Source organism: Calonectris borealis, chromosome 17 (genome assembly GCF_964195595.1).
Source record: "Calonectris borealis chromosome 17, bCalBor7.hap1.2, whole genome shotgun sequence".
In the NCBI taxonomy this organism is placed as follows: domain Eukaryota; kingdom Metazoa; phylum Chordata; class Aves; order Procellariiformes; family Procellariidae; genus Calonectris; species Calonectris borealis.
The window spans coordinates 6,372,383-6,441,923 of record NC_134328.1 but is presented as its reverse complement, the minus strand read 5'-3'; the positions used below and the strand labels follow the sequence as shown (position 1 = coordinate 6,441,923).

Genomic DNA, 69,541 nt, shown 5'->3' with positions numbered 1-69,541 from the left:
GAAGACCCTGAGAAACCTGTATTTCTCGGGAATCTCCAGGTTCCCGGGGCGCAGCTACAAGTCACACCCCAGCCCAGCCCCGAAAGCGGTGCCTGGTCCAGGTGGTGCAGCCCCAGCGTGCAAAACCATCCAACATGTCTCAGGAAAACAGGGTGGGCTTCTGGAAAATGGCGTTGGTGGAAGTCCCCAGAAGCACTGTGACCTCCAACCAGCGAGGTTGCCCAGGGCACATCAGGAAGCATCTCCCGAGTGGCCCATTGCTTCTGCTGGGCATCAGCTGGGAGATGCAGGAACAGGACCAGGAGGTGTCAGGACCAGTCCGGACCTGGTCATGGGCTCGTTAGGATTTCATTCCCAAACGAGTTTCTGAATGTGTTCCCATTTCCATCACCCATGCAGGCTCCTCCGGCGGGTAGGCTGTCCGGGAGCAGCTCAGCCTGGCGAAGACCGGGCTCTGCCTGCTCACCACAGCCCGTGCTCTCATCAGGTAAAATATCCAACAAGAAAGAAAAATGAGTTTCTGGATTAGATTCTGGCACGAATAAACACTCATGCTAGAATTTGCCAGTCTTTCAGGAACTGCAAGTATTTTCCCAGTGTCAAATGTTCATGAAGATAATATATAAATAATGACCTCAATTATGTCAGATATTACAATGAGCAGAGCTCTGGGCTTTGGTTCATAACAGTATCTGCAAATCAGTGTCTTAACTTTTTGCTCTTCTTGGTAAATTCCGCATGCTCCAGCGCTTTGAGGCCAAATGCCTGTGTTTCTGGACAGGGCTGTGGCACCTCATCGGCACCTTCCTTGCAATGGGACCAAGCGGTATGTCCCCATGACATGGCAGAGGGGTGCTGGGTGGTTTCGGGAGAGGTGTGGGGGGTGTGACCTCCTGGGGGGCATCTGGCCACATACCATGGGTCAGGCAGCCCTGCCCGAGGCACCTCCTGCAGCTCTCCGAGATGGAAAGCCCAGGCTGATCTGCAGCCTGGGAGCTGCAGCAGAGGATGCAGGAATATCCAAGAGGGAGCGGGTGCTAGGGGGTCCTGCTGCGGTCAGTCCAGGAGCATTTCCCTGTGGGGCCGAGCAGAGCAGGAGGAACGTGGCAGCCAGCGATTGCGCTTTCGGAGAGAGCAATGCCGTCCGTGGGGCTGGGGGACGTGGGGGCTCCTCCTGCCCCCCCACGCCTCTGTGCCTCTTGGGGGCCTGAGACAGAAGGGTGGAAGGTACCGGGGGAGCTGGGGACACTCCCGGGTGTGACGAGCAATTAATGATCCCTGATTCCCCTTGGAGCACGTCTGGGGGTCAGCCTCTGCCCCGACCCCTTTGCCCACGGGAGCACCTGGTTCTTGCAGAAATAGCTCTTCTTCCCTCGCCCCGGTCCCAGGAGCTGCTCCCCAGAGACGTGGGTGACCGGCGAGGAACCGCCTGCCAGAAGCACAGAAAAGCACCAGATTCAGCAACTTTGCTACTTCTCCAGCTACAGAAATGACATCCACAGGCCGTGGGCGAGGAAAGCACCGGTGGGAAATAGCAAGGCAAATGCAAACTGAAGCTAATCTGAGCCTCTGTTTTTTTTCTCCAGATTGCTCTATTTATTCACAGTCTTTCTTTGATAAAATTGGTAGAAAATCAGAGGCAACATGCACTGCCTTCCAAATGCAAAGGGAGGGATAGAAAGAGAGCCAGAGAGAGAAGGCAGCTCCAGCAAAGAGCGCGATGCAGAGGGGCCATCTAAGAGGCATGAACAGAGTAACTGCACTCAGTTCGAGAGCCTGTCTCTCAGCAGCCTCCATTTGCTGCTCCTTCCGTGCAGGACTTTCCCATTAATGTCCGGTGTGTGAATCTGCACCCTAAAAAAAAGAAAGAGGTGGGAAATAAAGACTTTTTGTTTTCAAGGCTTGGAGCAGCTGGACAATATCTCCCAAGATGATGGCTGCAAAGATGAAACCAAAAGCAGGCACCAGCACCACGGCAGCCTGGAGCAGTGTTCTGGAGCCGGTGTTCTTGTCTCGTCTCTCACCGTCCCTTCTTCCTCTTGCCCTCAGCTTGTCAGAAGCTGGCTGTGTGTTGCCCAGTTGGGATGCTTACAGGGTTCAGGGGGGAACTTAATCGCAGGTGGGAAATGAGGATGATAATAGGACTGTTTTGATTTTAGCCAGAGACTGCAGTGTGGGAGAGAGTCTCCAAAAGAAAGAAAGGAAAAAAAAAAGCATTCTTACATATTTCCAGCAGTTTTTATTGTAGGTGGAACTGGTAACCCCACCTGTAATGAGAGTAGTCTGCTATTTCCAGATACAAGGCTCTGATTTCATTTGCTTTTAGCTTTGTCAAACTCTAACCACTTGGCCTGAACTTCTCTAGGCTGGCTCCACATTAGCCAAAATAGCACCACCGTTTGCAAGGACAGGGTTAAGGAAAAAGGAAAGCATTTTCTGCACGAGAGCTCTAGCAGCCTTCTGCTCTGGCGGGGAGATGCGCTTCGCCCAAAGATGCATCTGCTGGCGATGAGATGAAAAGCTACCCAGGTTATAACCTCTGGAAAACTGAAGTCTGGCTGGTACATATGGCAGAAAAAAGAAGACGAGGGTTTAAATCCATGTCTTTTCTAGCCCGATGTGAAAGGAAATGGTGCAGCCTTGCTCTGAGGTGCTGAAGGTGTTAACGCTGAGCCCCAGCCCCGGTACAGAAAGCAGAGCTTCCACTGCGATGGAGCAACACAACTGCTAAAATCCACACAGAAATTTACCCTTCCAGTCCAAATAGGGGATCTGCTTTCTTTCTCCTCGCTCTCCCCCTTTGGGGAATCACATGCCAGGAACGAGCCCAGCCGACATCACGGGGAGCAGCCGGGACCCAGCGCCGCGTACCCGGGCTGTCCCGAGGGCAGCAGTGTCCTCTCCTGCCAAAAGCTTTTAAGAAAGTGTTTGCAATAATCAGTCACTCTGCTCTTTTATCACTTGCCAGCAGAGCTTTTATCACGTGGCCTCGTGTGGATTTGTCTTTCAGACATGTCCAGGTATCCTTTAAAACCCTGCTCCCGTGCCTGGCTGCCTCGCCGTCGGTGCGGGGCCGGGGGAGATGTAAGGACCCGGCCCCGGTCCAGGGCTCCCCACTCGGCTGCTCTCTGTGCTGGGGGAAGGAGGAGGTTTTTCTTGATGTGCTTGGGGCTGGCATGGAAACCCCAAAGCTTTTCTTCCAGTGGGTGAGGACCTGCCAGGCAGCAGATGTGGCTGGGGCCAGATGCTAGCCAGGGAGCTGTGGCCACGCTGGAGATGGAGGTTGTCTCAGCGCCGAAAGGCAGCAGCAGGCACGGAGGGATGAGGGTGGCTGAGCAGGGAATGAAGGCCAAGGATCACCCACCAGCCAAGAGTGGCTGGGGCCGGGCTGGCCTGGCTCTGCCTCCTGCCCGCCCAGCAAGCCCCAGCACAGCTGCTGGTGGGACCAGTGAATGGCCTCGCTGCTGTGAGGAGCTGGACCTTGATGTGATGGGGTCTCAGGCTGCAGCAGCGGTTTTCCCACGGTGCTGCTCTCTCTCCTGATGTCTCGGAATGTGGAAAGCAGCTGATGGTCTCTGCTCTGGTGTGCACCCTTGTGCGCACCCCATCCCTCTGTGGGTGCCCCCAAGGAGGATGGGGCAGGGGCTGCATGTGCAAGAAATGCAACCTCGCCAGGTCCCAGGGAGGGGGCTCAGGAGGGTGCGGAGCATTCGGCTGGTGGGTCAGAGGTCTCATTTCTCCTTGTGCCAGGGCTTGGCCAGCCGTGCTCTGAAGAGAGGAGCACATAGCATCCCCCCGCACGTTCGCTGGGGGTCCTCAGGACAGGCATCTCGATGCAGCAACGAAATACCCTGTCTTACATGGGTGTCCCGACTCCAGCAGCTGGGATCTGTCCTGATCCAGCTCCACCCATCGTTTAAAAAGCTCGCTCACTTTCTTACAGATAGATCAACAGCAAGGAAGGGAGTTTCCATTAATCGTGTGCCGGTCCAACTCTGACCTGCGGAGGAGACTGATTATTTGTGTCTGGGTAGCCAAACCCCTCCTTGCTGCTGCTGCTGCTGCCTGGAGTCTGCTAGCATCAGGCAAAACCTCCTCGGCTGTAGGGCCAGCTCTGGGCTGGGATCTGCAGGTGGTCAGCATATGGCCTGGACTGGCTGAGGAGCTGCGGGGGAACCAGGATCGCAGCCGTGATGCTAGAGAAAATTGCACCGTTAAAAACCTACGGCAGGAACAACTGGTAGATGCTCAGACCAGATCTTGGCTGCGGCACCAGAGTTAGCCCCTCGCCCTGGCCAGGAGCACCGAGGTCTCCTTAGCAACCAGACTTCAATATTTAGCACCAAATGCGTGTGCCCAAATGACCTTCCAGGTGCTTTCCAGAGCATTGCTGCTGAGCCGGCTCCAGAAACACGGTAGCTACCAACTGAGTCACCACCAGCTCAAGGTTTCCTCTGCTTCTCCCAGATGAGCACTTACGGGGCTTGCCACGACCTGGTCTGCCTAGCACTGGTGAGCTCACTGCCAGGGTGGAGCCTTCAGGAGAAACAAGGGGAGATGGCCCACTGGGGAAGTTAGAGAAAGCCAAAGTCCAGAGGGTCCATGGAGAGAGACCGTCCTGTTGTAGCCACCAGATGGAGAGGAAGGAGATGTGTTTGGAGATGCAATCTGCAATGGGGTGGAAAGCTGGCAGGAAACCCTCAATCCCATCATTGTCGTGACTTGGGGAAGGACAGGGGAGTTGGTAGCTGATGAGCACCAGGAGCAGAGATGAGACCTGGGGAAGGTCTATGGACAGGTTGCACCATGCCCACGAGGGCAGTGAGTCTGAACTGCAAAAAAGAGCTAATGGAAGGTGAGGGAGACAAAGACACGACCTGGAGACTGACTGCTCGGCCAGGACGATGGGCAGTAGCGCCTGTGCTTGTAAGGGCTGGCACAGCAGAGACTCAAGAGAAAGTCAGCAAAACCGAGAGGTGGAGGCTGCAGGAGCTCAGCACTTAGACTACTAAGGGGTAGAGCGAGTGGTGTAAGAAGGGGACTTCTAGGGACTTCTAGGGATGATGCAAAAATTACAAGGGACGACGAAAACCAGTTGAGGCTCTCAGTCAAGACTAGGCAGAGAAGAGACGGGGTGATGTGCTGGGGAAATGTGTGGCCATGAAGTACTTCTAGTCTAAGGACTTAGCTATGAGAGGATGTTTTTTTTTTTATTGGTGAGTGAAATACAATTCAGTGAAAACGAGAGCACCAGCATCCCTCTGGGCCCATTGCAGAGCAGGTTAACAAAGTTCGGGGCACAGAGATGGATCTTGCTGAAGCATTTCCAAAATTACCTGGACAAGAAGTTTTGGGTTAACGAAAATCTGAGGAAATTGAAACATAGGTTCATTTATTCTGGTCACCAAAGCTGGCAGGGGAAAGGACCTGAGAGCTCTCACCTGAGGCTTTGGGAGCCCAGCACCAACTCAAGCCAATGTTTGCTGCTAACTTCCCAAGCTCCCAGACCCACAGAGATTACAGTCATTGCTATCCCTCCTTCACCCATTTTAGCTATTGCTGTTTTGACTTCTGGTCACCCCAAATTCTCACTCCCGTAAGTGGCTGCTTATTCCAGTTGTCCTGAAAAGCAGGTCTGACACTACTGTTAGAAAACCGTGGCTTTCCTTCCCTCCCTCCACCCACCCACCCACCCATCCCTGTAGTACCTAAGCCCTTCCAAAGCAAATTGTTTTTACTTTCTATAGACTCATCCAGGAAGCCCTCTCCTCCAAGCTCCAGGGGGCTGAGGGGAAGGCACTGAGGCACGTAGCCCCTGACCCCCAGTTTGGAGAAGTTAGCAAAATTCACAGCTTGCTTCATCATGTTACACCTTGATGACAAGAGCAACCATGGTTTCAGCTAGCCCCAGCCCTCTGTGGTCTCCAGCTTTTGGTCAGCTCCTCCCCATTAACAGAGACACTGTATAGACATGCTGCTCTCCACTCCCATGAGCTAATAGTCCCCCGCACTAACAAAATGAAATTTTGGGTGCAGGCTGCCCAATTCTCTTGATCTCAGGGGCAGTGTGAAGCCTATGCAGACCTCAGAGCTTGGGACCTGGTGAATCCTCCAGCTTTGCCCCTAGCACTGCACCTGCCTTCAGCCTGAAACCTTCCCCTCTGTGCCTCCGAGCATCAGCGTGGAGGAACGGTGTGTGCACCGAGAGGAAACAACCCTGCCCCGAGCAGGAGGTGGGGGATGTTTTATGAGAAGCAGTTACAGCCATTCTTGGAGGACTTTGGCTCCGAGCCCCTGTGCCACATTCTTAGGAGAGATCATATCAAAAAACTATTTTTACTAAAAATGTAGTGGTAACAGGCTCCAGATGTCTGTTGTTATGTAATAGGGTTTGTTTTAATGGATCCGACTTCCAGATGTGCAGCTTGGATTCAGGGCGTCTGCTCGGTCCTTTGCGGAGCAGGAGGGAGCAGCCAGCTCTCCGTGCCGTGCAAGAGGGGGCAACTGCCTCCATCACGGGTGGGAACTTTCCTGGCTCGTGTGTGTTTCCCGAGCATTGCTTTTCCTTGTTCTTTCCGGTACAGCGTTAGTCACCCTGGGCAGCCGTCTCAGGTCCCGCATCTCATTTTGGGAGGAGGTCAGCGAGAAGGGTCGCTGAGCACTGGTTTGCTCAGCTCTGCATGAGAAAGAAAGGGGCAAGGCTGGGGTAAGGAACAATTTCTGGCAGCACCGTGGTCTCCCGTGGGACTCACTGGGACTGTCTGTAGGCATCACATCACCATCACATAGATGAAAAGTATTACTTGTTTGGGGATTCACAGTAACCAGGGATTGAAGACTGGAAGCTAAAGGGAATTAAGGGCCTGACCGTGTCTTGACTTCCCAGGGCCCATTTTGTGCTTTCCCAGCTGTGAGAAAAACTTGAGCAGGATGGCTGCTAGGAGGAAGGAACCAGACAAGGGTTTCCTCGGGCAGAAACATTTTGGACCTGGAAGTGGAGAGGCAAAATGGGGGCATCTGAGGAAAGAGACTGCCACCTTCCCATTGAGCCTGTGGGAACAGCTCGGTAAACACTGATGGGACCAGCCCACACACCTTTCTAGACCAGTTTCTATGCTGCCATTGATGTTTACCAGCTGAGCTGTTGCCTTGGTTCATCTTGCCTGGTAGAGGTCTACTTCCCCGCTGGAGGCTGGAGTGAAGGTTTTTGAAGGCATTTTGGGGCATGGTGGTTTCTCCTCAGTGCAGGTCAGGGTGGCACAGGTTCAGTGTCCCCCTTCTCCAGTACTGCAATTAGCTGGAAACATTGGCTGCCTACCCCTTTGGTAGGAAGAGCTCCAAGCAGGGATGCAGGAGACGTCTGGATCCTAGCTGCTAGGTGGACAGGGGGATGAGTGGTGCATGCTAAGCCGAGGAGGATTTGAATTCAAAGTATGTGGCTCTGTGCCATTGCTATTAGCATCTGCTAATAAAATGCTAAGACTTATTAAGTGCCCAGATCCAGGAGGGAGATTTAAGGGGGATGCACTTGGACTGAAAGCAAGAGGCTTAGGTGCTTTCCAGAGAGCACAGAAATGTGAGCGGCCAGGGGCCGGCTCTCTCGAGGAGCAAACGTAACCAGTACCTGATGAGAGAAGGAAAGAGCTGGAGGGGCAATACTGACGCGGTAACACCCACGGGACGTGAACTGAGCCGAAGCTCCACGGAGGAGGAAAGGTTAGGGGGGCAGTGACGGATCCGCACCCTGCTGAGGGGGATCCTGCAAGATCAGTTCCTGCACCAACATCACTGACCTCCCGGGCAGAGACTTCTGAAGCAGCTCAGGCAAAAGTGCAGCGAGAGAAGTTTCCTTTGGGTTTGCTGTGTCTCAGTTTGAACCTCCCTAGTGTCAAAAAATAAACAAAGACTAGTGGGACAAAATCACTGCCCAGCTGGAGCCTGGGAAGTCAAGGGGGAAAAGAGCTGCTCTGGGTTCTCAGGTTCACATCCCGTCTTGTGCTTGATTTTATCTGCAATGAGACTTTAGTGGAGCTGGGTTTGCTTTGCATTGCAGCCACGTGCTTGTCTCAGCATTTTGATTTTTTTTCGCCTCCTTGCAGAGCAGCGCAAGGCGGGTTCCGGGGCTCTGCTGTGCACATGCAGGCTGCCTCGGCCACGGAGTCGATTGGAAAGCCATCTGCTCGCACACGAATGAGGAGGTTTCCATGGTTTTGTGAAAGAAAGGGACTCTTCTTCTCTTTTTTTTCCTTGTTTTTTTTCTTTCTTTCTATGATGAAGCCATACGTGCGCACAGATAACAGTGCCAGAAATGTGGTGTTTATCAAAGGTGTATTCCCCACACTGCCACGGGACAGAGCCCGGGTGGGGGGGTGAGAGGGGAGGGAAGGGGGGAGCGGATGCAAAGGCGTACCCAGCCCAGGAGACAGCCGGTGGAAGGTGTGGAAATGAAGCTGGGCTGGGGAAACGAATGAACGCTTCAGCCTGGGCCCTCCCCCCCCAGCACGTCCATGTAAAATGTGGAGATTAGGTGGAAAATCCATATAGAGGGGAAATGTATGCCTTTAGCAGAGCGGGGCTCCAGACAGCCCAGCTAGCTGTTTTGAATGGATGTCCTGGCACGCAGAAAGTCCTCTCTTAGTTTCTTTTCCTGTTTCTGCTGTTAACCCTTCCTCCGTGGAAGGACAGCAGGCGGGAGAGAGGGGACCGTCCCTACCCCCATATGGGTCCTGCCAGACTCGTCAGGAAGGGGGAGCAGCAGGAGAGCCCCCCAGGGCCATCACACCAGCCTGCCCACGGTGTGGGTACAGCACAGCCCTCAGATCCACCCACCCTGGGCCAGCTGCCCACGGGAGGTCTGACACCCCCCAGCCCACCCCCTTTGCCCGACACCCCTCTCCAAAGAGGGTCTCAGCAGAGAGCTGGGGCAGCTCCGCGGCTGCTTAACCAGGGCAGCAATGCCCCATCCCTCCAAAAGCTTCCGAAAATCGCAAGGGGGGAAAACATTTCAAGATGAGATGTGAGGGGTAAACACACAGGGCTGACAACAAACAGCCAAGGGGAGGAGGAAAGCGCTCTCGCTTGTTTTCTGGCTAGCTCCTGGACTGGCAGGGACGAGACACGGAGGAGACTGAATGAACTTCCAGGCTTAACCATTAGTCATTTTTACAGTGCAAATGGATTTCTCCAAATACCTTTAAATGTCAACACCCTCAGGGGAAAAAAGCCCCATGTAGCATTCAGAGGGGGTGAGCAAATGTGGAAAGATGAGCATGAAAGAGATATCCAGGCAAATAGGAGATCACCTGTGCCAGCTGCCTGTGCTGGGCACACTGGTGCGTGGCAGGGAGCAGACGTTAACCCCAAGGCTTTGCCTTGAACCACTCCAACCCCAGGTTTGGTCTTCACACATGGTCCCTTGCATGGTAAGAGGGAGGTGCACAAAGGGAAGAGAAGGGTGTGTTGTCAAACACGGGCTTAGACCAAGGCAGGGAAAGCTGGTGTCCTGGAGGATGTTCTCCTGGGTCACGGCAAGCACCCAGCTCATCCGAGAGCCAACTCACCCAGGGTCGCCAGTACCTAGGGCCCGAGTTGCTCAAAGCAGCTTGGGAAGGGAGAAGGAAACATCTGCGTGATGGGAGAGCAGAGAGCCAAAACAAGGGGCACTCGGTGCCCTGCTGAGGGCTCAGCATCGCATCTTGCAGGCAGAGCGTGGCGGGTGGGAGAGCCCAGCTCTTGACCAGATCTGAATGGATCCATCAGATTTCCCACCAGGGACTGCGGACAGTCCTTCCAGCTGGCCTTGGTGAGGACTGGGGAGCCGGGTATGGGCAGGCAGGAGGGCACGGGGTAGGACCCGCAGTCCTGCTATGGCTCAGCTTCACAACCTCCCTGCAGCCTTTAGGGCAGGATTTCTTGCTGCGGTGCCAAGCTCCCAGCGAGAGTATCCCATGGCTGGGGAGATATTGATTGCTGTAGCTGACAGCTGCAGGCAGGCAGCGATGGTTGTGAGCTGGATCCTCCAACACAGGACCTCATCCTGTCCCCAGGTCTTCTCCTGGCCACCAGACAGGTTAGAGCCAGGCACATCCCCACTCTGGTCGCCTCCAAATGGGGGGCTAGAGGGATGAAGAAGCAAGCAAGCCCTTATCTCCTGCTTTGCCATAACTATGCTCAGCACTTCTGTGACAGACATGTTTTATAACCCCCCCACCTGCTCACATCCACGAATTGGGGGTCCCAGGAGGTGCAGTAGCATGGGAGAGGAGGGCAGAGCACCGCAAAGGCTGCGCACCGCAGCGTGTTGAAAATACTACCGCTAATTACACAATGGGTTCCTTATGTTCCCTGGAAATGCAATATGCGGGAGGACTCCCAGCCAATTAATGTTTTAGGACAAATCAAGGCGATATATTACTCGACTCAGCTCCTAAATTTGGTCATACTTCAGCTGGTGTTTTCAGACATTTTTGAGTTAGGTTGGCCAATGCCACAGAGAAAAGTGATGGGGCAATTATCCTAATTAGGAACAAATGCATTACTTCTGCAAGTTATTTGGTGCTTGGAACAAGCCCTCCCCATTGCATGACTACTTTGCGCCGAGTTAACCCCTGCTGAGACCTCCGGGAGGTCATTTTTCTGGAAGATGACAAGGAAATTCAGTGCCCATCAGATTGCTGGTGTTAAAAGCCGTGCAACGCACGAAGCTTTCACAGCATCCGGCAGCAGCCTCAGCGGCTTCACTGGCACTAGGCAGCTTTTCCCCTTCACAGGGGTTGAGAACAGGCTGTATGTCCTGCAAAGGGGTGAGGGACCAGCCCAGGGAAACCCAGCAGCCCTCGAGCCCGGGAAGCACGGCAGCGATCAGCCTGGGCAGCGTGTGTTGGGTAAGGCAGCATCTTCACCACGCGGATGAGCAAGGCTCCTCTGGCCTCATCCCTAAATCACAGCCTGCAGGTGCTGGTGAAGCCATGTGCATGTGGGCCTGTTTTTGGGACCCTGGAGAAGAGCAGGATGAGCTCAGCGGAAGACCTGACCCTTCCCAGCCAGCCACTGGCTTTGTAGATTAGTCCCTGCCTTGCAGCCCCCGGTACCCCAGCACCCAGGGGGCTTCCTGCAAGAGCAGGGGGCAGAAACTCCCGGCCCTCTTCACCCTCACATTTTGCCTTGTTTTCCCCCTTTTTAGCAGCATCCCCAGGTGATGCCCCAGGTACAGTAGGGACCGTCCTGCAGCCAGCTCTGCTTGCACAGACTCTGTGGGATTTACACCCGCGCCCGCCGCAGCAGCTCTTCCCCCAGCCCCGTTGCAGCGGTTTAACGAGACGTTAAATGGGCTACCAGCCCCGACATCCCAGCACCGTTTTGGGGCTCCAGCATCTCGGCTGGGGCTGGCCGGGGCTGGCTGCTGTCCCCACGGCCAGGCATCGTGCGGCGAGGCAGGCTCCAGCAGCTTGCTGCACCTTTCCAGCAGGCAGTCCTGTCCAAAGCCAGACCCCCAATTTCTGCATATCTACCCTCCCTCCGTATGAGTCTGCGGCTCACACTGAGCCCCCATCACTTGCCCGAGCCCCACGGGGAAAGCCAGGGAGGTGACAAGGGACACGGGGGGACTTGCTGGGAGAGGTACAGCCTGGCAACCCCCTGCCTCCGCAGGACTCCCTGCACCGGGGCACAGGCTGGAGGAGCTGCTTGTCTCCAAATCCTTTTTGCTTTTGTATTTTGTCTTTCCTTCTTCTTTTCCTGCTTTCTCCAGAAGGGCCCAGATGCCTTTACTTTGGCTGGGCTCCCTTGGCCAGCAGCCCGTGGAGGCACCAGAAACGCCGTGTGTGAGTGCGTGAGCCTGTGTGTGCAATATTAATACACAGAAATGGAAGGCGACCAGCATATAAACATTCTTTACTGTTTGGGTCACAGCCCGGGGAGCTGTAAGAGCTTTTGTGCTGAGTTTTGAACACACAGACTAAATAGAGAGGGAGCGAGAAGGGCAGAGAGGATGAGAGGTTGGGAGAGACAGGGTGGGAGGATGAGAGGGAAGGAGGAGCGGGGAGGACCCTCTCCAGATCATGGGATCCGACAGGAGCACGCGGGGAAGGTGTTGGTGCAAGGCTGGGAGCTCCCGAGGACACCCACATCTGCCCCCCGCAGAGGGCTGGGCTGGAGGTGGGGGAGAGACCAGCTTGGGGCTGGTCATCACACATGTATTTTTTTGCGTTAAAGCAAAAGGTAAATAATAATAATGATAAAAGGCAACAGCGGCTGAAGGCTGAAATAACCAGGATTCCTGTGCAAATCTCGTTAGAGTGGCTTAAGTGTCTGTTTGGGAATAAGGAGGAGGGGGCTATGCTGGAAGTATTTCTGCAGCAGCCAACGGGAAGGACGGTCTCTCTGGAGCTAACGAGACCCAGCTGGGTCCCAACTGCAGCCGAGAGTGTTAAATCAGAAACTATTCTGTCAACAGCCAGTTTGGCCAAATATGAAACATTTCCAGGGAATCAATGGCCGGTGCTGGTGACGCAGAAGCCAATAGTCTTGACTTCTTTTCCAGAGCCTCCAGAAATACACTCGTCATTTTGGACTTAAAGGGACAGACCGCGCTTTTTGCACTCATCTCGGCGGCGTTCGGCTGAGAAATCCACATCCCAGCAGCGAGAGCGATGGCTGGGCTGGTTTAATCCACTGGTTAATGCTTGCAAAGGGCCCCAGGGGCTTTTGGACCTGCCAAGCTGCTCCACATGACGAATCCGAACTGGACGCGTCCTCCCCAAATGTTTTCCATGGAGATGAGCTCAGATGGAGGACTCGAGCTTTGTGCAGCTGAGCTCAGACCACCGTTGCTCTCATCCTCCGCCGGCATCTGAGCTTTTGACCCTCACCTGCACAGGGCACGATGGAAACCAAATGTTCAGGCTTTGCACATGGGGGTCCAGGAGAGCAGGGGTTACCAAACCCCCTGGCACAGGCAGGGCTGACTGGTGTCCACCTTTGCGCTTGATAACACGTTTAATCTCTTGGTCTGCAAGGGGGAAAGCTCGGCGCCAGTGCTGGAGCCAGCCAGCACATCTCTGGCATATTTAGCTCTTTTAGGAATAAAACAGGGGAAATGGTGTAACTTTCTCTAGGTCCCCAGCCCCTCAGGTCTGCTCCCACTTTCCAAGGCATCCGGGCATCCCAAAGGCTTATCCCAGCCCTCCTGCCAGCCTGGGTCATGCTCGTCCCATCCCAGCGGAGAAACAGCATTGGTGACGTATGCCAAGTCACAGCTAAGCAAGAAAGATAAATCATTACAGTATGCAATAAGGATCCTTGGCGATAACACAGAAGGGGAAAAATTGGCAAAAAAAGAGTATTAAATAAATGCAAACTGCTCGGACAATGGAACAGTAAGGTCCGTAGAGCTGTATTTGCTACAAATCAGCCTGTATTGCTATTTGGAGCAACACAAACTCCCCTCCTGCCCATCTCTGAGCTTTACACCGCACAATACATCCGTGTCCTTAGGCATCCTCCCCATCTTGGAAGGATTCTTCCCCATTCCAATCTCCGATGGGTCGTGTCCTCCATCAGAGGAGATCCCTGAAATGGCTGCATTTTAGTTGAGGGCATGCCCACATCTGCAGCTTTACACTGTAAAAAAACCCAATCCCCCATCATGGCTAACCACGATTTTCCTCCACGTAGCCCAAAGCTGCTGACCGGGGCACACCGGAGCAAAGCTGCCTGGCTGCAGGGACAACGGTGACATGGTCTCGCATTGCCCAGGGCGTGCTCAGACATACATGGGTCGTCTTGCTCTGCGTGGCTCATGGCTCCCAGCCCAGCAGGGGAAGGGCACTCTGCATCCACAGCTTCATTAGCTGAACGTGAATTCCCAGTTGTGCCTGGACTTTAAAGACCTGGTTGGTGGTCTCCTCTGGTGAACATGGTTTTTATTGGGGGCCAGGGAGCTGGAAAAAGGAGCCAAGCATCTTGTTTCTTTTTCCCTGCTGTAGGCAGCCCGCGTTCCCACCAGCTGCTCCGGCCACAAAAATAAGCCTGGGAGTTCTCCTGTTAAGCAAGTTTGGGGAAAAAGGCAAAGTAGATGGAGAGGTTAACCTGGGGTGGGGAGGGGTGCACCCAGAAGCTGGGCAAAATTAGAAGCAGGAGAGGAAACATCTGCAGCTCCCCTGTCCCATCATTTTGGGGGTGACAATGGAGCAACCTGCATCCGGATGGTACCGGCGTGACACATGCCCTCGAGATGGCGAGGAATCAGCACCGCTCCCAGTCTCCCTGGGGTAGCTCCAAGCAGGGCAAGAGCTCAGGATTCGGTCTCGCCCGGCGAGGACAGAGCATCAGCAGGGCGAGTCAAGCCAACGGCTGGAGAAGGAGCTTGTGGCCATGCCGGGAGGCAAACGAAGGAGCCTTTCTATGGGCCATGTCCTGGTCCATCCCCTGTCCCCCAGACCCTGCTGTGCCTGCACCTATCCCTCATGCTGCCAGCTCCCCCTCCACTGTGTTTCCAGAGGTACTTCCAGCATGGAAAGTTCTATTTAAAGGGCATTTTTCCTCTCTCTTTTTTTTTCCTTTTGGATGAGAAGCCAAGGGGCTGTAAAATGCAGAGTTTCCCACCTAGCTGAACCAGAGGAAATGATGCTGACAAAAAGTTTAATTTACCCCGTTGCAGCAGTAACAGGCATCAGTTTTTGGAGACGGACAGAAAAGCTGGAGTGGACAAGGTGGACCTTGGCTTGGGAGAAGAGCAGCTTGGCTCCCCCATCCCTTTCCTAAAGCTGCATGCAAGGCAGAGCTGGGAAGATCCAGGGGTACCAGAGCAAAACTGCCTCCGCAGCTCTTCTCCTTCTGGCAGCTCCCAGGGCCAAGAGGGCTGTGAAACACCTCGTGTCTCCGGGCACTGAGCAGGAGACCTTCCCCGTTCAAGCTGAGCATGTCTTGAGCTGAGCAGAGTGTGCTGAAGCTGTTGCATCTCCCATGGCTTTGGGCCACCTCTCCCCCACCAGTTTCTCCTCCCGGGGATGTGGTTGTGGAAGGGTTGCCCACGCAGGGCACTGCAGCCCGCGGTGCCGGTGTGGGCAGATGAGGGCTCCTCCGTCCCGGTGGGCTCGCAGCGGGCCAGCTAACGAAGCAGCCCCTGTGCACGCCCAATCAAACCCGGTTTGAGTCGGCCCTGCGTTCGGCGGGGAGGTTAATCAGCTCCTGGGAAACCTCTGGAAAAGCAGGCAGGGGGGAGGTCTGTCACAGGCGCTGAGGGGGAGGGAAAAAGCATCATTATTTTTTTGCTTTTCCTTCTCTCCCTGCTGGCTGGGAGCGAAGAGCTCACGTCAGAGGTCACCACTCTCAGGGGCAACACCGGGAAGTCACCGGGGTCCCTTGGCCAGGGGCTGCCCAGGACCCGCCAGCCTGTCTGGGATACAGCATGCCCGTGTGCCACACATCGGGGCGATTCCCTCGGGGGATTAGGCTTGATTAATGCTAATTCCTCTGCTCTGCGGCATTTTTCCAGCCTTGTTGGCATGCTTGGTTTTAACACACGCCATGGGACCCTGCTGTAATGAGTGGGCAGTTTTCTTGGTGGGCTGATGAATCTCCCCCGCTGTCCCTTGCCGTCGGGACAGCCGTTTCGAGGAGTGCTCGGGTCCCGAAGTCACCCAGCCACCAGTGGGACATGAGTAGGGACCAGAAAGGGACAGCGAGAGCCCTGTGTCCATCTGCTGCTCCTCTGAGCAGGCAGGAATCTGAGCACCAGGAGGGCAAGAAACATCCTCATGTCCCTGCAGGCACCGAGAAAGTGATGTGCATGGATGCAAAAGACATTAGAGACAAACGCCTGATCCCAAGGGAAGGAAAGCTGAGTGACTGAGAGATTTCAGAGATTTTGGCTCTCCTGAAAGCATGATGGCTGAAGGCAATGCCAGGTCTTGGACAAGGGGCCTGGGAGAGCCTTCCCGCAGGGCACCCGTGATGCCCAGCACCCTGTGCTGCTCCTGACCCTAAGCACAGGCTGCTGGACGGGGCTGCCCAAACCCGAGGGGATGTTCCCGAGCGTGAAGAGCCCTGCTGACACGTGCTGAGCTGGGGAGTTAGCCAGCCCCCATGGGGATCTTGAATTTCTCTCTCCCCTCCAAGCAGAGCAGCATTAGTGAGAAAGCAATACCCCTGAGCAGTGGGTTGAGATCTTCCCTAGCCCAGCCTTGCTGTGTGGTTTCTGGAGCCTTTTCCAGACTCAAGACCACTGCCAACATCAGGGTTGCAGTGAAAATGAGCCCTGAGCCCATCCCGTGTAGCAGAAGGGGCAAGCTGAGAAGTGCCAACACAAACACCCCGGGGCAAGAGGCCAAATCCAGCTCCAGCTGGAGGTTCGGTTATGCTGGCACTGCCAAGGAGCACAAATCCTGGCCTTCATCTGGCTGCACTAGCCGGTAAATAAGAGGCATCCCCTCCTCCCTGAGCCCTCACGGCTCCGCAGCATTTGCAGGCAATGGGGTCTGACCAAATGCTGGAGGTCAGGACCTCCTGGAGTCACTCGTTCCCAATTAACAAGTCAGCTGCACACCAAGACCTGCCAGGTTTTGCAAGAAAGCAGCCGGGGACACATGCGGTTGGCTGTGCAGCCCTGCACACCTCCGCCACGGGACCTTGCCTCCGGCCGCAGCCGGGGAGCTCTTTCTGGGCCCCAGCCAGGCTCCCCAGGGACGCTTCGAAGAGCAGCTGAAGATCCTGGACTTGTTTGCACCCTCCAAGCCAAGCACGCCAGGATCTCCTTCCTGCGAGTGAGCAGATGGACATTTCCCTCTGCTTTGCTGTCATTCTCTGGTCTGGGTGGGTTTTGGGACGGCACTGTCTGTCCTCAGGGGTAGGGCAGAGCGGAGGAGTTCAGACTGGGACGGGTGCTTGATGGACATCACCCCTTGCACGCAGGAGCCTCAGCCTCTGAGACTGCTCAAACTCAATGATTCTTCAAGGCAGCTTCAGTTTTGGGAAAATGCTGGCACTTGCTGCTGGTGTCACCCTTGTGCTGTGCTCTTCCCATGCTGAGCTCAGCGATGGTCCTGTCACCCCCCCCCAGTTCCCCCCTTTGTTCAGAACAAAGCAAAACAATGATCATCTTCAGGTGTTTTAGCTAATGGTACAACCTAGTTTGCCGTCCTCTTGGGTGTGAGGAGGTCTGCCTTGGCTCTGCACCATCCTCTCTGGATGATGCATTAGATGCATCTGCAATGGCAGTGGTAGCCAAAGCAAGACCTCTCCTGGGGCAGTATCCTTCCTGCACGCTGCAAACTGGCTTACGGAAATTGCCATCATTTTGCACATTAGATCTCACTGAAGGAGGCATTTGAATGGTGAAACCTTGAAATGCTGCAGCTCTGCCCCAGCAATGCCTCTAAACGCTGTGCTCTTCTAAATCGTTAAATATGTAGGATCTAAGAATAAGGAGCCAACCTCCCCCCCAGATTCGGAAGCCACACCGGTCAGCCCAGCTGGCTTTGCACGGTGCAACACTGGGAGAAAACGCAGATAAAAACATCCTGTAGGGCATGAGCAGGATGGTGATTAATCCTGGGAAAAGGCTAACTGACATGACCATCAATAACTACAGTAACTTGTTATGGCTGCCTCATTCCAGGAGGATTACATGCCTGAACACTCCTTAAAACATCTAATGAATGTCATTTTGGTTTTACTCTCGGTGCTTATGCAAGTGAAGCACTCAACAGCACTGGCCAGAACCATGGGGAGAGCCGGCAGGGCTGCTCCCAGCTTCCCACACGCCGATCCACCGCACACCTCCCCGCTGACCTGAAATATCCTCGCTGGGTGCTCCCACCACCCTGCAGCCAGCTCTGCCCCGCCAGGAGCCTCGTGGATGGCCATGTGCTGGTTCTCGCTGGCTTCAGGTGGCTTTGGGTGACGTCTCGCTGGAGGACACCTACCCCATGGTATGGACACCGTGGCTCACGCCTTGCTCTTCGCAGTGACCTGAAAGCAGTGTTTTAGTCAAGCAGAGCATGGGTCAGGTTTTCCTGTCTGGTCCCCATTTTGGGGGTTTCTATGGCAGTCTTCAAGGAGGGAGATGGCAAAGGCATGAGTACTGACACAAGGTGTGTTTGTCTACTCCACCTTCAGACTTCTCCTCCTTGTCCCTCCTGAGAGAACAAACCAAAACGGCAACGGACCTGACATTAAAGGCCACCAGCCATGAGCCCTGCAGGCGTCAGTAAGCCAGGGCGAGGTGTAGAGTGGAAACCCAGCGAGGGTTTCCCAGTCACAGCTATGTCTCGGTGTGCACCACCCCAGGCATGCCACTTACCCGGGTCTCTGAGATCCATGCTAATTACAATTCCTCTTAATTTTGCTGCGGAATGCTATTTAGAAAGGAAGAACAGTGGAAGCAAAGCTGCAAAAGGCATTTTTTGCACTGAAGGACCTTGTCATTTTGCCTTTCCCGCACAGACAAGCCGTGATGCGCTGCATCCTGCGGCATATCCGTGGCCGGCTGGGGCTGGGAATCACTGCGGACTTGTGTGTATGGCATTTCAGGAGAGGAGGAGGGAGGGTTTTGGCAAGGATTATGTACAGCTCCAGATCCTGAGGATTACTGCTCTGCCTCATTCATGCTGTACAGGGACATTATCAGTGAAACGCTGGGGCCAGTGTCGCTGCTGTGTCGGATCCTCCAAAACCCCACCATGAATCCCTCAATGTCAGGCAGCGTCCTGGTTAATAGCAGCTGACGGTGCTCTTGTTTCATGGAGCGGTGATTTTCAACCACTGCAAGTCACTGCTGGTAGCTGCTCCTGAGCATGTCCATGTCCCTCTCTCAGACATGGCTCCAGGGAAGGCGTTTTTATTTTCTACTGGCAACGCTCTCTGGGTTCATACCAGGCTCGCTCCTCGACCCCACGCGAGGGGCAGCCAGCAGTCCTGCCTCACCCCCCTGCGGTTTCATTTTCTCTGGGTGCTGGCAGCTTCTTGCCTGCTGATGCCGTGGGTGATTTTCTGGACCCTGAACAAAGGCTCTCGAAAAGGTCTGGAGATGCTCTCTGGGCTCACGCTACCTGACCCCACCGATGGTCTGGAGCCATCTGAAAAGAGAGCTCAGTGCTGAAGGGGACATCAGAGCGGACCTGGCTGCCGGGATCCCACCCTGTTCCTCCCCGCATCCTGCCAGTGCAAGTGTCCTCACCAGTTAGTTACTGGATTTCCTTACACACGAGACTGTCCGCAGAGCCGCAGCCTGAGCCCAGCCCCGTGCGGCAGCTCACACCTGACCTTCCCTGATTTCCTCAGCCCCGGACGGCTCGGCTTTTCCTATTAGCAGAGGACCTTTTTGCCGCTTCTTGTACTCTCAGCCTCATATTTCAAATTCCTTTGGAGCTGTATCTGGTTTTCATTTAAACATATTACATTTAGAGATATATATAAAATACAATGAGAAAGGATTTTCAAGGTAATAAATGAAACATGCGAGCCTAATTATTCAGGATGACCCAATGCAATTCGGTAAGTCCAGCGAGTTGTTTATATTGGCAAGATGAGAACAAAATATCATTGGATACGGTCATTACTCTTATAAGATTTCAATATATATACATTGTCAGGAGTCCCTGAGTTATGAAGTCCTCCTTGCTGGAGGAATAAACATGCTGGGTAGTAATCCTGGAAGCAATCAAAATGCCTTCAGCTCGGTGCCTGCAGAGCTCCTCTCTCCCATGATGTCTGCAGTCAGCCCTGAGCCCGCGGGCTTCGGTCACAACCCAGACTCGCACACAGACAGTTTATCTCGCTCTGAGGCCACGGGCAGAGCTCGGCGAGCGAGCAGAGGCAGAAATAGGATTCTTGGCATTTCAGGTTGAATTACTGGAGCTGTCTGTGACTGGTCCCACTGGTCAAATAGGAAAAAATAACACCAGGGGCTGGTTTCGCTCTCAATATGGCTGGAGGAGCCTGAAGGGTGTCTGCTCCTGCGTGCTGGCCTGGGAACAGCCTTCAGGTGCTTTGGTTTTGCAGAGGCAAGATGGGCTGCTCTGCAGTTTGTTCAGGGCATCCCACCCGGGGATGCAGGAGCGCGCTGCGGCAGGCTGCTGGGAAGGGTACGGGAGAAAGGGCCGTTCCCACCTCTCGTGCACACCTTCCTGCCACTCGAGAAAAGCCTTCTGAGCATCCTTATTTCTAAAATCTGCTCGTAATCCAGGGAAGCAGGGCACTGTGGGCACGTGGGTCAGGGCAGCACAGAGATAGCAGAAGCTAGAAATGCAACAGCATTTCGGCTGCTATGGGAGACCTCCAACCATACAGAATCCACTTTGTGGTGGTGACACACAACCTCCTCCAAGAAACAGGGACAATGGCAGCCGAGCTGCACCCTCCCAGCTCCTGTGCGCAGCCCTGGGTTTGCCTCTCCTGGGACCACAGGGACCATCGCAGGGTGCAGGGGCTCCGGGGCTGAAAATGTTCAGCAAGTCAAAGCAGTGGCTACTGCCTATGCAGTGACACACTGCCTACCCCCCGCTGTTAAACCCCTGCTTGTTCCCAACCGGGCAGCCAGAAAAATCCTGGCAAGGCTCTCTGACGGGAAAAGGACCCACCCCTCAGCTGGTCCTGTGTCTGGGGGGTATAAATCAGCCTGAAAGATAGCGTTTCTGTTTCAGGGAGAAGTTAACTTTCCACTGAGTGCACTGAGCTGACAAGCAGTGAAGCCTTGGCTGTTTATCCCAGAGCCCAGGCGTCATGGTCCGCATGGCTGCAAGTCTCTGTGGGGCTCTATTCACTTTGATTTTACACCAGGGTTAACTAGACCCCGGTAATTATCCCCTTTTAACAAGGCAGTGTTTACACCTATGAGAAAGGGTCAGCTCCTGACTTGCTCACTGCGGCTGGAAGGAGAGTATTGCTCATGGCAGCGGGAGACGTGAAGTGACCGTAGGAGGGGAAAGAAAAGATCGGAAGAAAGAAAGAAATGGAAATAGGAAAGGTGATCTTAAAGCTCAGATGAAAAATAGCCCCCAGGATCCTTGACTCCACAGCTTGCTCCCTCCCCATCACTTCTTCCACCCATCATGCTGCGATGCAGCCTCAGAGTGCACACAGAGATAGTTGGAAGCTGGGATAGGTTGATGGATTTCTTAGCTCCTGGGCTATTAAATGTCTGGACCAGCTAATTTTAAAGCAAACAAGCAAAGGCCAAATGACAAATTGTTTGGGAGGCCCTTCAGCAAGAGGATGGAGTTTTACGACCACCAAGGGCACTGTTGCTGCCATTAAATGTGTGGACATAGGGGAAAAATAAGACCTGATTTATTTGGTGATGGTGAAAAATATTATCCAAGCTATAATTTATTGATCATTGCATCCTCCCAGTTTTCAAGGCCTCTTTCTTGTGCATATGGAACATATACGTATTTTTCCTTGCATATGAGGCTGAACACATCGTTGCTCCTGCACTTGAGGAATTTTTGCATGCTCTGCTGGCCGTGGCGCAGGAGCCAGCAATGCCAGCAGCCGGCGCGGGGCAGGACTGGGGAACAGCTTTCTGTGGCAAGGGACAGGTCACCTCAGTGCTGGGGCTGCTCTTCAGCAGCGGGAACGGCGAGGAGCCACGTGCTTATGGGGAATAACTCAACACTGGCAGGAGCTGCCACTCCTGTGGGGCTCATCCAGGTCCAACGTCTCTATCAGGACGTACAACCCAAAGACTTGGGCATCTGTCCACCTCCTCCTTCCTGCTGGAGAAGGATCTCCAGATCATTGCCATAGTCTCCTTCCTCTCCTGTCCTGCTCCCCTCGTCCCTGTGCCTGCCCTCCCTCCTGCTCCCCAAGGCATCATGGAGACACACGGAGCAACACTGTCCCTGGGGAAGGACAACCTGGCCCAAACCCCCTTGCACACCCACGCTGGGGAGAAAGCAGAACTCGAGGCGGTTTTGTATTTGCAAAGGAGAGCAGGGACACGCTGCTGTCCCACTACGGCCACGGCCGCCCTGTACCTCCGAGCCATCGCCTCGCGGCAACCCCAGGGCTCACCCCAAACTGCCTGCAGCAACATTTCCCCATCGCTTCCAGCCACAGGCTGTACACGGTTTTCATTTTCCAAAGCAAACAAGGGCTCGGTGCCTCCTGGAGCGGGGGCCCGCAGAGCCCAGCTGCCTCCGTTACCTGGCCCAGGGAGCGGGATTGCTTCCCGCTGCAAGCCCGGGTGGTGGGAGCAAATTTCAAGATGGCAAATGAAAAGAGGGCAGCCTCGGGCCCCCGGAGCCAAGCTGGAGCTGGAGGCTCTCTAAGCCGGTCCATCTGGTGAGGAGAGAGCCGGGCTCTGCAGGGATAGCCGGAAATAACAGCAATTTATGCAGTTATGTTTCCAGATTTTTTTTCTCTAACCATCAAATAATACCACGAGAAAAAAAAAAAAAAGGAGAAAGGAAATAGAAAAAGCAATATAGGGACCAGAGTTTTTAATCCTCCTTGCGTTCCCAGAGAAATCCAGGGCCTCTTTCCACCCTTTAACTCACTCCTGCTCTCCGTTAGAGCTTCCTCCAGCCGACCCGGCGAGAGGAGCCCAACTGCAAACAGTCTGGGCCACCTTTTGCCTGTGCAAAGCTATCGAATGCAAAACCTGATCCCTGCAGCTTTCGGAGGTGACCTTGGTGGCCTTTCTGTGGCAGGTGCCATTTGCAGAGCATCGCACCCCCTCCAGCCTGGCAACCCAGGAAAAGTGGGAGCCGGTGCCGGGCGATCCCCGCGAGCCGAGGGCTGCTCCTGGAGCAGATCTTGGCCTCCCACCCCGCCAGGATGATGCTCGCTCCCAGTCAGATGCTGCGTTTCCCTGGGGTGTCTCCAGGACTGACTGGCTAGCAGTTATCACCGCAGCCCCGGTGTGCTGTTGATCCGACGGTAGCTGCTCTACATCACTGGGGAATCATGAAAAAACAATTTACAGAGGAAGGCAAAGCCTCCCAGCCTCTGCGCTGGAGCTGCTCTCCCAGAGCTCAGGACACGTTTCGGCTCGGAGCAGAGCCCTGCTCTCCCTGCAGTCACCCATCACCCAGCCCGGGGCGCTGGACCGAGGGGCAGTCCCAAGTGCCAGGCGCGATGGCACGGAGACGCTCCGAGCTCCCGGGCCAGCATCCCGCTTTGAAGGAGAGCGCAGGAGAAAAGCAGCCGGGAGGTCAGCGAGGCGGAGAGCCTGGGGAGCACAAAGCCCGTGCGGTTTGCAACTTGGCTGCCGCTCGTTTGTTTTCCTTGATTTGGGGAGCAAAGGCCAGGGCAAAGGTGGGTCGCCCAGACCACCCACAGCCCTTGGTGGTGACAGGGAGTGACAGGGCCAAGAGGGACCTGCCATCCCCTTCACACCAGAGCTGCAGCCAGGCAGGGGGATGCAAAGCCAATGAGCACAAGCTGCGGCACTGATGCCCGCGGCGGTGCCCGGCTGCCAACAGCCCGAGGATGGGCAAGGGCCAGGATTGCCCAGACGGCAGGGCTAAATCCAGCTGTGTGACGATACACTGCACAGCCTATTTTTCCTCTAGCGTCTGGAAATGAGGTGAATAAAACGTTTTTGGGTGGACTGAGGGTTCCCATCACACCTACCGGTTGGGAAATCAGGGAGAAGATCGATAGCTGCATCCTCCCGCTTGTCAGGCAGAAAATGAACGGTGCCCAGAGAGCTGCTGGGGCTCCTGCCTGCGACACAGATGGACCACGGTATGGGTCCCCATGCCCAAATCTCCTTTTAGGAGACCAGTGAGAGAATTTGACTGAATTAACATCGCAATGAATGCCTCCTCCTAAGGCTCCTTTCTTGCTGGGGGAAGAGGATGTGGTACCCGACCAGGCTGTCCCCGATCAGCGGGGAGAGGGGGCCCTGGGAACGATGATTTCCTGCCTCAGCCCTGAATTAAAACAGCAAATATTTTCTCCTTTTTTTGGAAGAAAGTGGGAAGAGGGTTGCGCTGCTTCCAGGAGAGAGCAGCGCCTTTCAGCGTCCTCATGCATCAGTTGGACGCGACGCCCAAAGCGCGGTGCGGGGTTTCTCGCATCGCCCAGGCCCGCTGGACGGGGGTCCCCGGGGGACAGACCAGGCTCGGGGTGAGCCAGCCCCTGCCAGCCTCCCCTTGAGCCTCCCCTTGATGGGAGCAGGCGGAGGACACGCAGCCCTCACACTGTGCAAACAGAAGAGGAGCTTTCTTGGCACTGGAGCTGTTTTCTCTTCCCAGAGTAAAATGCCCAAGTACTTGCTATATTTAGACACCGGCGTTTTTCAGGAAACAGAGAGGCTTGTACGAAACTCTGTGTTCACCTCCGGAGATGGCTCTTAGCCTTCCGACCAGGGCTGGCCCCAAAGCCCATCGCTGCATCAGTGCCAACCCCACGCATCCTCCCTGCCCCACCAGCCCTTCCCGCAGGCATCGGGGGACCCCGAAACACCCTTGGCCCACGGCAGGCTGTGTGGGCCCCGGCCAGTTCCCCTTTCACATGGGGAAAGGCTTAGAAAAGCTGGCGGAGGGCCAGTGCTGCAATGGGAGAGAGCGGCAGTGCCTGACTCCGGCTGCCACTGAGCCCTGGGAGCCAGGGCTGCTGGTGCTGGATGGCAGAGGGCACTGAAGATGGCGAAGCCATCCCATAATAAAAGCTTCTCTAGATTTCCTGATGTTTTTTTCTTGACAGCAAGAAAAAGAAGGTGATTGCCTTTTTTACTAATTTATTGTTAAAGGTTTGCCACTGCTCCTCGCGGTGCCCGGGCTGGGGTCCCCGTCCCTGCCACCCGCCCGTGGCTGCGGGGCAGCCCTCCCTCCAGCGCTCCCCTTTTCCAACTGGATGGCTTCCCAGCAAGGAGCAGCAGGAGAAATCTTGGCTTCTGGTGGGGAAACGCAGCCAGCGCCGGGGAAGGGCGGGGAGGGAAAGCGATGCATTTCCAATGCTCGAGCACACCAACCTCGCAAGCATCCCCGTAATTGCAGCCACATGCTGGCTCTCACAGCCCTCGCCTCGCTCGAGCCCCTGATCCCCTTCTCCACTCCTGGGGCTGCTGTACAGCCCCCCCCGGCCCAGACATGCCTTTCATCTCCTGCTTTAGGCCGAGAGAGAGCTGCACCCGTTCTGCATCACGGACCTGTAAACCCCGCAGGGCCGGCGGGGAATTTCCAACACACCCTTAAGCTGCGAAGAAAAATGATGGACCCTGGACTATACTGGTCCCCAGGCCCTTCGCTCTCTTTCTTTCCTCTCTCTCTCCTCCAGCATGAATATTTATCCCCTTGCCTGGGCTGAATATTTATCCCCTCGCCTGGGCTGCCTTCGTGCCGGCCGTCGCCATCGGCATTCCTGCAGGAATTCCTACTTCTCCCGCCGCCGAGTGCAGCCCGGGGCCGGGGCGAGGGGGAGGCAGCCCTTTTCATTTCCAATCCCCCCATCCTCGATGGAGAGTAAACATTGTTCCTCTCACAAAGGCGGGTATTGTAGCAGGACGGGGGGGGGAAAGGCGAGCGGGAGGAGGTGCGGGGGAGATGAAGTGCGAGGGGGAGGGAGGGAGGGCACGGGAGAGCCCCCTGAGAAGAGGGCGAACGGGATGTGAATATAAATTCTGTAAATATTTTCTTTAAGGTGCTGCATGTAATCCCAGGAAATAGATCCAGTTACACGGGAGAGCAGAGGGAGCGGGACTGACTTTGCCACGGGTTTCTCCACATTGATTAAAACCCTGATGGAGAGGCAGGGGGAGCATCCCGGGAGAGCACCAGAACCTCCTGCCTCCCCCCAGGTCCAGACACCAGCCAGGCAGTGCCTTGCCCCCCGTGCTGTCCCCACTTGCACTCCCCAGGCCCTTCTCCCCCTGGATAACACATGGCCAGGCTGGTAAAGCAAAGAAAAATGGGGTTTGAGTCCTGCAGCAAAGGGTTTACTGCCCATCAGCTACATCACCTCGAGCAGGGACAAGATCCTGAGTTGAGGTGGGGACATGTGGCACCCAAGGGAGGGTGCAGGGACACCTCAGCCTGGCCGTTGCTCGACAAAAGTCAAGCACAAGGCTTGAGATTTGTCTAAAGGGGACATCCCCAGTGATACATACAGGCACTGCTGGTAAAGCCAGCAGCAGAAGTGGGACAGCCCCACTGGCCCCGCTCCTGCCCAGGAGCTGCTGTGTCCGTCCTTCGCCCACCCCTGGACCAGCTCCCCTTTGCCCAGGGAGAAGACAGGAGATGGGATGCCCTGGACCGGCACTGGTGGCAGTGCTGGCAGGGAGGGCAGCTGCCCTCCGCTCGATGGGGCAGGGGCTTTTCCAGCCCTCCGCAAGCAGCCCGGAGCGGATGAGCCGTTACCCCGTTCCGGTCGGATGAGCCGTTGTGTCTCCTTCAGAAAAGGATTACCAAAACATCCAATTACGCTTTCCCTTCTGCCTGTCTTGCTTCCTTTTGATGCTTTTTGGCATTGTATGAAACAACTGTGTCCAGAAGCCAGGATTTCCGTGGACACTTGCTTTTAATGGTGGTTCTTCACTTGCCCAGCTCCATCCCAGGAGCCCCATTTACACTCCCGCAAGCACAGCTGCTCTCCCCACCCCACAGCCCGCTTGCCTTTGGGCATCGAGCAAAGCACCCGCCTCCGGGCAGCAGCCGGGGTCCCGGCATGGCTGGGGACCATCGCTGCATCCCATCGCTCGTGCGGGAGCTCAGCCCGCATCCCCGATTCAGGCCTCTGGGGCAGGGGACCTCCCGATGCCTTCGACACCCATGGCCATCCCGCAGCATCCCCCGACGCAGGGCAGAGGCTGGGCGGCCACCATGCCCCCACCTGCTCCCCAAGCCACGTGCAAGCACAGAAATTCCTAATTCTAAGGCACTTCTAGGAATTCAACAGTTACTCTCTATAATTATATATTATTTATATATGGTTACTCTCTATAATTATTATTATTTAGCCTCCCTTGCTCACAGGGGATCCCTGCCACCACCAGCCGTCCCCCCACGGTCCCAGGGGAACAGATGCCGCGGCCATGGTCCCCTTTCACCCGGGGCACCGTGAAACGTGACATTCGCTGGTCAGGGCGATGGGGAGGTCAGAACTATAACCGCATTGCAGAAGAGATTAGAGCCATTCAGGGAGGTCCCCGGGCGCAGCAGGCTGACCCGGAGGTGTGCCTCCCCCTTTCGCTGCCAGGAGGATCACTGCACACTTGCTGCATTCCTCCTTCCCCAGTCCCTGTCACTGGCCAATATCTGAGAGGGGACATGGGGCTCCACAGAGCTTTGATCTGCTCCAGCACAGCTGTTCCCAGACCTTTATGTAAGGGACGAGAAATGTGACTGAAATAACGGACAGAGCGAACAGAAGCAAGTGTGAAAGACTATAAATAAATATGACACAATAACTGTGATCACTGCTAAATAAGTTTTAAATTGAATTGATGGTATAAATAGAGTCGAAAGCAAAGATGCCACCAGCAGGTGACATGGATTTGAGGTGGGGAGCGACCGGTGTGATGCAGGTGCAAACACGGCGAGGCCCCACGCACGTTCTAATTGCCCCGCTCCATCCCTGCTGTCGGTCAGCCATGGAAGTGGTTATTTCGCCTATTCCTGCTTTGGAGGGGGAGATGAGCTACAGCCGGTATTTGGGAGTGAGTCCTCCCAAGGGTGAGAGTGCCCATGAAAGGGGAGCTGGGCACAGTGGGATGGGGAAAAGCCCGCAGGACCCAGAGGCTCCTCCATCCTTCCAGCTCCCAAGTGCTCTCCCATCCTTACCTCCCCTCGGCCCTGCTGGACCCAGAGGAACCAGCCAGGGTGGGATGTGCAAGCCCATCCCTCGAGGGGCATGAAGAAGGTCAAGTCCCCACGGTGGCCCAGGCCCCTCTCGCCACCCTCCCAGAGCCCACCTGGGCAGCCGGCAGCCTCACATGTGGCCTCCAAGCAGCAATAAAATGGGGTTCAAATTTCACTTTCAATGTTTAAAATCTTTTCTCCCTTTCCTTTCCCTTCTTTCCCCAGCAGATGTGTTAACCCTGGCTCCAGCAGATCTCAGCCCTTCGCGGCGCTGTTTACAACCCCATTTGCAGCAAGAGCTGGGCACGCGTTGACTCCCTTGCTGGCTGATGCGGAAGCCGTGCGAGCTCCTTAAGCCAGTCACTTTGCACCTATCCCTCACGTTGCAGGTACCCAAATGCTCCGGACACCTCAATCCCAAACCGACACAAGCGTTAAAGAGCTGCATCTGGTACAAGCACTGCAGCTCCCATGTGACTAGGACACCATCCCGTGTCCTTGACCCCAAAACACAGACCAAGGAGCAGAGCCCAGGAACCTGCCCCTCCCGCATCCCAAAATGCCGCTGCAGCATCACCTTGGCCGACTTTGCTATTCCGGGCACAGCGATTCAGCAACGCCCCAGAGACGCTCAGCAAACATTGAACGCTGAGCTCAGCCACAGGAGATCACCGCGGGGATGGTGCCGGTGCTGATGTCCGAGCTGTGCCACGGTGGGGCAGGCATCGCCAGGCACCCTTGGTGCCAGCGCGGGATGCTGCCGGCACCACGATGCTCAGCAGCACGTGGGAGAGGACATCCCACCTGTGGCTGGTGGGGCAGAGACCTCTTCCAATTTTATCCACAGGCCTAGCTTGGATTCACAGCAATCTTGGCAGGGTAGAAAACTTCCCAATCCTCTCCTCCCTCTTTTCCACCTTCCTTGCCGTGGGTCCAAACCCAATCTACCCGCGGCGGTCTCCCTCCCAATTAATATTTGGGCAGACACCCCCTTGGTATGAGAGCATCCAGCTGGGTTCAGCTCAACGCAGAGGGCTGGAGCGGAGGGGAGAAGGGGGGAGCGTGTGTGGGAAGGGGCGAGGGGGGCTGCAGATCAGGGCTGATATAGCCTGGCATTTTGGCAGAATTTTCTAGGACAGTTTGTACAGTGTCCTCCCTATACAATGGTTATGTCTAGCCACCGCGCTGCAGCTCTCATTTCCATGAGCAAGGAATTCAACCGAAAAGTAAACAGGAAAAAACGTTACATCTCACAGTTTATAAATATATACGGAATTATTTAGGCAGTCAGGCCAATTTGCACAGATGCCGCATATACGCTGTGACAGATCCCTGTGTTGTTTTGGAGCCACCCCTTGTGAATGGGAAACAGGGCTGGTTTCTCGCCATGTCTGCATGAAATATCGGTATCCTCCTGCAAGCTGGCTGCCAGCAGCGAGTGCTACGGCTCTTGGGAACAGCGCTGTGAGCTGATGTGAGCTATTTGCACGTAGTGCTGAGAGACTCGAGCCCCCACGTTTCCAGCTTGGGCTGCACGAGGCCTTTGGAAAAGGCAGGGGAGCTTTTCCTGGGGATTGCGTGGGGATTTCAGCCTGGGATCTGTCGGGGTGATGGGACAAACCGTGCTGGCGCACACACCTCCACGAGGGCGAGGTGGCATTTTGGAGCCCCAGTTCCCTGTGTCCAACAGGCTGAAGCTGCTGGTTCCCAGGGCCTGGGGGCAGAGAAGGGTGCAGGCAGGGCAGACCTGCCTCCGACTCCACGCAGGGCACCGAAAAATTGCTGCCCACAAGAACGAGGGACCCGAGCCCCCATCCCATCAACCTCCTTCGCACCGAGCATCCCAAGGTGCCCCGAGCTGCAGTTCAGATCAAATTGATGGGACTGGGCTTTTCCCAACAACATCCTTCCCTCCCCCTCTCACACCCAGCCTGAGCCCGGAGGTTTATTCAACCTGACAGCCGAGTGACTTGATCATTCGAAGCGACGTCTTAATTACAGGACGTCCTCCATGGCGTTTTCTGGCTATGGCCGGTAAAAGAAACTTCTCTTCCCCGTCTCCCTCTGCCCCCCCAGCTCCACCGAGCCGCGAGAGCGGCTCAGACAGTGGGGATATTGTTTTGGCCATTGCCTGAATGGCCCGGCCTCCTCAGCTGTAAAATTACCTAGAGGATAACTAAACAAACCCCAGACAAACACTTCTTTAAAGGCACTGCTTACTTTGCAGCAGCCATTTCCCCCTGCCCGCCACATGTGCTCACGCTGGGTTTTCTTCTCCTCCCTCTCAAGGGCGACACAGTTGCAATGCCCTTGCAACGCATTGCATGGGGAAGGGGGGACAGCGAAGCATGGGGGGGACGCAGGGGATGCCATGGGCTCTTCTGGACCAGGCGCTGCTTAGCCCCGGCTCAGGGCTGGAGACCTGGCGATGCAGAGGCATCAGGAGCAAAGAGGGAGGCAGGGACAGAGACTCTTTAGGCTGGTCCGTGTCAGAGCTGGGAGGAGGAATAGTGGTTCGAAAGGTTCAGCCTTCGAACCCCAGGACTGGGGTTTTCCCCAGAATAGCACTGCTGGCCCACAGGGGAACTGGTCCCACCAGCCTGGTCCAAAGTCCTCTGAAACCAGTAGAAAAACTGTCCCAGACTCCAGCATTGTGCAGGACCCAACAGGACTGCCGAGCTCCTGGGGACAAAATCAAGCATTAAGGGGCGATAAAGCCCCTCCGGACTGGGCTGGATGAGCGGGGAGGTCAGGACAGGTCTCCTCCGGGAGGTTTTGCTGTTTCCAACTATCCCTCATAAATAGGAGAAAAGTTCCGGCCAGATCCTCGTTCAGAGTCAATCTAAGCATTTCCTGACTCGGTGTTGATTTCACAGATTAAAGCTGGTCAAAAACAACCTGGTCGAAATCCAGCCAGCATTAATTTTTGGAAAAAGACCTTGAGGAATTTCATTCGCATTTGTTCTGAGGGGAGGGGCTGTGCTTTTCCCACCCAGAAGCTTGTTTGCTCTTGAAATACGTGCAATAAACACATGAACGCTGAGCCCCAGCTACAAGCAAAGAGGCTGCCTTCTGTTGCAAAGGCATTATTTTTCGTAAAAATATGGGATATTAGTCAATCTGGGGTTATGCCTTTAATTTCAGGTCTGCCAGTGAACCGCTAACCTAAAGTATTACAACTGCACCCAAGTTTCCATGTTCACATGAGGGCTGCAGTAACAGCCTAGGGTTTGGCACAGGAAAGCGAGACAGGAGTTTAGGATCAAAAATCCCATTGATCCCAAAATAAAGGGGGGGAGGATGTTAAATAAATCCCTGCATATTCCTGCAGCCGGTCAGAGGGAGGCTTTCCTTTCTGGTCTTCTTGACCCGTTTGGATAGAGCATGCCCTCGCAAAGACGGGGTGGAAACCCAAAACACAGCACCGCAGTGTGTGCTCTGAAAATATGTGCAGTCCAACCGAGGCAGATCCCAAATTTTGGCAGATTCTTAAGATCAGGAAATTCCTTGAGAGTTCGGGAAATTCTCCAAGACTGAACCCAAGCTATTTCACTTGCAGAAGATATCAAGTTCTCCTCTTTTTTTTTTTTTTTTTGGTGATGGGTCAGTGGGACTTTGGCAAGCACACGTTGCTGTACAGTGAGAAAGAGGATTAGCAAAACACTGCAGAAGGCCAAACGCAGATGCAGGGCCCGCAGGAACAGCTGCTTGCAAAGGGAAGCCGGCAAAGCCAAATATCAGCCACGAGGTCCCAGCTCCAAGCAGGTCTGGAAAGAGCCCAAGCTGGTATCAGTTACACTTTCTTCCCTGCTCCTTTGCCTGTGCATAAATAACCGCCCATTATTTATGGCCGTTCCCCATCGCACATCCCACATCGCGTGCCTGCGGGGTCACCTCGGAGGACGGGGCAGAGCTTGCTGCAGCGGGGGTGCATGAAGGGCCCCTCTTAGGACCCAAAAATAACTCCCCCTCATCCCCTTGCCTCAAGCAGCGTGGATAATGGCAGGGTTTCAGCCCAGTCATTGCCTCATTGATCTATCCAGAAGTCACCCTGTGCTCGGGGACACGTGGGAGCCGCGCTGCCCATGGCTTGCAGCAAGCAGCCCCATGGTGTGGGAAACCTTTTTTCTGCCCCAGGATCCCATCTCCAGGCAGAACGGCCACAGCTAGGCCAAACCAGGCACAAAACGGAGAATCAAGCGTGTAGGATAACTTGTCCCAGGAAGGCTCGTAGGGCTGCTCTTCAACATCCACCCCAGAAACACGTATTTGAGACAGCCCTGTTGGAGCAGCCAGGACAGCTCCATATGGCTCCTGCCCCGCAAAACGCAGGACATAGAGACAGAGGACAACCCTCGGGCTGCTTCTTCACAGAGCCCTGCAGCAGCCTCCGCACTTGGCCATTGCCTACTCAGGTCCACGACATGCAGGGAAATCTGTCTCCAAAGCCACCTCTCAGGTCCATCTCTCTTGCAGAAGTCACCCCAGCAGACCCGACTCCCGGCCTGGGTTATTATCCTTACCTTGCCAGCAGGAACTGGGCACCCGCAGCAGCCAAGCCCCCCCAAGCATCCCAGCACCAGCACTTCAATGCAGGGCAATCTCTACACTTTGCAGGAGTGTCAGAGGTTACAATTAGCTCAACTGCGCCTTGTTGTTGGGTGACTTTAAAAAAAAAAATCAGCAAAGAGGTCCATTTGTACTAATGTCCTTCAATATTCCCCAGGTCCCAAAGGAAAAGTATTTTCTTTCCGCTCTTGTGGTGTTTTTCTTCCACTATGTGCAGCAATGAGGTCACCGAGCAGAGGTTTTGTGGCTAAATCACTGGGTTGCTGCCATCATCCTGTTCCCAGGAAAGGCAGAAGTTGGCCCAGCTGGACATGCAGCCAAGGAAGAACATGGATCTTCCTAAAAGTCGGAGGCACAGCTCCACAAATGATCTAAGTCCTGGAGAAGCGATCAAACATACCTATTCCAGAGGCATTTCTTTAAACCAAAATGCCAGGTTGCCGTTCTTTCCACTTCCAGTGAAAGAGTTTCTTGCACCAGGGACAGTCCCTACAGAAAAGCATTCGTGCAGGAGAGATGGGAAGGACCATCTGAAGTGCAAGTGCTGAACTACTGCAACGGTGTGGAAATGATTGAATTATTTCAGTAGCACATGAGGTCAACTTCTCCTGCTGAAGACCACCTCTCCTCAGCCTTGCAGCATGCACCAGCTGGGATGCAGCACAGAGCTGCTTTGGGAGAGCCTTCCCCAAGCACGCCTGGCTGCAGGTCAGGCCAGCAGATAGCCCCAAAGCCATGCAATTCCCCAAAGCCAGGGCTCCTCAGGCACCGCAGACAACAGGGTTTGTAGGATGACATTGTGTTGGGGGATGAGCTGGCACCAAACCCCGCTCCTGGACCTATGGGATGGGCAGCTCAGACACCTGATCTCATAGCCGACCCTGCTTCGAGCAGGTTGGACCAGGGACCCCCTGTGGTCTCAGCCAGGCTGAACAAGCCCATGATCTGCTGCCAGAGCCCTCCCCAGCAAAGGGACACATACCTCCTTGCAAGGGTTCATGCTGGAAGGACCCCTCCTGCAAAAGCTTCCCAGTTGCACCAGTACCTTCCCCCACACTGCATGGCTTGAGCCCTACTTCTGCCAGCACGGCTCTATGCCTGACCCAGCCTCAAGCCCCCACCCTGAAGACATTTTCCTCCCCTACCACCTTCCCTTGGCTTCAGAGAGATCCTTGCAGGTAGGCAAGAGCTGATAAACTTTTTTCTTGCAATAGAGATCCCCCTGCTCACCCCAGATCTTTACCTGCCTTTTTCTCTCACACCCTGGTTGCAGAAACACACAGACACTGCCTGCTCCTCAGAGGCACCTTTTACAGCATCCCCGGCTCCTGCCCAGCTGAGCCCGAGCTGACGGGGACCAGCTGAGATCAGGGCTGCTCCTCCTTACAGGGCCAGCCCACCCCAGTGCAAAGCTTGGGCCCAGCCAGGTCCCCAGTGCCCCACCATCAACATGCTGGGGTTTACTGGGAGGCTGTCAGCTCCTCCCTTGCTCGGTCTTCATCTTCCTCACCCTGTGGCCGTGTGCTGCTGAATCCAGCTGGGACTGCCCCTGGAGACTGCTCCTGCTCCATCTCCACGGCTGTTGCTGTTAACCTTCTCTTGTCCCCAGGGTCCTGGCATGGCTGGGAAAGGTTTTTTTTAAGCACATCACCCCTGTCCCACACAAAGGACCTCCTGCCTGCCCCCTTGCTTCCTTGCTAGGAAGCCCTGCCGGCTTCCTTGCGCATTTTCCTGGAGGAAGGACGCTAACGGATATATAAATAAAGCAACCTGTGTATTCTTCTCCCCGCTCAGAGCTTGTGTAACCTGCGGTTGACCTCTCCTAGTCCTCCCCAAACCACAGCCCCAGTATGTGCTGCCTGCCGCCGCCGCCGCTGCTGCTCTGGCATTTTTATGAATGGCCTTGAGCCCAGGGAAGAGATGTGAGCGTGGATTTGGAACAGCTCCATCCCTTCTACCGCACGCGCTAATCTTGACAAATGATCAGCGTGTGGCTTTCGAAACTAGAGATAAGGCTGTCTGACCACTTCAAGTCACTACACTTTCCCACGAAGAAAGGGATTTTGTTCTCAGCCCCCGGCCACAGCTTCCTCCAGAGCCTGGGCAAACCCAGGTGCCCCCCACCCCATAGCTTTGGGGGTGACACACACTGCAATCACACCCCTTGGGAGCGGGGCCAGGGTCTGATTCAGAACAAAACCTCGGCAACCTCCAAACAAGGCAGATGTTGTGACATTGCCTGAGTTTCTGACCTACTGGCTGGACCGCGGCTGCCTCCTGCCTGCACGCCTGCATCTCCTTCCCGTTGAGACCAACAGGAGGGGTGGTCCATGCCCAGCATGGAGCTGGGATGTGGTGGAAGCGTGTGCTGGGAGCCAGCAAGATCTTCCAGTCCTGCAGCTGAGCCATGACCATGGTGGGCTTCCTTGAGCTCAGTTTTAGCTGGGAACTGGAGCACCTGAAGATCTCCAGGCCCTACTGGGGACAGCGCTCTCCTTGGACTGGTTTCCCACTGCACTGCTATGGCATTTGGGACATGCACCTTGCCTGCCAGTTTGGGCAACGCAGTGTCCCCGTTCCTCCCTGGGGCTGGGGAAGCAGCCATGGGATAGCTGCAGTGTCTTCACGGGGACCCTGGAGTGGCAGAGCGAGCCCTGGGTGGATCCTGTTGGACGTGCACCTGGGAAAGCTGGGCTTTCCAGAAGTCTCCCTCTCTCACGCTGACACAGCCCCGCTGCCAAGGGAAAAGGCATCTGCGAGCGCCAATTCAAGGAATGCCTTTGATCCGGTGGGAATCATTAGGGAGAAACTGCCTCTACATTGAGCTGCTCTCTTGCCTTGCCACTTTGGGAAATGAATTTGTACTCGGAAAAACTCAGGCTGGGAGAGATCTTGGGAAGACATCCAATCCATTTCCCTACCCCAAATTGGTCCTGACAGATTTTTTTTTACCTAACCTTTCCTTTAAAATCTCCAGATGGCTCAATACAGTCTCCTCCAGGGCTCTATTCATTTTACTACCAGATTTTTTTTTTATTATTAATATCCAACTTAAACTTCCCTTCCTGCAATCTGCTCCTATCCCATGGCAACACTGAGGGCAACTGTCCTCTTACCACTGCACCCAGTGCACCCCACCCTGCCCAGCGTGGTGGGTGCCTTTCCAGCAGCGGTACCTATTTAAAGCCCAGGATTAGGGTGGACGAGGCTGGTCCTGGCCAAGCACAAGCGGAGTTAAAGAGCCCCTGGACTGTCCTATCACTTTTCCTATTGCTGCGCTGGCCCGCGGGGGGGTCTGGTGGAGCAAGAGTGCACACCCACTGCACCCTGTGCAGGCACCAAACATCGTACCCGGGTGGGAACGGGAGGTCAGAGGCTGCTGGCTTGTTGACCCATGAAGGGAGGCAATTATTCAGCTGATGAGGCCATGCAGGTGTTAATTAAAAAGCATGCGAAGCAGAACAGGTCACTGTTTGGTGTCATCCGCTCGTGAAATTAGCCTTGCGGTGGTTCACCCAGCCCTCCCCAGGAGACAGAGCAGGGGAAGAGCTGCCCCTAGTACCTCTGCTCCTACTCTCATCTCCTCCAGCTGAGCTCCTGTTTCTGGGTACCTCCTGGGTCCTGCACAATGTCCCTGCTTTTTGGCCAAATTTCTGCTGGATCCTTAGTAGGGAAAAACTTCTACCTGTTCATTCCTGGACTGGCCTGGAGCATAGCTGTGCAGGGGTGAGAGGTGTAACCAAAATAATCAACTCTTGGCAGTCCAGGTGGAGAAACAAGCTCCCTAGTCACATGCCGAGCTGTTGCAGGAGGTGCTTACATGGGGACACTGATGGACACAGCCTCCCAGGTCAGGCACCCCTGTGGGTGTCCCTTGGTAGGGTCTCAGGTTTGCCCAACGTCCAGATTTGATCATCATCATCAGCTCTGATCCGATTCCCTTTACTCTCCAGCCAAGACCAGGAGGGAAAGCAGGGCTTTCCTCTGGGAAGCACTGGGAAGCTTCAGAAGTGGGGTTGGACAGCAGGGACAGGCAGACAAGGGCTTGTGCTCCCTGACCCAAAGGTTACCAGCGAGCAGGTCTGCAGAGCCTTTCGGCAGCCATTCAGGGTGGCAAAGCCCTTCCATTCTGCTGGAGAGCTCGGTGCTCAGCACGCACTTCACAGCGCTGGGAGATGGGGCTTGGCATCTTCTCTGTTAACCCCTGGGACATGCCCAGGTCAGGAGGTAGGAAGGAGTCTCCTGTTTCTTCTCCACATGAGCACTTCTCCAAAGCCAGGATGCCGTGCCAGGCCCCACACGGGCACCCTCCTGTGCCTGGCCAGAGCTCGCGGTGCGGTGGGGACGGGCAGTAGCACGGCTGAGCATCAAAGAGTCAAACCCGAGCTGCTCCCCGAGAAGTGCAACTTAACGAATCCCAGTTTCCTGCCGCTCTGTGTCTCACGGTTGGATTAGCTCACAGCTAATAAGGCTCATGAGAGTTTTTCCCATGGTTTGGGGCACTCGTAACGGCTCTCTCCCGTGTGGATTCTTTGATGTCTTTTAATAGAGTTGATGATGAATCCATTTCCTCAGTGGGGACCCAAGTTTGGCACTCTCTTGTCTACCCAGATGCCTTTTTTCATAAAACAATTAGACAATAGAACAACAAAATGGAATTCGGTCTCTCTGAGGATCTCTGAAATCTGGCAGAAAGTGACCCGGAGCTTCAGAAGTGGGGTTGGACGGCAGGGACAGGCAGACAGGTACACACACACCCACCCAAGTGCGATGGCTCCCACCTCCTTCCCTTTCACAGCCAGGCTAGTGAGAACGAACGGGCACTTAACTCTGCCCTGTCGTGCCCATTCATCACAGCACAGGCTTGAAGGCCGGGACCAAGGGCTTTTTCTGAAACCGTGCAACACCAGATGTTTTTTTCCTGAGGCCGCAGACACACACGTGCAGCACGCTGTTATTAAAACTGGCTCATACTCCCTACGCACAGGGAAAAAAAATTAAGGCTGTGTGCAAGGTTAGTTCTCGACTTTGGCATCCAGTATTAAACCATGCAGGCTCGGTCGACTTTTGTTTGTTTTTATGGAGTTGCTTATAGACTGTCCCTCCTGCAGCATCCCAGCGGAGTGGAACAATTCGATGCACCAGCTGGACGAGAAGTGCTTCATGTGCTGCCAAATATACCATGTAAAAACCATAATGCAGCCACCTCTGGGGTGCAGCCTGACAAGCGCATGGTGGCTCGCAGCAACACCTTGCAGCAGATTGAAGCGAGAGGAGAGAGCCGCTTGAGAGGATGCACTGGTTCATTACACAGACTTCTTCCTCTTGGTTTTCCGCCTGGTCTTTCCAGCCTGCCTCTCCTGGCACGGCTCTCCTAAGAATTTTTCTTCTCCTGCTAATGTTTCTGTATTCACCTCAGACTGAGGCAAAGGCTCCTTTTAACTGAAAAAGGCCGTTTGTCTCGGTATCTTATCATCTCTGTCTCAGTGTCAGCCCAAGCCTTGATGCCTCAGCAGCAGGTTTCACTCCTGAGTTTGGGATTCCACCCAGCCACCCTTTCTCAGCCGCTTCTTTTCCTCCAAGAGTTTTGGAGAAGCATTGCACACCTCGCCATGGTGCTTCCCTGCCCGGGCTGACTTGGGGCTGGCCTCTGCCAGACAAGGCAGGAGCCGCATTGAACCCCTGGTGTGGTCTCAGTGGGATGCCCAAGGGTGCAAATGGCCGGGGGCAGCGGGATGCTCAGCCACGCTCTGCTTATATGACAAAACCTCCTGTTCCCTGGTATGGCCTCACCTCTGCAGGGCTACAAGCTGACCTCTACTGGATAGCACCAGGGATGTTACCCCTCTCCCAAATTGCTGGTGCCCCGGGTGGGGGTCCTCTCCCCCTTGCCCAAGAGCAAATCCCCCTTGGTGGTTCACACGAAGGGTCTTACGCCGCTGTGGTTAATGGTGCGGTGCCCGGGGAGTGCTGTCAGGACCGGGTAGGGTGCTCAGCGCCCAGCACTCTCTGCTGTGGATCACCTGCGGGTGGGGGCATTGGGGTGCAGGTTAGCAGGGATCTCTGCAGCGCGCAGGAGGGGGAGGAGACCTGAGCCTGCCTTCCAAAGCCACCTAGGGGGAAATGCCCTTGCCTGTGGGAAATCCATGGGTCTGCAGGGAAAGGCAAGGGATTCCCCCCTCCCTCCTGGAGCCTGGAACCAAAGCCCAAATCTACCAGAGAGGGCTGACGTCAGCTCCAAAACAGTGCCGCTTCCCTCTTCCCCTTCCTGCAAAACCCAGGTGCTGGGCTCACTAGGCCCTTGGTGATGCTGGATGCATCAGGCTGGTGCCAGTCAAATGATTGACAGCTGCCAATCTCCAGCAGCAAAGATCGCCTCGAGCCGAACACGCCCAAGGGACAGAGTTAAGGTTCCTCCAGCTTTTCTCTTCGGCTGCGCTCCGGGGTGGAGCAGCGCAGGCCTGCGGGCTGGACCAGGAGCCGTGGGGGTCCGAACCCCGCTACACCTGCTACCCGCGCCCGGTGCCCGGGGAGGGGACAGTGGGAGAAGGGGCGGCCTCGGGGCCGGGGCCGGGGCCGGGGAGGGGGTGCGTGCCCCTTCCAGCCCCGCTCCGGGGCCGGCAGCGCTCTCCTCCCGAGCTCCGCTGGGGGCTGCGCCGGTCGAGCTTCAGCACCGCGGGGGCTGCGCGGGGGCTGCGCGGGGGCTGCGCGGCGAGTGGGGGGGTTGGGGCGGGGGGGTGCGCTTTGTCTCCCCGCCCGCGGGGCCGGGGGTCGGCGGCTGTGGGAGGGCGGGAGGAGGAGCGCGGCCCGCCCCCGTCGCCGCGGTACAAAAGGGGTCGGGCGGGCGGCGGAGCAGCGTGTGCCGCCGGGCAGGGCAAGGCAGGGCAGGGCAGGGCAGGGCAGGGCAGGGCAGGGCAGGGCGCAGCGGGCGGCGCTCCGGTCCCCTCCGCAGCGCCGTCCCGGCGGGGCCCGCGGCCGCCCCGTCCCGTCCCGCTCCGTCCCGTTCCGCTGCCGCCGGGCCGGGGACCATGCGGCGGGCGCGGGCGCTGCGCCGCCGCGGAGCTCTGCTCGCCTGCCTCTCCCTGGGGACGCTGCTGGCCCTCGCCGACGCCAAGGGTGCCTTCTACCCCCCCGCCGCCCCCCTGCCCTACGGCGGCAGGTACAGCCTCTACACGGCCGGCTCCAGCCCGCAGCTCGGCCCCGGCAAGCCCGTGGGCAAGCACAAGTAAGCGACCCTCTGCGCGCCCGCGGCCGCGCACCCGATCCGGCGGGCACCGGCCATCGGCCCCTGGGTACTGGCTGCGCGGCGGGGCTTTCCGGGCACCGCCTCCCGTCGGGCATCCCTCACCGAGGGCGGACCGCGGGCAGCGGGTACCGGCCACACGTCTGGGCTCAGCAGGCAGCATCCCCGGGGGACAGGCTGCCGCGGGTACCCCTTGCTGGGTACCCAACCCCCGGTACCGACCATGGGTACCATCCCCCAGGGATCGACCGCGGGCAGCCCTCGCTGGGCAGCGGTCCCTGGGTACCCGCCGCGGGCACTCCTTGCCTCACAGCGGGTACTGACCAGGGGCTGGCGGGCAGGGCAGGGGTGTCCATGTGTCTCGGTGCACACCCTCTGGGTAGAGCAAGGCTGGGGGGCCGCTCAGCGCGGGAGGGGGCGGGGGTTGTGTTTCCAAGGGGGAGCGGGCTGCGTGCGGGGGGACACGTGTGTGCTGCAGTCCCGTGCGGGACAGGGCCGGGGGGGCGAGGATAGGATGTCCGTGCATGTTTATGGGGTAGGTGCATGTACCTGTTCTGCATGACACGGGCGCGGGGCTGTGATGTGCGGGGGGGGAGGATGGCAGCGCACAGACCTATGCATGAAAACGCGGATTGGTTTGGAGGGAATTTGCCCATTTGCTTGTAAAGCAGAGACTTACTAGAGTTTAAATATGTTTTCAAGTAACCTGGAAAGCTCAGGCAGATGAGGAATGTGGGTTTTACACGTACTATAGACTTTTTCCATTCAATTGCAAAAAGGCTGTTACGTTGGTGGGGGGCTCGCTTCCCTCCCCGCTTGTTTGCTAGAACCGTTTCTGTCAGGCTTCTTTGAAAAGGGGAGGATGTGGTGTTATGAGCAAGCTGAAATGAATAAAGTAACGTTCGAGACGAACAATACTGGCAGTGCCAGTGAGAGCTTTCCAAAACCCGTAACATTTTCCAGCTGCTCACTCTTAAAACAGGCTGGAGCTATAAAACTGCTAGCCACAGGTGGGTGAGAAGGAAAGGGATTTCTGAGAAGGAGAGCGAGCCACAACCATCCTAACCCAAGTAGTCACAGGCAGGCAGTGTCTATCAGTAGTGGCTAGTAGATCTGCCCATGTTGGCTACTAGCTTACTTACAGAGGGGGTTAGCAGTGTGTTTCTAAGCAGATCCTGGATCTATGGATAGACAGTGATTCTAAATTTCCACATGCACACGCACACATGATCTCCCTTCCCTCCAGCTAAGAAAAGTGGCTGGCCTTCGCTCTCGCGTGGCCCTGTGCACGGATAAATGACTCACTTTTGGAGGAGCGGGGAGCAGCACGGATCCCTGCACACGCTCTGAGCCGGGCAGCCTCTTGCCAGGGCAGCCGCTTGGCTGGAAATGCCAGCCGCTGCCGGGAGTTGCGATGCCCATCCCAGGGCAGCAAAGAGAGCCCTCGGCGAGGGGCCGGGGTAGAGGTGCTGGTGCTGCTCCTGGGGAGCAAGGGGGATGTGCTGGGGGTGTGGGCTCAGGGGGTCCCTGCTGGGAGGCGGCAGGGAGAGCTGGGGTGTCAGAGGGAGGATGAGCCTGCTCGCACCTTGCTGCTTCACGGAGGGAGCTCCTGCCCCACGTGGGCTGTTGGAGGCGGAGGAGCCTGCTCGGGGCCTCTGAACGGGGGCACTGGGGGCTTACGGCTTATGGCATGGGTAGGGGATGTACTTTATCTTCACGTGTTTGCCATCGGTGCTTGTCCCTCCTTCACCTATCTTTCCCCACTCGGGTGAGCCAGAGCCCTGCTGCTCTGTCCCCAGAGGGTGACAGTGGGGGGGCTGGGGCAGGCTGCGCACCCCCCTGTGCATGCACACGCTCACTCCCCCAAGCAGGAGACACCGCAGTCCTCCCCAAACCCTTCTGCTCCATCATGACTGTCCCAGTCCCTTCCCTCGCCTCCACCTGCCGGAGGTGTCTCAACGCCATCCGGACCATCATCATGCCAAGCCCCTGAGGGCTGGGCTGAGGCCCTGCCGCTCGTTTCTCTGGTCAGCCCCAAGGCTGCTCTCCGCAGGCCGTGCAATGGCGATGCCAGGGGGACTCCGGCTGCTTCCCAGGCTGTGGCCAGGCGGCCGAGCCGCAGCGACCCCCGCTCGCACACCGGGTCCTCCCTCCTCACTGAACACCTCCCCGCACCTGCGGCTCACGCCGGCCCATCTGCTCCATCCCGCCGACCCTCCGTCTCCGCCTCAGCTCTGCACTGTGTGCCTGTGCCCTCCTCTCCTCCCGCTCTGCCATCTGCCACGTCCCCGTGCCCCTAATCCCTGCCTCACCGCCCATCCCTGCTGTCTCTGCCCCTGTGGACCAAGTCCATCTGCTCCTGCCGGCAGCCCTGCCTTCAGCTGGAACAGCCTTGGCCTCCATCTGTCCCACCAACGTTCCCACAGCCTTCCTCCCGGCCACCTCATCTTCAGCACCTGGGTTTGCTGCTCGGCTCAGGAGAGGTCCTGTGCCTGGAGCTGGCTGGTACCCTGTGGCACCCAGCTGCCACGCACGACGGCAGAGGGAAGAGGCTCCGCTCCTTGCACCACTCGTCCAAGGGATCTGAAGGGGTTTCCAGCCTCCATCCAGCTTGGGACCTGGGTCGTGTCCCTGCCTCCATGGTGGAGGGAGCCGCGATGCTGCAGCCCTGCAGAGCGGCCAGCCTGCATCTCCTCTCCCTCTGCTGACTGTAGCATCACGCTTGGTCCGAGTGTGACAGCACCCACAGCAAGGTCTGAGGCTTTTGGGCTGGCCCCAGCGCTGGTAGCACTCCAGGAGCTGCAGGAGGACAGACCACCCCTGCCAGAGGCTGCTGGAGCTATTTCTGGGATGCTATTCCCATAACTGTTGCTGTTTGTGGGGTTCTGCTTGTTCTCCCAGCCCATCTCACCACCCAGGCCATGCTGTGCCGAGCACAGCCCAGCTCTGGGGCTGAGGCTCCGGGTGACCCCAGCACTGGTGACAACGTGGCCATGACCATGACAGCAGCAACTGCACTCAGTACTCAGTGCAGCGTGGTGGCACTGCGGACCTACCTGGGGGGCTCTGGGTTTCTTGCAGACAGTGAAATCGCTAGCGAAAAATCAGAAGGTGAGGGTGCACAGCCTGTTCCCAGCACCAAGACTGGTTTCTCAAGCAGGGCTCAACTGTGGAGTGACCGCAGCTGGGGGAGGACAGGACAGCCACCAGCTCGGAGTGACATTGTGGGCCAGGCACTGCCCGAGGAGAGTGGAGAGCCCAGCACAGCCGAGGCGAGCAGAGCTGTGTTGAAGGTGCAGGGGTTTAGCTGCACCCCCTTAACCCAGAGGAGAGATGCCTGCACCCACCCGGACGGAGGAGAAGGCTCCTCATTGCTGACACCCTGACATGGCAGGGCAGCTAGCGGGGCTGGGCAGGGCTGGCTCCCGTGAAGGCTTTCGGAGCCGGTTGGGTGAAGGCAGGTGAAAGCTGGGGTGCCCGGGGTGCCAATTCACCCAGCCTGGCCGGACCAGGAGCAGCTGCCTGCCCCTTGCCTGTGCACCCAGCAACAGGCTGGGCACTGGGGGACTTTGCTCCATCCCCACTCCCTGCACTCCCCCAGGCCCCACTGCTGTCCCCAGTGGGTGGGGTGGGTGATGCCCCCTCCCCAGCAGCTGCACAAGCTGGGGGGCTCCTCCAGCTCCTGCCCCCCCAGAGACCTCGCCAGCAGCGTTAGGCAGGGCGGACAGACCTGCCTGGGACGGGGTGAATAGCGGCTGTCCGCCGGGGCAGGGGGTGACGGTGTCTCTCGCTGTGCTTCCCCCTAGGAGCTACTGTGCCTACGTGGTGCAGCGCAACGTGACGTGCACGCTGCAGGACGGGGCCGAGAGCTACGTCAAGGCCGAGTACCACAAGTGCAGCTGGGGACCCAAGTGCCCGGGGAAAGTGCTGTGAGTACGGGGGATGCCGGGGCACGGCTCCCTTCCCCTCCCAGCTTCAGGTCGCAGCTCTCCTTGGGCTCCCGAGCCCCCGTGCCACCCTTCCGACCATGAACCCCGGCTTTCCAGAGGGGCTGAAGGGCTTTTCCTGGACAAGGCAGTCGATGGCAGGGCAGCGGTGCTGGGAGGAGGCAAGATGGGATCTGTCAGGAGGGAGAGGGAGCTCTATCCCTCATCAGAAATAAATCAGGAAATCGTGGGAAGCCGGGGGGGTGCATGTGCACATGTGCAGGGAAGCATTTTGTTACAGACCTGCAATTTGGCAGAAAGATGGCAGCTAGGTGAGAGCCTGACCGAGAGGAGGAGGAAACGGAGCCCGTGGCTGAGGATGGCTCAGGTCTTCCTGCCCCAGGAAAAGATTTGCAAAACTCTCTGCCATCTCGTCAGTGCTGGAGGGAAACACCCGCCGTGCCACAGCCGGAGCCGCAGCCAGGGCAGGGCGGACACTGGGACTTTGTGCTTTGCCACCCTCCACAGCCCCCGGCCGGGGATGCTGCTCCACGCAGAAATGCCGCTCTCCCGCACCTCCCCGGGCCCGCCGAGAGCAGCAGAGCCGAGCACTGAGGAAAACCGGCCTGAGAGTGGCTTTTGTCGGAGCCTGGCACCCCTCCTGCGGCACCGGCACACGGCGCTGCAGCCGGCCGGGACTCGCCACGTGCCGGCGGTGCCACGGGCTCCGCACGCAGCCTCTCCCGGCGGACGGGCCTTCAGACCCGCTCGCTGACCTGCTCTTTCCTTCCTCCCATCACAAGTGCTTTAGGAGCATTTGGGGACTTCAGGACATCCTGCAGGCGCTGGTACCACGGAGGAGATCCCCAAAGGCTCTCCCATCTCCGCAGTGTCCGCTGCTTGGCTCTCCAGCCCTTCAAGCAAAACCGGGGCGAAACCAGGGTGTTTTCTGAAAGCAGCTGGACCCGCAGCTGAACTTTCTGCACAGCCTCGGACGCTGCATCCACGCACGAGAGGGAAACTTGGTTTTTCCACATGTTGGAGCCATCAGTTAATGTTTGTGCAGCTGCAATAAATACTTCCCTTTGCCGCCGTTTGGAGCAGGGGGAGAAGGGTTCGGAGGTGCCGAAGGGCTCTGGGCTCCTCTGCAGAGGCTGGCGTGACACAGAGAAGGTGCCCTGCTTTCTGGATGCCATCCTCATCCTCGCTTCACCCCCTGAGAGCGGCTGGGTGCCTCCTGCTGTGATCCGTCCAGGCAGGTTTCTACACACTAAGACGGAAGGAAAGACCACAGAAACTCAGCAGCATCTGTGAAGAGGAATAACAAAAAGAAGAGCTTGTTTTGAAACTGTCCTGTGCCTTTGGGAAATTGTTGATGTTGAGAAATTTTGAAGTGATTCAAAGAACAGAGGATTTGGGTTTGCTTTCTCCTCCTGCCCTGCGGTTCATACGGAGGTGGCTGTGTCGCGCTGGGAGTCTTGTGGAAGTGGCATTGCCCGGGGGCTGCAGCCGGGGCCGCGGGCACTGAGGACCTGGGCAGGGACACGGACGAGAGGGGCTCAGCCCCGTGCGCTGCCCTGAGCGACTGGATGAGTGCGAGTGCCTCACGCAGCCCCTCCGTGCGGCACGGACGGTTGTGCCACCTCCTCCGGGACCTTCCGCTGTGCTGGAGGAGAACAAGGGCCCGATTGTGCATGTTGTTGCAAAACAGCAAACTTGAGGATTTTCAGGCCCTGGTAAATTCAGATTGGAAATTTCCAAAAGGCAGGTTCAAAGCGTTGCCATTTCAGAGGTGGTGAGAAACGCGCTGTCTTCAGCCCCGCGCAGCTCAGCTCGGCTGGTGGAGGGAGCACGGGTGCTGGCGGGGTCCTGTCCCATCCCTGCCACCTCACGGGAAAGTGCCACGGAAGAGCAGGGAGCAGCTGAGTGCTCCCCGCTGGGCTGGCGGGGACCCCACGCAGAGCGGGAGCGTGTGTTAGTGTCCCACCGGGCAAGGAGGTGGGCTCGCACCCTTGTTTGCTGTGTATGGGGTGATCAATGTAGTGCCCAAACTGGTGATGGAGAAACCTCCCAGGGCATCCCCGTTGGGGGCAGGGGGAGGTGTGAGGAGCCATCCCTCTGGGCACACCACACGGCATCGCCCCGGTAAACCTCGCCAGGGCTCTGCTGCCCCACTGCCAAAGCTCTCGCTTGCAAGGCCAGCCCAAGCCACTTAGGCTTCCCATCAAACCGATGCCCTCCACACATAGAGAAAATACCTTTCCAAAGGTATTTCAACCCTCCTGGAGGCTTCAGGACAGGATTACAGTTGAGAAGAGGGTTTTTTGCCCCACCAGGAAATTCTCTAGGTCAACTCAAAGTGCAAAACACACCCCCAAGCATCCCAGACCCCTCTTGGAAGCGAGCCGAGCTTGCAGGGGTTTTGGAATCACTTCCATCATTTCATCTTGTGCTCTCCTGGGCCAAAAGTTGCCAAACGGTGTGGCATCTGTCACAGTGGTCACCTATCGGGCCAGAGACCAAAGCAATACACTTATAGCTGCTTTTCTAAACTAACAACGGGAGTCCCAGGTCAAAAAAAAAAAAATCTCTCCAGAAACCACAGATACATAAATAATGGCTCTGCTCAGATAGTCCCTCCTCACCCTGGGCTGTTTCTCAGGCTTGTCTAGTTGTGTTAGCAAGTTGTTGAGGAGAACTCTTCTCTCACCATGTGCTGTCACACCTGCACCTCGTGGTCCAGCCCTGGAGAAGAGGGTAGGCACATGTTTTTGGAGTGCTGCTACTGAGCTCTGTCCCCGGACGGGCACTGTGATGCTGCACTGAGGTGCGGTGCAGCAAGAGCTCGTGGAGGAGGTGGGTCATGCTCTGCGGGTGCAGCACATGGGTCTCAGCCAGGCTTTCCCATGTGCCTGGATTTCCCACGCCCAACAGGACCCATGACCCCGCTCTTCTCTATTGCTTGACGTTGAGGTTGCTTCTCTAAACTGTCTTCTCTCTTCCTCCCCTCTCCTGGAAAGGTACCGCACCTTCTTCAGACCCAAATACAAGATTGGATACAAGGCAGTGACCGAGCTGGCCTGGAGGTGCTGCCCAGGCTTCATGGGAGAAGGGTGCCACGACAGCCCGACCGACCAACCCGGCCTTCTGCCCCATCATCCCAGCCCTAAAATGCCTCCCGGGCAAAAGATGTTTCCAATCTCCAGACTTCCTCCCTATCCAAAAAGCCACCCTGACCTGTTTCCAGGACCAAAGAAGAATCAGTATGGTGAGATCTTGCTCCTGCTTCACATCCCCAGGTTACCACACCACCGGCATGCTCTCAAACCTCCCGGTTCTTTCTGTTCCAGCGCAGGGCATGAATTTGGCAAACCTTCAGTGGGTGACGTGCTTTCTGATCAGAGACCTGACATTTGATTGTTTTGAGGATCACTTGCTGTTTTAATCTAGTTTCTTTCAAGATGTGCCGCTTCAAAATTGCATTCCTCATTGCTTTAAAGCGTTTTTCCATTAATTTTGGGGTCGATATAGTGTGTCTCAAGACGAAGCTCCCCTGGGCTGTTCTCATCTCCTGCTGTTGAACTTGGGAGCAGAGGGCTTGATCCCAAGAAGAAAGAGGGTTTCCTGATCAGCTCAAGAAGAGATGTAGACGAAAGGAGGAAGGGTGGGTTGATATTTCGCTGAAACGGCAATAAGAGGGAGGCAGGAGCTAACGTGAGTTAGTATGGAAAAGGACTCAAATCTGGAAGATATCCAAGGAGGGAGGTTAAAGGAGCACCAGCCCTGACTCTGCCCTCTCTGTTTCTTTCCCTGTGCAGGCAGGAAGCTGCCTGGGCTCTTCGGGGACCGCCTGGATCGGCTGGAGGAGGAGGTGAGGCGCCTTTCCCAGTCCTACGACAGCCTGCACACCATGGTGAGTGGGCTGGGGGACCGCCTGCGGCTGGCCATCCAGGAGGACACCACCAAGATGATCGGCTCCCTGATGAACAGCCCCGGCACGCCTGACTCGACGGTGGGCTTCGGCATCATTCCTGATGGCCTGGTGGATGTGGCGGACAAAGCCGACATCGCCACGTACCCTCCCGTGGGGGAGATCCTGACCAAAGTGACGGAGGTGAGCGACGTGCTGAAAACCAAGGCAGATTTGCTGCACGAGGTTCGCGGCATGGTCCTGGACCACGACGGGCAGATCAAGCATCTGCTGGAGTCAGCCCGGCCCTCGCCCCTCACCTCCATCGACCTGCTGGAGGAGTACGTGGACACGCGGCTGAGCAACCTGCGCGGAGAGCTGCTCGACGGCTTCGAGAAGAAGCTGGGGAAGATCCAGACCACGTGCGATTTCCGGATCCAAGAGGTGCGGCAGCAGTGCGAGGAGGAGAAAGCTGCCAACCTGCGGCTGCAGCAGACGCTGGACGGGAAGGAGCTAGAGATCAAGAAAGAGATCTCCCAGCTGGAGACCCAGATCCAAGGGCTGACGGTGGTGGAAAGCTGCTGCAGCAACCTGGACTACCTCACCGATCGCATGAACATCCTTGAGAAAGGCCTTCACAGCATCTCTGAGTCCCAGAAGAACTTGCATTCACGGCTGGATGGAGAAGTCTCCACTGTCACCCTAGGGAACCTTTTTGAAGGGCGCTTTGAGGACCTGGAAGCCAGACTCAATGCTACAGAGAGAGAAACGGGGAGCTGCTGCTCCGGTATAGAGGACAGCATGAGAGGCACGGTGGTGGCAGAGGTGGATGGCATGAGGACTGCCTTTGAAGATAAAATGCAGACCCTGGAGGACAGGTTCATGACCATTGTGGGGGAGCTGAACAACGTCAGTTCTCCCGTGGGCATGGACGGAGTGGTGGTGCCTGTGCTGGAGGGAGAGCTCGCCAGCATGAGGAAACGGACGGACGAGACACTGGAGGTGTTGCAGAATCGCCTCATCACGCTGGAGAGCACTTGTTCCCTGGGCTGCACCTCTGCCTCCAAAGATGTGGAGACCTTCCGGACAGAGATCGAAGACTGCCAGAACAAGAACCAGGACCTGCTCCTCCGGATGGACAGCAACTACGACCTCCTGCGCAAGCTGAACGCCACCATCCTGGAGATCCAGCGGCGAATCGAGGAGGAAGCATCAGGGGCTTTGCAAGGGGAGATCACCTTGCTAAAGATCAACCTGAACACCGTGAGCAAGTCTCTGACGGGGCTCAAGGACTCCGTCTCCCAGTACTCGGACACCGTGACACACGTCAACTCCTCACTGGATGAGCACGAGCGGAAGATCGAGGATGAGGTCCACTCCATCCAGGAGAAAGTCAACGACCAAGGCTCCCAGCTCTTCTTCAGCAACCGGCGTGTCCTGAACCTCAAGGGAGACTTGGAGCGACTCAAAGCCAGGATCGTCAGCGACCTGAGCTCCTGCAAGAGCGTAGCCCATGACCTGCAGCAGGAGATCGCTCACTTTGATGACCGGGTGGCCCGGGTGGAGAGCGTCTGCGGCAGGCTGGGTGCCGTCACAGGGAGCCTGGACGGTATCAGGGACGAACTGGAGAAACACACGGGCAGCCTGTGGGACTACATGGACCACATGAACGGGACCCTGGCTGCCCACTCTCAGGAAATAACAGGACTGAAGGACAACCTGCTCGACTGCCAAGCCAAGGTCTCCGAGCTGGCGGAGCAGGTCGGCCACTTGGAAGAGCAGGTGGAGGGGAAGCAGCATTAGCCATGCCGCCACGCGCTTCTTCCTTCTCCTCCCCGCGAAGGACAGGATTAACTTATATCACACGGACTCGCTCCAATGTGACAACAGTTCTTGGGATAATTTTTTCAATGAAAAGATAAATTAAAAGCTGAATTAAAAGCTGCTACAAACCCTTCTTTTTTTTTTTTTTTGTTTTTTAAAAATCTTGACGGCCCCACTTTTCCGTAACTCTGCCGTTACGGTACTCGCCTCCCGGTGCTCAGCAGCTGTCCCGACCCTGGTGCAGCAGGGTCACTGCCTCCTGGCTGGGGGCGTTGCTTTGGCTCCTGGGCTAATGACCCCAGAAGGACAATTCAGGAGGAAGCTGGAGGCGGGAACGTTTTTTTTATAATTTTATTTTTGTGGATTTATCGCTTCTTGAAGAATAAAACCCTGTAGTTGTCACTCAAGGAAGAGAGTTTCTCTGACCTAAAGACCACCTGCGTCTTAATCCAGGGACTGAGCAGAGCCAGGGCTCCTTACAGGGAACAAAACTCACCACAGGAATTGCGGATTTCAAAGAACACACGTATTCACGCATCCCCCTGGGAACTGCCTTCCCCTCTCCGAGACGGCAGCACTCCTCACATACGGTAAATCCATTTATACCGCTCACTCCTTCTGCAAACGCACATGCCTTACGGAGCATATGAGGGTATGCATTAGGAAAACACACATGCATATATATATATGGTATGTGTATACGTATTTTTGAACAATCCACTGTCATGGTGCTCATCTGATTGCAGTTTCCTCTTGCTGCCCCCACGTCCCTTGCCGTATTTTGAAGAACCACACCAAGCAGCTAAAAACTGCCGCAGCAGCATTCGGGGGAGGGCCCCGCGGTCCCTCGGGGCTGCCGTGCTTTGCAATCCCACTTTGCTGGGCTCTCTGGTTCCAGCTGGGGCTGACATGAAGGGTTATGGAAAATTATGTCTTCCCCAAAGAGACACGTGTCCGTAGGTCTCTGCAGAGCCCAAGATGGGCATGGAGCAGTCCTGTCCTCCAGCTCTAGTTCTTCCTTGTTTTATTGCTTAAACTGTGAACGTGGTTTCCCTCATCTCGTCCCGGGGCAGGAGAGCTGCAGCTGCTCCAGGGCGTGCACGTGAGGATTTCCCTGTGCAGCAGCGTGGGAGCAGGAGCCTGCGTCCTCCTCGCGTTCCTCTGAGCCCACTGGGATGCCAACAGCCCTGGGGACCCGCACCGACATGGAGCCCCAGGGAGGAGGGAGGGCACTTTTGAGAAGACCTCTTGAGACCTCTCCTCAGCTCAGCCTGGGAATGAAAAACTGAAGTGATTTACCCAAGGCCACTCTGGTTTCCCAGGAACAGGCAGGCTGGAAAAGGTTGTACATGATCCTGAGCAACTCCAGCCTTGCCCTATGGAGCAGGCGCCTGGACTTTGCGGCTGTTGCCGCTCCCGGGAAGCCCAGCACGGGTGTCCTCCGCTGCTCAGCCAACAGGGACTTCATTACCAGAAAGGGTGAAGAGGAAATTAAAAAGCCTCCATCTGACCAGCTCTGGCACTTTAGCAGAGGAACATATTTTTCTATCAGCTGAGCGTTGCGGCTCATGGACCCTTCCACACCAGCCAGCCTTCACCTCCCACCCGGTGCCCATCACCCTCCCCAGGCTGTCCCTGCTCTTCTGCACCACGATTCCCACCCTGGTCCCCCCCGCAAAGGAGCAGCTCTGTGCTCTGACCAGCACCAAGCAGCAGCAACTCCCAGCAGAGATGCATCTGGGCGCCTTTTCTCCTCCATAAAAACTGGATGAGCTCCCTGAAACAGATGCTTCGAGGCTGGGGAGGACCACAGGGATCACCGAGTCCAGTTGGCTGCGTCGTGTTACCTTGATGTGGTAAAAGCTCTTTCCCCTGCCAGAGGAGCGTGGGCCATCAGCCGTGTGAGCAGGGAGAGGGGGCCTGGGCTCCCACCCCTCGCCTACCCCCACGGGCTGGCAGGCTGCGGGGTGCTCACAGCACCAGAACCCGCTCTTGCTGCTCTGGGCTTTGCTGATTTGGAGTTAGGCTGCAGCCGCTGAGACGCTTCTCCAGCTGAGGAGCAACCTCCAGCTGCCTCCGGGCATCCTGCAAAACCTGCTCTTAGGCAAAAAAACCTCTTTTGTTTTTTTCTCCCCAGCCCAAGGAAGGAGTCTCAGGCTAGCCCTCCGCACTTTGCGGTGGGCCAGGGGAGCCCTCGCCCCCTCCCCATCTCACAAGAGGGAGAAAAAGGGCTGCAGCAACCAAAGAGAAGACGAAGCCAAGGGCCAGGCTCACCCCTTCCCGGGCCAGGGGAGAGAGCAGCTGAACAGCAACAGCTTCCTCCGGCCCAGGGGGAGCTGGGACCGGCCATAACAAAACCAGGACAAGGAAGAAGTCTGACCTTCCAGAAAATGGTGCTATGTTTGGACTATTCCTGACTAGTCACTTGAAGATAGGGACAGTTTGTATTTCAGTTCTCAGCTATTCATGTTTAAAAAGTGAAAGGAACTCTGTATAAAATAGGGCATTCTTTTTTTTGCTTGCAGAGAGGGAAGGAGACGTTGCCTATGCGGTTGTCCTTGCATGGGCAGCTTTCTGAGGCAGTTGATAAATGATCCTGTTAAAAGGCTGTGTTTTATTGTTTTTAAAACCTTGTGCATTTGTTCAGATTTTAAGTGCAAAAAAAAGCGTTTGTACTGGAAAGGAAAAAAAATAAAGTATTTCTTGCTGAGGTTTCCAGGATCAAAATGACTTGTGTGGCTTTCAGAAAAGCAGAGCTAGAGTCAAAGCTCAGGGGCACTAGGAGACGATTTACACTCGCACACAGCGGTCAGGGAAGGAGAAGCTGGATGCCAGACTGGAGGAAGGAGCCCAGCAGCGCTCCTGCCTGTTTTATTTTGTGTAGTTACAGCCGAGAGCTCCCAGAGCCGGGGCACCAGCCTGGCTGAACACACAGCAGTGCTGGCAGCCGGGTTTCAGAGAAGTCCCCCACGCAGCACGGGGACAGGCTGGTTGAGCCCCAGCCCCTGAGCTTTCCTTGGATGCTCCAACACAGGGGCACAGGAATAAGCTCCTGCCCCGGCACAAGATTGTGGCAGGCTGCCGGCACGGGAGAGATTCACCCCCATGCACACACACATAAAGCCAGGGTTTGCTTCCAGTATCAAATCAGTTTTGCAACATTACCTGAAGGTAGTAGGCAAAAAAAAAAGAAGTTAAAATAAAAAAAAGAGTCTGCAGCTGCTCCACAGGCCGAGGAAGCTGTAGGTCCTGCCCCCATCTCCACCAAGACCCGAGCCCCTTGGCAGGGCACTTCAGCAGGATAAACCCAACCATGTTTGTGGAAGGACACGGAGCCTGGCTCCCACTTCCATGCACAGGGCTACAGCAGAGAGACAGCCTAGATTAAGGCACTATTTATTAATTATTGCTATTAGTGAAGAACACTCAAAATCCCAATAGCTTCCATCCACCTTAACGAGTTGTTAAGCCACAGGACAGCTTCACTCCAGCAGCTACCAAACTGCAGGTAGCTGGACTGTCTGGGAACACTGGTCATACTGGAGGTAGCAATAGTATGCCACAGGCTCATTAATAAATAAGATAGTGACCCACCACCACCACCTTCAAAAAAGAGCCAGGCTTTAAAGATGTTAAGAACATTAAGAGACCCAGCTTACAGGAATTTTAGTTTAGCAAATGGAGTTTTTGTAGAGTCGGAGCTCCCTCTTACCCCCTTTGGCCCCCTGAGAAGGGGTGTTTCTAGTGCAGAACATGACCCGTATTAGAAGTGCAAAATGCCTGAGCAGCAACCAGGGAGGAGGAGATGCATCTGGAGCATCCAGTCCTGGCAGAGGACACACAGGAGAGCCCTGGGTCAGGTCTCCACAGATAACGGGGTCAGGAGAAGGCATCCAAGTCAACAGCAGGCAGTGGAGGTCTCCAGTAGGCAAAGTGGCTGTACTCTGGGCATGCCAGAGCAATGCTCCCACTCTGTCCCAGGGGAGGGAAGATGAGCTCCACCAGCTCCGAGAGCCGTTCATACCTATGGGGGTAAGAAAGAAGTTGCATTGGGGTCATCGAGGTTTTGTTTGCTTTTCTACCCCCTGAGATGCTTCTCTGGGTTAAAGCCAGGTTAGCCCAAAGGTGCGGAGGAACAAGCACATCGCTTACGTTGACTTGTGGTTCTTTGTGAGCTCCTGGATCAGCTCTCCCTTGGGGTTGACCGTGAATATGCGGCTCTCTGGCAGGCCCACTTGCTTGTAAGCGTAGACGTCCTGCCCAAGGAAGGCCAGCAAGGCTTGAGAGCTGCAGGAAGGCGGCACCACCACCACCGTCCCAGCCTGAGCCCTCCCCCCCGCCCAGGAGACCCACTCACATTGGCTCTGTTCCCAAAGGCCGCGTAGAAGGGCAGCTTCATGGCAAACAGTTTTTGGATGTCCATCAAGCAGGCAATCTTGAACACCTCTGGCTTCTTCTCAATCACCTCCCTGCAGCACAAGACACATGCACAGAGCAGAGGTCAGAGTGGCATCAGCTGGCCAGGACTGTGGGCAGCCAGGCTGTCCGGGGCTCAAAGAAGCAATTTGAAGGGCAAGAGAGGTTTTGTGCATCAGGACCTTCACCATGAAGCTCCGGGGAGGGCAGGCAGTTCCCCTGCTGCCTCCCACGAAAGGCATCCTGCACCAAGGAGGCCAGAAGCAGTTTAAGGCTGCGACATCCCTCAGCGTCGAGCTGGGGAGGGGGGGTGGCGTCCCCAGGGACGCGGGAGGTGCAGGGCTGGGGAGGGGGAGAGGACACAGTACCTGTGGAAGGCAGAGAAGAGGCTGCTGGGGGCGAGCAGGATGGGGCCCTTGGGGAGGGCACAGCCTTGCTCATTGACCCATTTGAGGTAGCCCTTGGTGATGTGCGCCATGCCGATGGCTCTGGCTGAGCAGTAGAGGAACTTGTAGCCGTTCCTGGAGAGAGCACAGGGAACCCCTCTGAGCTGTGCCCTGGACAAGGCATCCTGCTCCTCCGAAGAGGGGGCAGCTGAGTACCTGGTCTAAGCCCAAACCTGTTCATCCCTTCAGCAAGCAAGGTGACTCACTTATCCAGGGAGCCCTACCACCCTCCAGGTCCTTCCCAGCAGCTGCACACCCACCCTGGCTGCAAAGCGCCCTTTGCTGCTTGGTATCCCAGCACCCGGATGGGACCCCCAGGCCAGCACCTTTATCACACCCGGCTGCGTGCGGACACAGCCCCTGCAGACCCTCAAGCAGCCAGCACGGCTGGATGGGCCAGCACGGGCGGGGGGGGACGGTGGTCTTGCGGGATCGGAGGTGGCAGCCGAGGTGCCAACGAGGGCAGCCCCAGCCCCGCAGCAGCGCGCCCGCAGCCCCCCAGCGCCCCGGGGAGCGGCAGCCCCGCGTGTCCCCCGAGGCGGGGACGAGCCATCCGCGGGCCCACAGTGCCTCTTAGTGGCCACGGGTGCCAGGGACGGAGCTGAAGGCCGGGCTCGGCGGGGACCCGCTGCCAGCCTCCGCCGGGTGCGGGGACAGCATCGCACCTCGGGGCGGTCCCCTGGGGTACGGGAAGCTGGGTGCCCAGAGAGGCATCCGGCACCCAAATGCTGGTGGACCCCCGTGCCACTGCTGCACAGCGACCCAAAGGCATCCGGCTGTGCCTGTGGCCTCTCAGGTGTGTTCTTGCGCGATCTCAACTCCTTCAGTGCTCAGCTACCTCTCCCCAGCCGAGCCTCCACCAACGCACTCCCCTCCCAGGGAAGGCAACGCAAGCATCTGCTCCCAGCGCCCAGGGAAGCCCCCTGCTTTCACCCCCAACGTCATCCAGAGAGCACAGCAAGCATCAGCCATCACTGACAGCAGAAAAATAGGCTGGTTTGGCCAGCATCAGCGATTAAGGAGCCCTGACTGACTCCCACTCAGCCTCTCCTCCATCATCCTCCCACTTCCCCTTGGCCTCAGTTGATCCAATACCTACAGGTGGATTTTGTGGAAGAGCTTAGCAATCCCGTGGTGGGTCCAGTCTTTTCCCAGATGCGGCAAGATGTGCCCAAGAGCATCCGACCTAGAAGGAAAGGAGACCAGGTTAGGAAGATCCAGCCTGGTGGGTATCTGGAAGGTGATGGGGTTTGTGGTCCCTCCTGGCTGCTTACGCAAGCCTTGAAAGGACACTTCCCCTCACGGGGGAGCAGCGATGTGGGGTGGGAGAAGGCTCTTTACTTGGTGATGGTGCCGTCAATGTCCGAGATCACCACCTTGTCGTCCCAGTTCCACAGGTAGATGGTGGCCTCGCAGCGGCACGTGCCCTGGTACTGAGTCGTCACGCTGAACGCCACCTCATTGGGGCCGTCCTGCAGTTTCAGCCTCCCCTGTGGCAGAGGGGGAAACAAATGTGGTACACCAGCACCGATTCACACCGGTCCGAGGCTTGCCAGAGGCCAGACTGCCACCTGGCCAGACCAGGGACCCCAAGCCTCTACAGGGTGGCCACCCAGGGCGAAATACTTGGATGCCCTATAAAAACATGAGGTCAGGAGCAGAGAAATCCCTGTTTAAGGATTGTCTCACCCCTACACACACAAGCAGGCATGAAGGAGAAGGAGTAAAGTACGTACAATTTGGTCAGAGGAGAGCCGCAGGGATTTCTTGTAGGTTGGCTGAGATTTCTGTGCAGGGGCATCCACTGCTAACATGTCCCCGGGGTGCAGGGGCTCATCGTCGCTGGATGACACCTCCTCCTCCTGCCTACACAAGATAGGGAAGAGCACGTTGGCTTTACTCTGCAGATCACAGCTTTCCCCGTGAGCACCAGGTGAGATCTGGAGGGGACCCAGGACAACCCACCCACCAGGAAGCAGCCATGGAGGAGCTTGGCTGGACTGGGGTCAGCCAGAGCCTTAACAGAGCTTTCTGCCCTCACACATTAGGTAGACTTGGGAATAACCGGTCATTTAGGATGAGAAGAGATCAAAAGCACACGTAGACTCCTAAAGGCAACCTGGGAGGGAGGCACTCACCTCTGCTGAGCAGAGTCATGCTGCAGCGTCCCAACGTTGGCTTTCCCTGGCCTCGACTGCTGCAGGCAGAGAGTGGCATCATTAGCACCTCAGTGCCAAGGGCAGGAGCTGCTTTGCTTTACTGCTCCTTGGAGCAGCGATACCAGAAGAGAGGTGGCAATGCAACCCCCTGCCTTCATGATGACTTTGCCCCATGGAAGAGCAACCACAGCCTTGTTGCTGTGGTGGGGCAGGAAGACCAGCAAGCACACGTGGTGCCTGGGCTGTGGCATGAGGGGCACAAGGTCCACTTTACTGCGCTGCCAGTTGTTGGTAGTTGATTAAAGCTGCTCAGGCATTAACAGACCTGAGGAGACAGCAACAGCCTTCAGAAATCAATTTACCACCAGGTCCCTCTGGCCACTCTTGTACTCAGCCTCAGGTCATCCGAGGGACCCTGCTGCTCTCCTACCCCCACCCCTGCCAGTCACCAGAATGACTCCTGTGCCCTGGGGACATGGTTGTCACAGCCACCACTGCAAATACCTCCTCTGCTGGGAATTCTCTCCTCCTCCAGGAGAACCACCACCTGCTGCCTTTCTTGGGCATCTTCTCCTTCACCAGTTGGTCGATGGTGCTCTGTGAACATGGCAGAGCATGGGATAAAGTCAGTCCTCAGCCCAGGGAGGCTCAGCTGCCAACAGGCTAAGGAGACCCTTGTCCAGGCAGGGTTTCCTTTGCAAAATTATTCACAGGGTAAGATGTGTGACTCCTGCCACATTGTGAGCTGAGATGGTTTTGGGGTGAAGGGTACAATGACTTGTTCTCTTCAGGCAGCTTGGAAAAAAAAAAAAAAAGAGATTTGGATGCCTTATTCCATACAATCCCAGCCAGGTCTACACAGCCCAGAGTGGGCTCATGCAGCCCCAAATCCTCCAGACTGCCAGGGCCCCTTGCACAGGTACAACCATCAGAATAGGAGATTTTTGACAAGGAAATCTCTGCTCTCCAGGCATCAGCGGTACCCAGGTATCTAAAAGCCACCTCGAGGTTCCTCTGGGGGAAAGGACAGACCTCAGGGTTTGTGGGCTGGAGTGATGTTCAGCTCTGCCTCAGACTGCCTGCAAAGCCCCAGATGGGCAGCTTGGCCTCTCGCAGCCCCACTGCACTCTTCAAGCCCTGCTGAGAAGCATGGCCAGTAAACGTGTTGAGCCACTGACCTCAGGAATGTTCCTCTGGAACGCCTGCAGGGACAGGACCATGGGAGCAGCCACTGCCCAGTTGTAATACCTGGAAGAAGCAAGAGGGTTGGGAACGTCACCACTCCTGCAGCGAGGGCTGTTTCTAGGTCACCATCCTGCAGCATGGCCAGAAGGTCCCCTCCCATAACTACTGAGGTATAATCATTGTCTGGGATGGAGTCACACTCCTACGGGAGTGTTTCTGCAGGGACAAAAGGGCCATACTGGTCATCTTGGGATGAAGCAGCAGGAAGAGCAGGCCACTCACTTCTTGTTGATCAGTATCACCAGGTTCGGGTCATCGAGGAGTCCTGGATTCTCAGCAAACTGCTGGTAGGAGACCACGTGCTCCATGAACTTCTCTGGTGGGACAGAGGCTGTGTCATGCCACTGGTGTATATAATGGATTTCAGGATAACAGATTCTCCCTCCCCTCCCACCTACCACGAGAGATCTGCCTGCTGCCCCCGAGGCCTCCGCACAGCGACAGGGCAATTGTGGGCACCAGATCAGAGTCGGAATCCGTGGGGCTGTCGGTGGGCAAGTCGGATGGCAGCTGGACACACAGAGGGTTGCTGGGGTCTGCCACAGGCTTTGAACTCTGCTCCGTGTCACTACCAGCAAGAGAAGAAACAGTGGCAACATCAGGCAATAGCTTTACACACACCTCCACCCTTTGCTGTAAGGGAATTGCTCAAGAAGGTCTGAGCTTGGCCAGCTGGGGCAACCCATACCTCCTGGGGAAATAGAGAGCCACCTGCTCCTCATCCAGGTTGGAGAGGTCTTCCAGGTAAACATCACTGGGACCCAAGTGAGGACTTCTTTTGATGGATCCTCAATGCACAGACAGAAGGGAGAGAGCTTAGCTGAATCACCTTTCCAACCTCTCAGCGTCTATCGAGAAAGCTAACAGCATCTTCCTCTATCAAATTCGTATCTCATATAAAGAGGGCATCTCTTTTCCTCTTGAAAAGCTGCCTTAAATCAACAGCAACAGAAGTACCTCAAGACACCTGCACTGGCATGAGACCACTTGCCAAGAGGACACAAAGGACAGGCCAAAGTCCTGCCTATGTTCTGCTATGACAATCTGAAGGTGCCGTTTGAAGTTAGCACCATGCAAAATAACACTTTGTGGTCTCCCTCTTTGTACAACGAGGAATCCCAAGCGTCTCTTCTTCAGGGAGGCAATTTTGATCCGAATTTATGCTGGCTGGAAGAGTAAGGTTGGTTAGGACAGGGAACAACATAAAAGTCCTTAAATACCCTGTCAAGGGAGACATACGCATGCTTCGCTCCGTGCGATTTTCCACCTGACTTGGCATGCTCGGGATGAAGACACAAGTCAGGTTAGGTGCTGCCAGACACTTCAAGTTAAGGTATGGTCTACACTGCTGAGAAATCTTCTAAGCATGCAAAAGCAGAGACATCCAAGGATGGACTTCAGGAAACATAAGGCAAGAAAGCCTTCCTGGGGAGCTGGGTGGTCTCTGAAAGGAGGAAAGCTGAGGAATGTCTCTTCAAAGCAAAGAAGCTGGTGGCACATGGAGAGGGCAAAGCAAATATGTCACACCTTGAATACCCAGGGCAGTCATGAAGGAATTGCACTGAATAAACAACCCAGTCCCCCCATCCAGGTCGGATACATCTGCAGGCTCAAACACCTCTTCCAGCGGCACCCACTCACCTTGTCTCCTCTGGCTTTCCAGCTGGGGCTCAGGGGCCTCCAAGCCCACCTGCCTTGGAGCGGCAGCTCCCTCAAAGGGCTCCACATCTGGCTGAACCTCTGGCACAACACTCCCGCCTCCCTCCTGTTTCTCTTGTGTGGCTGAGGAGGCCTCCAACAAGCTCTCTGCCCCCACAGCGCTGGGGATGTCCTTCAGCCTGGGGAGGCCGTTCCCATCCCAGGGTGTGGGTATTGGCTCAACAACAGACACAGCGGAGGAACAAGGTGCACCCTCATGTCCCACTGGGCTTGGACCTCCTCCCAGACCTTCAGAGGTGGCAACAAGATGGGTTGCCTCATCCGCTGGAACCGGTGTCGCAGAGACAGTAGTTATTGCAGTAGCGAAGGTCTTTGTGGACTTGGCTGGTTCAACTCGTTCTGATTTATTCACCTCAAGGAAAGCAGAAGAACAGGTTTGAGGACAGGAGGTTGCCCAAAGCATCAGGCAGAAGAGGACAACTCCTCTGAAGCTGCCTGGCCACAGCCTCCACTTTCTGCAGGACTTTCAAACACCCCCTTCCCACCAGCTGCTAGAGAAGAGCAAGAGCAGGGACTCACCTGAGGGAGCCTTCCCCAGGTCCACTGCACATGGGATTCAGTCCCTAGAACAAAACTCTCCTGCGGTCTGATCTCCAGCTCAGAGTCACTTTTGGGAGAAGATGGATGGCTCAGGGTGGGGCTACAAGAAAAGAAAGGAATGTTGGACCTCATCTACCCTACAGCCCCATGCTTTCCTATCACTGCAAGGACATTTAGGGTGAAGAACCCTCTAAGGTTGGTTTCCCATAGACTCAGTTCTGCCCCTTAAGACTGTCACTTACAAATGAGCAAGACCTATGGGAAGCTGAGGCCCAAGGAAGCAGAGTGCGATGCCACCGGTTGTCCAGAAGCAGCTCAGCAGCAGCGGCAGGACAGCCCTGTGCACACAGGCTTCTTGCATCTGTGACCATGGCCAGAAGTGTCCCTCATCGGCTGCGAGCTTTCCTCCAGCCACACCATATCAGGCCAGGAAAACCCTCCTGCCCTGACACCCCCAAATCCCTTTTCCTTACCACCTTCCCAGCCACGAGGCACGTCCCCTGCTCTCACCAAGGCTGAGCAGACCACCTTGGCTCTGCCCGTTACCTGTCCGCAGAGGCCAGCTCCCCATCAGAGTAAGGGTGCATCTCTGGGGACTGCAACGACCCGGTTTCTCCTTCAGGGAGATCAGCGAAGGAGCAATACACTGAATCCCTGCAAAGGAGGAAGGAGGTCCGTTATGCCACTCTCAGGCACCAGCCTCCTCACCCGGAAAGCTGGCAATACCCAGCTTCACCATTTCCACTGGCTTTCTACTCCACAGGAGGCTGGGGTCCAACCCGAAACACTGTCCCCGTGTTTCAGTACTGCTGGGCATCACCAGGCAAACCCACAGGCTCGACCCACCACATCACCCTGCCAGACCAAGCCACTCACCTGGGGGCTGGCAGCTTGCACGGCTCCTCCACGGACATCTCGCTTTTGGTCTCCTCGCAGCCTTCTAACTCGGAGTCCGACACCTCCTTCCGCTTGGGCTTCCTCCTGCGTCGCCTCCTCTTGCGCAGGGTCACGTCAGCGCTGGAGGCCTCCTGCCCACGAGAGGGCTGAGCGGCATCCTCCGGGCTCTCCTCGGTGGGGATGGGGGACGTGCAGAGGCGGGAGGGGATGCTGCCCTGCAACGGGGATGGAAGAGCCCGTCAGCTCCAGCGCCCTCTTCTCCAGCCTGGCAGCTCATGGCTCTTGTCTATGCAACGTACGCCACCAGCACAACCAACACTCAGCTTGCGGGTGGTTTTGTGGCTAGGCCCAAAAGGAAAGGTTTTGTACATGCAACGTGTGAGTAAAAAAAAGAAAACAAAAAAAATCCAAAAAACAAACCCAGGGTTATCCAGCCACAAGCTAAAGGCATCTTTACCGTGGGCAAGGAGAGGCAGGCAGGAGATGGCACCACGAGACCAGAATTACAAAGGTTGCAAATGGGTTTCGGCTCTAGAGCCCTCTCCCTGCTCTCAAACCCAGCCCAAGCGAGCAGCAACCACAAGTCAGCCTGGGAGAGGGCTGCCAAGATTTCTGGAAGCCACAACTAGTCTCATCCCGCTTCCCAGTAGAGCGGGCAGCCTGCCACAGCATCTGGCTCACTCTCATCCCTGTCACAAGATCCCCCAAGAGGCCAAGCTCCAAGATATCTGCCTGGCTGGCCAGCAGCCATGCCCAGGGAGGGAGGACAGTCTGGGATGCAGATATTTGGTCTAATTCTCCCTCAGGGTGCTCCACTACCCAGATCCTCCACACTGGTTACAAGGTCCTTTCAGTAGGAACCTTTCCGGACACACAAAACGTCAGAGGGAATAATGGAGTCACCCTGGAGAAGAAGAGCAGTCCAAGCCTGGTCCTTCCACCTCAAGCCTGCACTTCCAGGTGGTCACAGCAGGACACAAACCAGCAGCACCTCTTCATCACCAACCTCATTTTCCTCCAACTCCTGGACGAAGAAGGCCTCTCCATTGTCACCCAGCTTCATGTGCAGGTCCACAGGCTCCCCATTGATTTCAATGTCAACCTGGCAAGGGGCAGAAGAAGCCTGTCCATCTGAACCCACTCACCCATCAGTGTACAGGAAGGCACTTCCCCAGGGAGGGGATGGGTTGGGGTTGCTCACAGGGCTGACAGCCACCCAGCCTTTGAGGCAAGGTGCCTCTCCCAATTTTCCTGGGAAGCACAGTCCTCCCTGGAAGAAGATGGGTTCCATTTGGGGCATCCCCTCCAAAATTTGCCAAGCACCCCTTTCAGCAGGGCTCCCATTCCCCTCAAAGTTCTTCCATAACCTCTGGGTTATGGAAGATCCTAAGTCTGGAGACACCAGAGTGGAGGCATAATCCCAGGGCAGGCACCACTTACCACCTTCTCCTTGGAGCGCAGCACACCCAGCTTCCCAAAGCGCACGTGAAATGGGGAGCACTGGAAGGAGTTATCGGGCTGCCTCACCACGACCACATCGATGCAGCCCGTCAGGGTGGCGGGGTTCAGACCCCGGTACAGCTCCTTCACCGTGACGAAGACGGTCTCAGCAAGCTGCCCCACGTAGTTCATTGTTTGAGACTGCAAGTGAGAGACAGGAATAGACTCAGGTGGGGAAAAAGGGCTCCAGCAGCTAAATGCAATGCGAGTTTACCCTAGGAGAGTTGTTTCACAGCTGCAAACACAGCCCCATCATGGGGACAGGTAAGCCTCTAGGGAAACTGAGGCAAACACATGAAGGGTCTTGATGGAGATCAGCCAGGGCTCTGTCAGCACCAGAAAACAGGACAGAAGCCAGAGCACTAGTTATTGCATCCAGCTTGGAGGAGAGAGACCTTTGCCATTGGCATGCACCATCACATTTGCCCCTTGGGAGGGCAAATACTACCTCACTTTGCAATCAATCTGTCAACATCCCGTTCAAAGAAGAATTTGGTTGGCAGGAGACCTCCTGCCCTGCACTGTCCTTAAAGAAAAAAAAACTACAGGGCAGAGAGGTGGGAAGTCCGAGAAGCTGCTGCGTACACCACGTGCTCACTTTGAACAAAGTCCAAACCGAACATTTCCCACTCGGAGCGGAAGGCATCCCACCTAGGCATTGCCGAATCGGCCAGACGCGGCCCTTGTTAAAGCCAGAACTCCCTGGTCTCCATGCCTTGGCCCCTGCTGCCATCATCCACCTTCCCAGGGAATCCCAGAAAGGGGCCGTGCTGCCCGGAGGACATCCGGACAGCTCTGCAATGCCATTTTCACAAGGCACTGCTGCACTCTGAGGTTGCACGGCTCCTGGTTTTGATTAGTAAGAGCACGTGGAAGGAAAGTCTTGCCTGCTTTCTGCTCGTCCCCTCGCCTGCTCACATCCTCCAGCTGCTCACTCCCCCGAGTAGAAACAATTCTGGAGATTGGCGTGGTCCATGCTGGGGCTCACAGCGCAGCCGTGCCTCCAGCCACACAAGGTGGCACGCAGGCTCCAAACAGCTCTCATGCAGCCCCCCTTCCTGCAGGCCACTGCTGGCAGCTGCCTCCCGGTCAACGCATTGGAATCCCTGGAGTATTTTCTTGCAGATCTATGTCAGGGTGCCAACACCCAGTTGGTCCCAGCCCCTGGACCAGAGGAGCCCCTTGCTCCATTTGCTCAGCACTCAGCATCAGCAGGACAACGGTCTTGGTGTCAGTGCATCACACCAGAGGCTGGGAACCACAGAGGCTGAGCCCAGCCTCCCAAGCTGCCAGCTCTGCACCCCACCTTGCCCCAGGGAGAGGATGAGGACACAGGATGACCACTTCAGAAGGACCACAGATAATCTAAAGGAAACCTCTTGTGCTGGCAGCACGATCAGCCGATGGCATGGTGTCCCCGGGGGCTCTCAGCACAGCCCCCAGCGCACACCCAACCCAAGGGGCAGCCAGTGAGACTTGGTTCCTTACCCAAAGGGATGAGGACAAGCAGGTGCCACCCGACGAGCCCTCTGCCCCAGCAGGCACCCAGCCTCTCCGATCCGTTTTGCACAAGCTCAGCCCTGTCCCGTTCCCAGACATCCCTCCGGGAAGGCGGTCTGCGTGGGGAGACGCAGTCCCCGCTCCATGTCCAGTCCCCCCCCGTCTTTCCCTGACAGCTGGGAATAAGCCCAAAGCCCAGATCCTCCCGGGGCGGGGGGGGGATGGCAGGGAAGCGCTAGCTGGCTCCCGAAGCTTCGGTGCCTCCATCAGCTCTGCTGCGACCCACCAACCTGCTGAGCCCAGCTTTCCCAGGCATCGCTGCCATTGCGGGCAGCCCTCCAGCTGCCTTCCCCACTGCGCTGCAGGGCCTGGCAGCAAACAGGAGAGAGCTCCTCGCTGCGGGGGGGGGGGATTTTCAGAGAGGAGGAACAATCGGGCTGGCCCTGATGCTCCCAGGGCAGCGCTGATGGGGTCCTGGCTGGGGTATACATTGAGACAGACCTGAAAATTGCATAGGGAACGTTCAGGCAGATAAACCTGCCCGTGGGGTTTGGGGCGGGGGCTTGGAAAGAGTCCCCAGGAACAGCCCCACGCTGAGCGGCACCCTCACAGTGAACACAGGGTGCAAGAGCTCAACACAGCGCTGCAGCCACCCAACAAAACATGCTGCTGAGCGCCTCGTGCCAGGGCCACATCCCCCCTGCAGAGCCAGTGTCCCCCCACGGGGCCATGCCCCACCGCCTCAATGCGCAGCTGCCCCCTCCCCAGGCATCCGCCTGCACGTTGCTGGGGACCAGCTTAGCCCCACAGCTCGGGGGAGGAGGGAAGCGGGAAGAGGACGGCTCTGGTACAATTTTCAGCTCAGTGAGGTTTAACTCCCTGTGGGTTTCACCCAGGACAAGTGGAGACAGGCAGGGAACAGAGAGAAGAGGCTCGGACTTCTCCCAGCTCTCAGCCCCACCATAGATTGAGCAGGTCCATTAGGGAGATGAAGAATAAGTTACACTTCGGAGAGAGAGTAATAGGTGGACAGGGGAGGAGAAAGGGTTTTCAAGCAACCTTCAACAAACCAACCCTACAGAGGAACAGGGCATCCCCACCCCTCAGCCCCAAACACAGCAGGATCACAGCCCTTCACCAGGCAGCTCTTGCAGCAGGCAAAGGGAGCAATCCTCTCCCGTGGGGGCAACACAGCTCACATCCACCTCTCCAGCTAAAAAGCCTCCCCCAAAAAGCCCGATATTTCGCTAACACCAGCCTGCTCTGCTCCTAGGTGGCAGCAGGCTGGGCCACCCCACAAGCAGCACCCCCTTCCCACCCCGCACCTCCACGCTCCCCACCCACCACACGCTGCAAACCGCCCGGGACCCTCCCCATTACCGGGGCAGCCGCTGAACCCCAGCACCTCCTCACCTTTGGGGCACCCAGCCCAGAAACCCCAGGAGCTGCTCCCTGCCAGCAGTAACACCCGCTCACCCCCGGCTCCTCCTCTCCCCACCGCTTCCTTCCTCTCACCTGAGCGAGGGGAGGGCCCCGTCTCCCGAGCAGCACCCAGCGCCCAGGCCGTGCCTCCCGCCGAGCCTATGAGGGCTCCCGGGAGGGCGGAGGGTGGATGTGGGGGGGCAGCTGAGCCTCCTTGCAACCAGCTCGTCCGCTCCAGCAGCTCCGGGCAGAGCTGCCAACTGCCTTGCACTGATGGAGACCCTTCCTCCCTCCTTCTCCAGCCCACCATCCCGCAAGGCCACTGCAGCCCGAGCTTCCAGGCTGGAATTTCCAAAGACAGCCCTTCTTTCATTTTCCAGACCAGATCTCCCGGCGTTTAACCCCTCAGGTCACAAACCACACAAACCAGGACCCCGGGGGAGACTGAGCCCTCTGGAAAAGGTGCTCACAGAGGCTGAGTGCGCAGTTCTGGGAAAGATCTGCCCTTTAAGAGCTGCCTTGCAATGGCTGGAGAGCATCCTCACGTAGCCATGGCCGGGCTGAGGACAGTCCGGAGTGGGAAGTACCTTGCTAGGAAGCCAATGCCAGATGCTAATTTCTCCCTCCTCCATAGGGCTATAGGGATTGCTGTAGGGTCGTATGGACTAGGACCATGAAGGGTGGGTAGGGCGATAATTGCTGTGTCGCTCACTTAATTGCTCCTGGATGTAAGATTGGGTGCACTTTGACCAGGTTCGGACTGGGAGGAACGTGGAAGGTGCTGGTGTGTGGTGCTTGTAGGGAGGAACAAGGCTTCACCAGAACCCAAGGTTTTGGGGGATTTTGAGGAATAATTTTAGCTGCCCCTCAATAACTGCAAACTTTGGAAGAGTGAATTTGGGTGAGTTTATTTCATTGTGCAACCTGGGACTGAGACCAGACTGGGACATCGGGACCTCTTGCACAAACCAGCCCGTGCCCCTGGGCAAGCAGGGGAAGGCAGCGTTTCCTACCAGGGCAGCACCAGCTGGGACACAGCTAATGTCACCCACCCTCCTGCAAAATCCTCCAAGGCTGCTGCCGTGCCACACTATATGCCACAGGGAGCCTGGCCTGCCCGCTGCACCCGCCCCTGGCACCCCTGGGTGCAGCCCTGGGGGCTTCACAGACCTGTCCCTGCAGGGTGGCGGCTTTCCCTCCCCTTCTCCCAGCCTCCAGCCCTCCCTGCCCTTCCCCTGTGCCATGAAGTCCCAGGGTGTGGGTACCCTGCACCCCAGCAGCCCCTGCCCGCAGCCCTGTTGCACCTCTCCACCTTCATCATTGTGGCTTTCTGCCTTTTGGGTTTGGTTTTTTTTTTTTTTTTGCCTTCCCCCCACCCCGGCCTTAGGAAAGCTTTGGGACACAAAGCAGCACCGAGCACCATTTTACAGAGGCACCACCAAAGCCCACAGTGAAGTCTCAACCCCAGGGGCTCCTCTGCCCTGTGTTATCTCCAGTGGAAGGAGAAAAGAGAGCACGAGTTGAAAGGAAAGCACAAAAAAGCAGAGGCTTTAAGAAAACCGAGGCTCTCCAGATCTCATGGGCCTGACAGCAGTGGGGAAGCGACGCAGGAATAGCCAGGTGGACTCAGGTGAGAAATTGAGGTGGTGGGGTTTTTTTTGTGCCCCCCAAAAAGTGCATTGGCTCCCACCGGACTGTGACTCCCCAAGGGCAGGGATGTGGCTGCTGTGGGCTCTGCCCCGCAACCGCCCGACCCGCTGTGAAGGCGATTCCCCAGCACCCTCCGTGCTTTTGGAGTGAGGTGGATTGAGCGGCTGCGGCTCCTGGTCTGCACAAGAGCTGGTGGCACTTTGGGGACGAAGGCTCTTCTGATGTGCGCACAGGGCTCTCCCACCCATCACTCGTGGAGCTGACGTTGCTCCGTGAGAGCAAGGAAGTGCCAAAGCTGAAGGGTGGCTGCTTAGGACCTCTTCAGTCCCTGAGGAGAAGGGGAGAAGGGTCCAAACCACCCAGGCTGGTCACAGCTGAAAAGTTATCTGCAGAAATGCCATAGCTCATTCCCAGGCAAGCCCCGTTACCTCCACGTGCCTCAGTTTCCTCAGTTGTGCCATACTGGTAAGGTTGATGGCAGTAGGAGGCACGGAGATCCCTATGCCCATACAGCGCCGAGCACAGTCTGGACACGAGGTCCCACACCCAATATGGGAACTTTCCTAAAGGCTGTGACAAATCAGCTAAGGAAGGAAGCCTGTTTTCCAGCAGCTTAATATTTCTGAGAGCTCTACCCCTCGGTGAAATTGGACTGAAAGCAGCTATTGTGGGTGGCCAGGCACGGCTGCAGTCCCCGAGGAGGGTGGGCTGGCACGGGGCAGCACCGGCTGCTGACCCCACCGGGGCTCGCGGTGAGCCGGACGGCTGCCACCAAACCCCGCAGCCCACGGCCAGGTCACTGGCACTCACACCCAGCGGCGAAGGAGCCCGCTGTAACCTCAGTCTAGACACCTCGGGATGTGACATCTCAGGTGCTTTGTCCTTGTCACAGCATCTTAGACTAGTGCTCGGTGATGCCACTGGAGTGGGTCTCACCCAGGGCAGTGGTTTACACCGTGCAAACCCTGGGGCTGTAACACAAACCCCAGGGCTGAAACACAAAAGCAAGGACAAATCCAGGCTGCAGATGTCTGGTACCTGGTCAAAAATGCCGCAAAGGATATTTCAGCAGGGGACACCATTTCTTCCTTAGCCAGCTGAATGCATCCTCAGGTGAGCACAGAGAAGGAAGGGAAAGCCAGCACGAGCACACGGGCAGCTCAGCCTTGCTGGGGCTCCAGTCCCCCACCCTCTGGACACGGGCGAGCACTTCGCGCTCGGGCACCCTGCAGAAGTAGCTTCCCCCATCGCTTACCTCCAAGGCTCCTTGCTCAGCTGGTTTTTCCCGCTGGCCCTTATACCCGGCTCCTGACACACTGGGCTTTGCTCGTCCCCCAGCACCCAGCAGCAGATCCCCAGCTCTGCCATGGCTGCAGTTGGTGATGTCTGTACCTCCCTCTGTGCTACCCTGCAATCCAGCCTTGGGGCATTTTACTTTCCTCTTTTTTCCTTCTTTCTCCTCCAAAAAGCTTAAAGCACTTTTAATTGCCATGGTAATTTTTTGCAAAGCCATACAATTATTCTTGGTTCCTGCCAGCAGCTTTTCATATCCCCTCTTGCTCCCCCTCCCTTATTTTTGGAAGGTGAGCCCTGCAGATCCATCACTCCCTGGGCTTGTAACCCTGAGCACCCCAATTTCTCTGTGCATCCTCTGCATCCTCCCCCCAGGAGCTGCTCCAACAGGGAGAGGTTTCTTCCCCCTTTTGGGAACTCCACAACCCGCAGATGTTTGCAATGAGCCTTTGCAAAACAAGACGGCTTTTTTTATTAGTCAACCGAGATGCAATATTTTCAGCTCCTTGCATTCCAATGGAAAAGCAAAGCTCGCACCCGCCTCCATCTTGGCGACTTTCATCCTGCATCCCTGGCGCTCCCCAACCGTCTCGGATCGCAGCCTTCACCCCGCACGGGGTAGCGGCACAGCCGGCCGCACTCCGGCCCCTCGGTGCCGCCTTGCAGGCTCTGCCGTGCCTCCGTCGGCTGGCAGTGCTGAAAACCACGATCCCAGCATTTCCAGCACGTCTCCAGAAAAACCCCATCCATCCACTTGGCAGTTGGGAGCACCCCAGGCACTCGCTGCCCGGGAGACTCCTAAATTTTCCTCTGTCCCAGAAAAACAAGTTGTGTCTTCAGTTGCAGGGTGGGAGAGGGGACAAGCCGTGTCAAAGACGGGCTTGTTTTTCCCCTTCTTTGTATTTCGACAGCTGCTGCAGACGAGCCAGGCCACAGCCAATTCTTCGGCTGCCTCCAAGGTGGGGGTTGATGGGGGTTTTGCCTCCTCCCTCAGTCATCACATTATTTCTCCGGGATTTTCCCAGCTGCTTAAGCTTGTCTTTGAGCAGCCCGGCAGTCCCTTGGGACACTTCTCCTTGGATCCCCGCCTTGCTGCCTGCTTCTTCATGGGCCTGGGGTGAAATGTCCGGAGGAAGGGTGGACTATCTGGCTGCAAGGGAGACCCGGGAAGCGGCCAACCCGCCTGCCTCCATGCTGGCTGAGACCTGACACAGCTCAGCTCATCAGAGACACTGCAGAGGAGCAAGAAGCTCTCCCGGACAGGAGGGGAACTGAGTTGATGGAAAGGGTCTCGTTTTGCTGTGCAGACAAGCAAAGCTGGGGCTGGGACAGGAGCAATCCTTCTAGCCATGGGGCTCAGCTAGTAGCCAGGGACACCAGTGCCGTTTGACGGCTGGGAGCCCACCTCGCCAACACACTTACTGCAGCATCCAAATCCTCTTCCCACCCCTGAGCCAGGGAGCCGTGTTCTGCTCCCTTTCCCACACTGGAAGGATGCTCCGGGACCTCGATCTTCTGATGGCCACTAGCCTGGCC

At 56.4% G+C, this 69,541-nt stretch overlaps 2 protein-coding genes across 2 annotated transcripts; one reads left to right on the top strand and one right to left on the bottom strand.

The window, feature by feature from the left end:
* The first annotated feature begins 39,343 nt into the window (after nt 1-39,343).
* EMILIN3 (elastin microfibril interfacer 3) lies at nt 39,344-49,197 on the top strand. The gene is made up of 4 exons (XM_075166083.1): nt 39,344-39,540; nt 43,365-43,487; nt 46,505-46,752; nt 47,303-49,197. Exons 1-4 carry the CDS (start codon nt 39,344-39,346, stop codon nt 49,195-49,197), a joined length of 2,463 nt encoding a protein of 820 aa, XP_075022184.1.
* Nucleotides 49,198-51,312: 2,115 nt separating this feature from the next.
* Nucleotides 51,313-62,272, bottom strand: LPIN3 (lipin 3). Its single transcript, XM_075166082.1, is given in 19 exon segments — nt 51,313-53,242; nt 53,371-53,474; nt 53,576-53,687; nt 54,003-54,155; nt 55,180-55,266; nt 55,422-55,570; nt 55,817-55,939; nt 56,215-56,277; nt 56,732-56,836; nt 57,418-57,487; nt 57,707-57,800; nt 57,883-58,052; nt 58,173-58,272; nt 59,126-59,555; nt 59,723-59,843; nt 60,290-60,397; nt 60,620-60,855; nt 61,647-61,742; nt 62,081-62,272. Coding segments are annotated over 19 exon segments (2,658 nt in total). The 3' UTR covers nt 51,313-53,097.
* Between the last annotated feature and the right edge of the window lie 7,269 nt (nt 62,273-69,541).

What these genes read in the sequence shown, in the direction of transcription:
- EMILIN3 (XM_075166083.1), top strand. Translation starts at nt 39,344, where the DNA reads ATGCGGCGGGCGCGGGCGCTGCGCCGCCGCGGAGCTCTGCTCGCCTGC. An exon ending in AAGTGCCCGGGGAAAGTGCT is followed by an intron (nt 43,488 to 46,504) that starts GTGAGTACGGGG and finishes TCTCCTGGAAAG; the next exon opens with GTACCGCACCTTCTTCAGAC. An exon ending in ACCAAAGAAGAATCAGTATG is followed by an intron (nt 46,753 to 47,302) that starts GTGAGATCTTGC and finishes TTCCCTGTGCAG; the next exon opens with GCAGGAAGCTGCCTGGGCTC.